The 72,089-nt window shown below is 37.2% G+C and overlaps 1 long non-coding RNA gene across 1 annotated transcript; it reads left to right on the top strand.

The window, feature by feature from the left end:
- Window positions 1-19,749: 19,749 nt before the first annotated feature.
- LOC138831541 (uncharacterized) lies at window positions 19,750-28,823 on the top strand. The gene is made up of 4 exons (XR_011373367.1): window positions 19,750-19,923; window positions 22,310-22,344; window positions 23,932-24,090; window positions 28,603-28,823. It is a non-coding gene; the product is annotated as an uncharacterized lncRNA (long non-coding RNA).
- The last annotated feature ends 43,266 nt before the right edge of the window (window positions 28,824-72,089 follow it).

The following is a 72,089-nucleotide window of genomic DNA, read 5'->3' as shown; positions in this document are numbered from 1 at the left end:
ACTACTAATGGTAGTGTCCATTTATATTCTTTAATCATTTATGAAGCTACTCTATGGTGAAATGGAAGTGCAAACTACGGCCAGGCGATGTGTCCAGGAAATGTTCTGTGCTCCTGTTACTCAACTGTCAAGACAATCACAGCCTGCTGTCAGAGTTCTCAAAGATGTTATCTGAACGTCAGCAGAATGCTTGCCATGGAAATGTGACCATATACATATTTACAATACTAATTAATACTGGCATCTGGTGCTCAATATTGATTATCGCACACATTTATGGTGGCTCCTGTCTCAGATGGGTTTTGTCTCCCATACAGTAGGGAGGACAAGTCAGCAGAAAGGAGACAGAGAATGAAATCTTACTATTTCATTGGAGACTGGGACTTAATAAGAAAGAGGCCTCTCTGGCCTCGGGGTGACAGACAGGAGTTCTGTGACACCTCTCTCATGTTCAGACCAACTACACTATTTTATTCATGGGAACAGGAGGCCTGGGTTGTGTGGAAGATATCAAACCTGGAATGAAGGCCCAAGAAAGGCTGGGGCTGTGGATAAAAACAGTGAAGGAACACTCAAACCAAAAGTTGATCCTTTTAAAAAAAATTTGAAACAGTCTCAGGCTGGTCTCAAACTCCTGACTCTCTGGATTCATCTGCTCCATTGGTGGGAGTACAGCCATGTGCTCAGCACACTGTTCCAACAGCTTTCCAGCTGCTCTGAAGAACACTGCAGAACCTAATCACAATGCAGCAAGAACACTTTGCAACGTGTATTTCATATCTATTTATCTATCTGTACATATGTGTGTTTACATATTTGTATGAAGAACAAAAGGGAAACAGTGACCATTAATTCAGAGTAGATCTATTCCTAGAGATTTCCATGTTGGTGTAGTGATGGACAGAAGGATGTGCTATAATTGTCAATCAGTGATCATTCTGATATAGGTACAGTTGCAGAGAGTAGAACAGTTAATAGACAGGTACAAAATTACTAGCCTGATCTCTATAGTTGCTTAGAGAGAATGAAGCTGGTGGTGGGCAGGTGGGCCCATGGGTTAGGGATTCTGTGCTCCTGGGTTCTTCTCAGAACTCAAGTAGTTGGTCCGTCCAAGCCTCTGAGGAGGGTCCTAAGCACAGGTTAGACCAGTGAGTCCTGCTAGCATCCTTGGTGCTCAGACAAGACAGAGCAATGCCAGGAGCAATAATGAGATGTGGAACCAGGAGAAATAGAAGAGCCACTAAATTTATTTTCTTGTGAAATCTAATGGTTAAAGAAATAATCAGACAAGATATTGCTTTTTAAACAACACAATACAAAATAGATCTTTGAAAAAAAACAAGATATATTTTTTAAAATAAGAGGAAAACAAAGACATTACTTCTAATCTACAAGTAGCATCTGTAAATTATAAAGGAAGAAAATCAATGTTGGACATGTTGGTTCTTGGGTGTATGTGTATCTACTTGGGAGGTAGGATCATGATGTGAGGCCAGGCTAGGTAGAAGATTAGTGAGCTCCTATCTCAAATCAGAAATACACCAAAGTGGCTGCAATGAGAGCTTCCTAGTTCAATTGCAGTTTGAATAGGAAAAGTACATCACACCACATCTCAAATTAATCTCCAGTAAGCAAACTGACCAAGAGTGTGAGACATTGTGCTTCAATCCACAGTACAGTCTTCAAATGACCTCACATTTGTGACTGAGTTCTTATCCTTCTTGATTTTCAGGCTAAAATTAAAGCCAGCATTTGAGAAATATGCCATAATGTTCTAGAACAGAACTGGTAGCATTTAGACTTAGTCAGTGGCCTCACTGGCGTTTTAGGAGTAGACCTGGATGTAGTGTCTGTGGTCCATCCTGTGGCAGTGTGAGGTACAGGTTTTATGATGCTACACCATAGAGAAGTGCCCCACCCACACTGTCACATCCCTGGCCTGAATGCTGCCTTTGAGAATAAAAAGACCTATCAGTGGCATGGACCAAATTTTCACAACAGGAGAAGGAAAATAATGACACTGGTTGTTATATTTAATCAAGAATATGTCACTGCATATTGTATAAAGTGTTTCTGGCACAGTTCATTTGTTTTTGTATATAAATTCAAAACATTGGATTGAATTTATATCCAAGGACTGACCTGAAGAGTTTCAAGTATTTTAGCTTCTGTTGTAGCAAGTATGAGGCTACAATGTTGACTTGCTGTAGATTTCATAATACCAGTTTCTTGAGTCTGTGAGATTCCTAGTTTTCCTTCCTGTCTCTACATCCTACTTACAGAGATAAAATTTTTATTGGGATAGTTAAGGCTTAATCTTAAGTGATAATACTAAGGGCAAGGACAAATATGTCTTCTATCTTTTCTGCTTTTCTATGGCAACTCCTGATTGGTTGTAGATGTTGTGGTCTAGGTTCACACGTGGTCAGTTTCTTTCCTCACACTCTCCAATGTCCTGCCCAAAGGCATGGGGGATATCAGTGCAGGGATCCTGAGCAGCTGTGAGTAGTTTGTTGTTGTGGAAACAGGAGGTGAGGAAGTGCAGAAAGATTCCCAGCCCTGGTGGATATGTGGTTGGGGCTTTACTTCATTGCTTTATTCAAGGACAGTGAAGATACAGTTCAATGTCATGTGCTCTTCACTAAGTTGTCTTTTTCAGCTTCTCTCATTTGAGCCCTTCCTCCCCTTGCATGATGCTAACCTGGCTAGACTCAATCTTGACTGCATAACACTTACAATTTTAATGCTATCTTGGAAGTCATTTGGATATATAGTTTTTAAGTGTTTTTGACAGTGAGATTAGATATCCAAAGTTATGGAACTAAAGAAGATTTTGACTTCTTATTTGGGATCAACATGTTATAAAAAGATCTTAGAAAAGTGATGAATATCATTTCATAAATACTAGCTATTCAGTATCTCCAAAATTGAATTATGAATTTTTTACATCAGAGATAAAGCCATATCAATTTATGGCCTAAAGCATGCATAAAAGATAGGTAAAAAGCATGCAGCATCTTAGTATAAACATCTGTATTACTGTCTCCACAAAGGTGAGAAACCCTTGTATGTGTGCTTTGATTGAAAGGATGAAGCAACTGGCTTTAGACGCATGATTAAATGCATTTACTCCAAGTGCATTTGCCTCAGTGTTACTCTCCTGGGGCTGTGTGTTTCCACTGCTTTGTTGGTTTGTGTCCCCTCCAGCTCAGAGGGACACTGCTCTCATTTTTTCATTTTTCAAAGAAGACAAAGAAAGCCTTTTTTTTTTTTTTTTACAGAACTTGCTTCAGGAGAAGGGAAGTGTGAATTCTTGCTGGCTCCTCACTGCTTGGGAAGGAGTTGGCCTGGGGTGGCCCTGGTTCCTTCAGCCTCCAGCATGGCTCCCGCCAAGTGTCAGGTATATGCGTGTGACCAGAAATGGTGGCCTTACTCTTTGCAAACTTGTCTATGTACTGAAACAAAACAATGGCCTCAAAAGAGCCAAAACCCAACAGAAATTTTCTGGGCAAGGTCAGGAGGAGGATTAATAATACCTGCAGTGATGAGGCCGAGAAGCAAAAAGACTCCATTGCGGAGGGCTACAGGAGGAGTGTGCAGCTGTTCTAGGTATCATTTTACAAAGGAGAACTTGACTTTAAAAATAGTTAATATTTTTCACTATAGGTTCTGTGTTTGGTTTTTCTCATTTTTCAGGTGGGAGGGTTTGTACTGGAGTTTGCACTCGGGTTGGGTGGCATGCTATACCATAGCAATTTTAGCTCAAGGTCGACACACTGCCATTTGAGCAACAGCTCAGTAACCACTGGCTTTTTGGTGGTTAATTGAAGAGAAAAGTCTCACAGATCTTCATGTCTGGACTGGCTTCAAACTTATTCTTAGTGCTCAGCTTCCTGAGTAGCAAGGATTACTGGGTGCTGTCCCTGAGCCTCTTAGTGCTCAAAGCTAGCGCTCACCGTTTGAACCACGGGCTATTTTTTTTTGAGTAATTATTGGAGATGAAGCATCTCACAGACTTTTCTGCCTCACCCAACTTCAAACCTCAATCCTCAGATCTTAGCCTTAACTAGGATTACAGGTGTGAGCCATCAGTGCCCTGTTTGTTTCATTTTTATTTTCATCAGGAAAAGAAATAACAACTCATGGAGAGACAGAGAGGAACAGAGGCAAGTGACTTTCATCTCTCCCCTTTGTTTTCCTCTCTCCCTCCCCTTCTCTCCCTCCCTTCTTGCCTTTCTTTTTTTCCTTATTTTTTTATTTTTATTTTTAGTGGGTTTTGTGGTTAGAACCCAAGACCTTATACTTTAGACACAACTAGCCTTTATTTGAATTATTTTTTTTTCTAATATAGTCTAGCAATTCTTGCTCAGGATGACCTTACTCAGCTCACTGGGATTTTGCTCATGGCAATTTTTTTTTTTTTTTTTACCATGATCAGCATCAAGCCATGAACTTCCTTCCTATCTCTGCCTCTTAAGTAGCTATGGATTTATACATTTAAGTAAAAAGGAGAACCCATATGGGGGCAAATACCTGTAATCCTAGTTAATCAGGAAATGGAGGTAGGAAGACAATGGTTCAAATTCCACTTAAGCAAAAAAGACAGACCTTATCCAAAAAATATAGCTAAAGCCAAAAGAACTCTAGCATGGCTTGAGTCGCTGTCAAACATGTATAAGTGTCTAAGTTCAAATGTCAGAAAGCTGCGCACAGAAAAATTAAACTAAACAAGGCAAGAATCTCGGAGACAGAATAAGCATTTCTTTTATTTGAGGTAGTATTATGCATTGCTTGAAGATCCCAACAGCAGAAAGGGTGGGAAGAAATATTTCCAATAATTTTTTTAGTTTACTCTTTCCTTAAATGAGGCTCTTTGCTTCTTATTGCCCAAATGTTTTTGATGGCTGGTTTATGTTTTACCCTGCAGAAGGCAGATCCCTGTGGAAGGAAGCTGACTCCTTTGAGTCCATGAGGATGAATGAAAAAAAAAACTATAATGAACTATTAATATTTCAGGAATAGAGTAAAATGTAATTTACTCATGGAACTTTCCAAGGTGCTTAGAAATGGTTAGCCATCTTTATTATGATGAATTTAAGCCAATGACAGCAGCGTCTCTATTTGTTTTCTAGCTATCACCCATATTAGAGGAAGTACGTGGATAAGTAATAGTTTTCTTTGAAAATATTGTTACATTTGATTTGCTACTAATTTTTTAGAATGTGTGTGTCAATGTTTACTATCGTAAACTGGAAAGCTTCAATTTATTCTGAGAGCTACAATTCATACAATGTCAACTAAGCAGAAAAATACTGAACTGCACTTGGATATGCACATGATAAAGTATGAATAACTCAAAAAAGGATTATTTGGTAAGCAGAGGATTGGAAGGACATATATGTATATACATATACATATATTCCCTTTATTTATTGCATATATTGCAATATATATCCAATAACTAAAACAATATTGTAGAAGTAGGATGATATCTCTATCAGGTTTCAGCTTATAGTTCTTTCACATTTTTGTGTTTCAAAGATTTTATAATGAAATATCCAAAACACTTAAATGATAACATCTAAAGAATAATAACATAGTGCCTCATTATAGATTTCTTATCTATGAGATCCTGGAGACCTTTTGTTGACTCTTCGTAAGGCCATGGCTTTCTGTGATATCCTTCAATAATGTTGGGCACTGAAGTGTCCTGGGTAGAATGTAGGTTCCTTAGCTGGGACTTCAGAGGTAAGGCGCTGGCTTACGTTACAGTTACAGGGTGTATTCTGAATGCCACTCAGCCCCACCCTGTCTGTGAATGGAAAACTGTAACCGTGTCGTGGAAAACTCCAATCATGAGCCATTCACCCTTTTGAGACAACATCCCAGGAAAGACCAGAAGTAGCGATTTTTGTCTGCAGACTTGCGAATTCTGATAGATATCTTCCCTGGATAACTGTAGGAAAACCTTGAATTCTTTTTCTTTACTTTTCTTTTTTTTCCCCTTAGCAATTCTAGGGATTGAACTATAATGAGCTCTGCTCTTTGTAGGCAGGAACTCTCCTGTTGAGCAATCTTCCAGCATTGAATGCCCTGAATATTTTACTATTATTATTGTTGTTGTTGTTGCTATTGTTATTATTATTATTATTTGGAGCTAGACAGCTCTATGATCCTTCTATTTATGCTTTCCTTTATGGCTGGGATGATAGGTTCATACCACCTTGCCAACAGTTTCTATTGAGATGGCATTTCATGAATGATTTTTGCCTTAACTAGTTTAGAACTTTGTTCCTCCTGATCTCATTCTCTTATGTGCAGAGATGACAGTGAGCCACAGTGCCAAGCTAATTGGTTCAGATGGGCTTCCATAAACCTTTTATCAGTGCTGGCCTTGAATCACAATACTTCCAAACTTTGCCTCCCAGGAGGTTAAGACTTTAAGTGCCAGGACTTGAATTCTTGAATGACTTTTTAATATGCTTTAATATATTGACCCATTAACATTTACATAATCATATTAAGAATTTCATCTCAATGTCCCATTACACACAGAGATTTGACAAGATTAAGTTTTAAAGTATTCTAACCTGAATTACCTGTGATATCCAATGGGACTATGAATAAAAATGTGAAAATTACATTTTTGGCTCTCAGCAAACAAGGTATGATTGTGATAATCTTACATTTCAAAAATATGCATTTAGATTTCTCAGCTTAATTCTTTTCTACACATTTTTATATTATGAATATTTTTGAAACGGTGGCTCAAAAAGTGAAGGAGCACAACAAACAGGTTTTCCACGAATGATCAACTAAGGGCTCAGAGAAGGTATTCAACTCCCGCTCCTTGGATTTGTTACCACTTCTTCTCAGAGGCAAGGAGGTGGGAAGATGGGGGCTTCCACTCCACCTCCCAGAGCATGGCAGAACCGTGGGCTGCTTCACGAGTGAGCAGGTTGTATTGTGTGAGATGCCAGCCGAAAACTCGAATTGCCATTGCTAGGGGCTTTCAAGAGAAATGTCAGTCCTCACAGCAAGTGATGAGATTTGACATATGGCATCAAAGCATCATTAAAACTCCACCTGCTGCAGAAGAGGCTGTGTCTTTCAAGAGATGCTCAAGCACGAAAGGTTACCTTGAAAATTCTGAAAGGCTGAGGTTTACTGTCTTTCTCTGCAGACAATTAACAACTCTAAAGAACAAAAAACTAAGTTGCCAAATATACTCAACACAGAAGACCTTTGTTTTTGCACCAGATTTTTACAATGTAAGAAAAAAAGAAAGCCAGAACATGCAATATAACCTACCATCATGAATGTCCAATTATTTGGTTTCTGTGAGAAGATGTTGCCTAATATACAGATAACTGAAAATGCCACAGCTTTGCTAGGTGAGAATAAAACATACTTAAACAATTTTAATGTATGTTCTATGTTAGATTTCCAGTGGCAGGAAGAAAGTCATTCACTACATGACAATAACCTACAGATTTTAAATTCTATTCCCTTCTCTCCTGGTATAGAAAGGGGAAGAAACTATGTCAGACACGTGAACTACATTCCACTAATGTCTTCAAGATCACATCGCCACAGTGTTGGGGGTTGGAATGTAAATTTATTCTTCTCAATTTTAAGCATTCATTCTTAGGGGTTGTTTTGTGCTACTAAGTCCAACATCTTCAAGATTGCAATGTGTGGAAAAGGAAAATATATGTTGGCCTCTATGATAAAGTGTTTTATTTTTCATAGCATCTTCTTTTATGACAAAGGAGTGGCTGCAAAAGGGAAAGGGAAAGAAAAATGTCGCATGGATTTGCACTAGTAAACTAGCGCGTAGTGTTGCTCAATCGACAAAGACCAGTCAGCAGTGGGGCAGCAGGGAACCAGGGTCGCACGGGGAACAGCAAGAGCCCGTGGGACTCCCATGAGGTTTGGAGAACAGAGTTAAGTGACAATAATAATATTTTCACAGCGATAATGGCACTACTACAGACATTATTGCTTAGATTTTTTACTTTCTGGCCCTACTGAGCTTTGAACGAAGGGCCTTGCACGTGCTAAACAGGTGACAGATGCCTCACCGCTGACCTATGACCCCAGCACATTTTGTATTTCATCATTTTGACTAGGGCCCGCCTGTGCCAGAACCGTGATCCTCATATTGATGATTCTTTTGCAGCTGAGATGACAAGCACATGCCACCACATCCAGATTTTTATTGGCTGAGAGAGGAGCCTGTAAATATATTTTCCCTAAACAGAATGAGTCTTGAAAATATTCTCCATCTTAGTTATATAAAAATAAAAGATATGGTAATAACTGTGCAGAAACTTTAAAAATCTCTGCTAAAATATATTGTTCATGAGGGGGAAATGCTGTTTTCAAAACCATCATTTTCCTTTAAAATAATAAGTTAATGCAATATGATCGAAATATGTTTGGTAGGAGATCCTAAAGTACTCAGTAAAACGACCCCTGAGTTTATTTGTACCGTAAATGTCATGCAAAGTGATGAAGTTACATTGAAAATATGAATTAAAAGTGGGTAGGTATGTTAAATACTGAGTATAAAGTACAGTAGCAAAAACATTTTATTTGGACACAGAGTATGTATGGAAATTAAGAGGACAGAAATGACATCACTCCACCATGGAGAAACAAGAACTGTGAAAAATGCATCAAATCATAAACCAAGTAGTGTCGGCAAATGACACCCCCAGCAATGACTGTAGGCAGACTAAATTCTAAAGGATAAAGAAAAGTTTAAGCTCCATTTAGGAGGTTATTTCTGTGGCATTGTATTAATGAAGAAACATTTCATGTGCATTACCTCTTTGACACTAAGACTTTCTTCAAACTGGATAAATACATTTTCAGATGAGGGGTTTAAAAATGTCTAAAATTAATAAGGCACCATCACCTATTGTTCAGAAGACAAAATTGGTCAAATGCCAAGTAAAAACTCACCAAGGGAAAACTGATTACTGTTTGTAATCAGAATTTGAAATACCAAAAGGGAAAAAAAAGCCTTCATGCTAATTAGCATGGTAAAATGTAAGACGCTGAACACACCAATGTTGTTAAGCATGGCGAGGGTGGGGGGGAAGGACCCCAGCACTGATGCTGAAAGAAGAAATGTCGATCGTTTTAGGGAGAATTTCAGAGGAATATAGAGTTATTACCCACAACTTCCCAGTTTACTAAACTGTGTCTCATGCATAGGCAAAGGACACTCATAACAATAGTTTTTTTGTAGTTGAAGAGCAGCTAGTGAAGTAATTGCCCATCCATAGAAACATGGAAAGGGTACAGTGAGGTAGGTACAACCTGAGAATGAACATAAAGAGAAGTATACCACCGAAAACACTTCAATTAAAATAAAAAGGAGGATGGAACTTACACTACAAAATATTTTCATTAAATTGCACAAGCATTAAGCAATGTCAAATTGCAAAGATATTCATTACATTTTTTAAAGGAAAACAGGACTGAGCTGAGAGGGGGAACTGAGGTTATTCAATATTTCTGGGATTTTGTATGGACCAATGATACTAGTGAGCCACAATTCAGATCAGTGTGATCATATAGAGGAAAACAAGACTAATCTTTACAGCTGTTACAAGTCAGAGTGAATTCAGAGAAGCAAGGAGAAGAGAAATTTTCAACAGAGAGTATCCTATCGTTGATCAGAAATGAGTGAGAATCGGGTGTGATGGAATTTGTAAACATGGCAGCAATTGGTGGAATCAACAGGATCAATTTCTGAGACCATGGAACTTTGACAACAACTAGAATAATCTGAGAAGCAGTAAGAAAGTTGTTGTGAGGTACTGACAGGAGGGGGAAAAGAAATGTTTAGTGGGAAATATTCCTTTCGTGCAGAATTTATCTTTGTGTTCTCAACAAGGGTCTCATGCAGTAAGGGTTACAGGGAACTCCACATCAACTGCACATACAGTGCAAGCAATCAGAGATAAGCCAACAATAACGTAGTGCTAAATAAGCAAATGTCTGTAGTCCCTTTAAAAGAATACAATCTATCCAAATCCTAGAGAACGCAGGTGAAGTTTACTTGAAAACACACATTCAACTCCTTCATATAATGCAAATAGATCATTTTTCTAAAAATAAATCACTGGAATTTTTCCCCCCAGAACCTATATTTTTACCACTCAGGGAGAAAATAAGAGAAAATTGAGAGCTGTCCAGTGGTAGAGGTAAATTCATATTTCTTGGAGTCAGCTATTCAGATATTGTAACTTGATGGTGGTAATGTTTGAATTGTGGGCTAATCATGCGTTCCATCCCCTTTAATATCATTAAAAGGAGCTCTGATCATTTGTCTGCATATCAAAATGCCAGGGAGAGAATGTACTGGACAAATAGTATGACTGGTTTATAGTTAAGTCCATTTATCTTTGTAACAAATTGAAAGACATTTTCAATTTAGACATCAATCTCCAGCCCGGGCTAATGTGACTCTCAGAAGCAGGGCCAAGGTACCCGGGCTGACTCAATCTAACTCCTTGTTTCTCTGGGATAAGGCCAGACTGGGGCTCCCAGCAAATAAATATAGGTAATTGCATCCTGGCAGCTCTCCTGAGAAATAGCATTACTTCTTCTTCACTTTCTGCAGTTGACATGGCTGGCCCTGGGACGTGTAGCACATTTACCTCCTCTTCACAAGCTCTTACAACGTGTAACAGCAGAATGATGCATGTGGAACAACTACTTCTTCTAAATGGGCTATTTAGCTAGCATTACCGAGAATATTGCAGCCAACCTGTGGGGAAGGAGTTAAATAAAAGGAAACAAGGCTAACCAACTTGATTAATTTCACAAATGAGCTGCTCTACAGGAAAGACAACAATGTTAATTTCACTAATATTTTTATCATTAAGAAATATGTTGGTGAATTATGTTCCTGGCCAAGAGAGAGTAACAGGAAGCAGACTGTTCCTGATGCACAAAATAAGCTAAAAGAATAAGATACGAATTAGAAAAACAATGAGAGAACCAAACAAGAGTTGGCAACACTGGGAACACAGTGGTCCAGGAGTCCAGAATCAGAAGAGAAACAAGGGAAGCCCATAGCCGCTGCAGCTCCTGCTCCAGCTCACCACCTGAAGAGAGTTTGTGAGGCTGAGGTAAAAAATGGTGACTTTGTTTTCTATAGCTGTCATCATAGAATGAATGGTTTTCCGTCTCCACATTCTGGACTGTGCACATGGCTTTTGAGTACTATCGAGGTGTCCGTCTGTCTTTTCCCTGGTGCCCCAGCTGATAGGGTTTTTTTTCATCTCTCCTGGCTTCTGTAGGTTTCCCGCATGCCTGAGCTTGCCTTGCTTTCCCTTCATCTTCAAAGACTGCTTCTTCACACCACACAGATCTGAACATTTCTTTTGTCTTTACATCCTTTCCTGAGGAATTGATGCAATGGCTTCACTTTCATTCGATCAGATGTTTACAAAACGGATTTTCTTCTGCACACCAATTCTACACTATTTCTGCACAATGCCACACAGCCACAGGTCCATAGACTAGAATGTGGCCATCTGAGGCCCCTCTGCCTAAGTGCCAACTGGAGTGAGCCAGAGAAAGGACTTGAAGGATCAGTGTTACTCTTTATCACAGAACACAAGACCTGGAAATTGCCTAGTACCACTATATAACAAACAGCATCTTAAAATACCCAGAGAGTTTCTCACACTATATCAAAGAGTCTGCTCAGCAATGCATACATGATTCTCCCTCCACTGACAACTACTCTGATTCCACCAAACAAATCTTCAAAATACAACCTGAGAAAATCATAAGAGTTTTTAGTTATCCCAATACCAACACTAAGTTTAAGAATATATAGATGTATAAAAGTATCTACAACCTAACAAGGTGATATTCAAAATGCATGGCATGAATAAATAGTTACCAAACCTGAAAGGAAGCAGATAGAGATGCTGCACAATGGACAGATTCATCCATTCTTCAATGGAACTGGTTCTGAACCAAATGGAGAGATGACATGCTCACATCATGCATTGAAGCAGTTGCTGAAGCTGTAGTTTCTCTCCTCCAAATGTAAATTAGGATAAGCAATATATTAAATGAATTTTAGTTACAGTGGGTCAGATTAAAATATACATTGGCTGAAATAGAAGGTATATTAGCTGTGTGAAAAGAAAAGATTGGTGAACTTCTGTGCATCAAACTACTTGTTGAAATCAAGGATTTTAATTATGAAACCACAGCTTTTCCAACTATAATGAAAGAATTCATCAGCAGAAATCTTTCAATAAAATGATAGAAAGGGAAATTTATATAGAAGGAAGATGATACAAGATATATATCTATATATACTATATATATATATACATATTTAAATAGTAATTAAGGACATCACAGATGGTAAATGTATGGCCAAATATTCACTTTCTATAATTTGAATCCATTTCAAATATAATTAACTAAAACAGAAAATTAATAGCAATGCAATGTGATTTTTTTAGGAAAAAGAAAAATTAAGTGTTTGGGCGGGGTAAATGAAGGTATTGTGTTAGATTCTTACATTATTACAGGCATTCAAATTTATTAAAGGGCTGGGAAGATGGCTCAGTGCTTGCCTTGCATGCATGAGACCCTGGATTTGATTCCTCAGCACCACATAAGTAGTAAAAGCTGGAAGTGGCGCTGTGGCTCAAGTGGTAGAGTGCTAGCCTTGAGCTGAAGAGCTCAGAGACAGTGCCCAGGCCCAAAGTTCAGGCCCCATGACCGACAAAAAAAATCTATTAGAGATCCATACTGTACATTGAGCCATATACATATTTTTACTCTTTGCCTGTATTCAGTGTACATCATATAAAATAAAAAATAAAGCCAGGCGCCGGTGGCTCTCGCCTATAATCCTAGCTAGTCAGGAGGCTGAGATCTGAGGATCACAGTTCAAAGCCAGCCCGAGCAGGAAAGTCTGTGAGACTCTTATCTCCAATAAACCACTAGAAAACCGGAAGTGGTGTTGTGGCTCAAGAGGTAGAGCACTCGCCTTGAGCTGAAGAGCTGAGGGACAGCGCCCAAGCCCAGAGTTCAAGCCCCAAGACTGACCGAAAAAAGCCCCAAAAACCTACATAACTGGAGGATAGGAACAGGAGGGGGAGAGTAAGGGAGAAAGAAGGAAGGAGCGATGTTGATCAAGAAGCATTGCACTCAGAACCTGTGGTATAGAATTGTAAACCCTGTGTACAACCACTTCAAAGTAAGAATAACACATACACAGAGGATGATAACACAAGATAATAAGCTATAAATTTATTTCAAATTATACATATATTTTGACTTTTAAACCAGCAAATTGGCTTACTTAGAAAATAAATGGTGCATGAATTTTTGGTGTGATAGAAGCATGGAAGTTCTACCCAGTCAGCATGGATTATGGGACAAAACCTAAACCTGTGACAGGGACAATGGTCAGAAGGCAGTCCCAGACCTCTTCCCAGCAGGTTTATAGTCCACACTTCTTTGTAAAGATATGGTACATTTCTTCAGCCTCCATTTTACTTTTCCCAGCCACACAACTTGTCACTTGATATTGATAGCAATTCATTGATACAAGTATGGACAATGCTGCTTGACTCAGTTAAGATGATGGGATATGAGGAAGTACTTTTCATGCCTTTAAGATGTGCACATTGTTCCAACAGATCATTTCATGCAGGCTTTCCCCACCCCCACCCCATCGCAGCAGTTCCTCAGAGGAGGACAGAGTTGTCAATCTAGGCTAGCCTCTCATTTACAGCTTCTCTCCCAGCTCTTTCCCGCGATGGCCTGGAGGTTATTTCCTTTGCCTCACGTTAGTATTCTAGCCTCACTCTCTTGGCTTCCCTTCTTGATGCTTTGCCTGCACTGTGGTTTCCTCTGTGACTTGAGAGCAGGAATGTTCAGGGCAAAGAAGTGGAAGGAAGGGAAGGAGGGCACTCCAAGGAGATGCGAGAGTCCCAACCACCATCCTCTGGTTTGGCGTTGGCTGTGCTCTTCTACCAATATCTTCAAATAACATATGCATTTCTAATTGTGCATTTATTTTTATGCAAATATGATATGCCTGTTGTGTCCCCGGTGGTGTTCTTTTGAAAATTGCTTGTCCTACCTGAATAAAATCATCAAATTTGTGCCCATTAACTTATAATGAAAGTGATGTGTGTTCAACCAATTCTTAACAGCTGTAGCTCTGTCTCTCTGTGAGAAAGATGGACATAGAAAGAGTGAGTTGAAATGTTCTTAGTTGTCTTCATTCTGTGATTCCAAATCTCTTTTAGAAGCCCCATGATCAGTCATTTTTTTTCTTAGTATTAAAGATTTCCCCATGTATTGCTTTTCAAACATAATCCCAAATTTTATACTTAAGAATACACTTTCCATTTATATAACTATTTTATCTCTTTTCAGATATAATCCCCAGTTCATAGTCCTATACACATGACTTTTCTCTCAATACATCGATTCTTCCTGAAAACTTGTGAATACTTTGAACAAGTTTATTATCAGTTTCTTTTCTGATTGCCTCCCCTTTCCAAACTCTTCAGCGGTGATTTCCTGTTCCCTGCTTCCTTGGAGTTCTTGAGAACCCACTGGTGCAGATGCTTGTTTGAAATAATATGACTTTTGTCTCAAGGACAACACACTCATTAACCTGTTTCTTTTGTCTGGTCTCTTAAATATGCAAGGATTTCTCAAAATGTAAGTTGCCCATGATATTCAATGGATGTATGTAAAAAGGGAACCCAATAACTTGGAAGGACAGTGGGAATTGTAACAGATGGGGATGAATAGTAGAAGGGGTGATATTCATCAAGATCCGTTCTACTTGCAAACTGACATGTTGAATTGAAACCTTTTTGCACAACTACTTACAGATAACTATAATAAAAAGATAGCCCAAGAAAGAGAACAAGACTGAATTAAGGAATTTATAACCTCCCATACACACAAAAAGAAAATATGTAATTTTAGATTATAAGCCTTTGAGCTCAGTAAACACATACATCTCTGGAGATCTCCTGATAAAACCTATTAGCATGCATTTAAAATCCTCTCGGCGTAAAGATAATGGATTCAAACAGCATGGTTATAATGCCTCCATCTCAATCGTGGTAGATATTTCATTTAAATGTAATTCATTTTCCTTCAAGATACTAGGATTGAAAATAAAACAAGTGGGTGACAGGTGTTTGCCCCTTTCTCCTCCCATGTTCCTTTGCCACTCCAGCTGAGAGAACTCATAAAAATGTCAGCTCTCCACTGGCAAAGCACACTGCACCTGCTTCTATGTGCTTATGGACTACTCACATTTATATATTGTCCTATTCCAAGACAAATAAATTGATCAGATGTGACTCAAAATGCATCACATTGCATCTCTAATGCTCCCCCCCGCTTCTTTTTATAAGTAGAAATGCTTTCTACCCCAGCCTTAATATAAAAGGGCCATTTCTTACTCTAGCCAGTAAGATGATGGCCACTTCGATACACAATTTAATTTGGAAAAAGGTGTTGAAAAGTTTTAAAATAAGATGTATGCATGTAACCTGACAACAGGAATCTCCTTAAGCAACTTTAGGATTATGTGCTACTGTTACTGAAAATGCTAACCCAGCCAAGGTCCCATTCTCAACTACAGCTTTGTAAAAGTTCAGATGTGTCCGTTCAGCTGATTTTCATGAGAGAGGGTAAAAGCCAGCAGTGGGGACAGGAAGTAGCCATGGCACAGGCTGCTGCAAATGCTGCTCTACCTCGGCCTTTCATTGCAGGAACATGTAAGTCATGTATTTTTTTTTCCTCGTTTGCCTCCATTGACTTTCATGTAACCAACTCATTATCCAATTTATCAAATTTGCGTAAGAAGCAGCTTCTGATTTTTTCTTTAGAAAAAAAGTATTTACCCCTCACCCTAAGGAAGATACCTCTCTCAAAAATAACAAAAATGAAGTCATTAAAATTGATTGATTTAATTCCATTTCTTAAAATTTAAACTCATACTTTATGCCAACCTTTGAAATGTAAGCCTTATGTTTGCTGGACTTCCTTCAAGGCTGCCATGACATTTCTGAGAAGAGTGTTGAGTGCCTCCTTTGTCTCTTCTTGTACAATTCTTGAGAAGGCACATGTGTGACTCTTAGGAGTGTTTCTTCCTTTACACTGTTTTTATTTTTTTACTCTTTAATGAATGTCAAGTCAGAATCTCCACGTAGACAACCCACTCAGTTCTAAACCAAAGAACACACATATAAAAGACTGGAGTGGCCAGAACAAGAAAATGAATGAAGAAGGCACCCAAAGGAATGGCTGTGATCTCCATGAGATGTGGCACTTAGTAGGACCACACAGAACCTGGCCCTCAGTGTCACCTACTAACTGCATCCTGAACTCCATGTCAAATACTATTTGCATTCAATGGAACTCTTTGTATAATATGCACTGCACTTCCTGCTTTTTTGCCCTATATATTCCTATCACTGTAAAAGACAAAAGACTGATTCTGAATTATTCTCATATGGCATGTCTAATGTCTTACACAAGGTTGACATTCTTGAATAATTGTTGAATTATGTAACTGTTAATGGGGTGTTCATTCTAAATGAATATTTGCTTTTGATAGAAATGTTGATGGCATCATGAAAAATGACCAGTTATTTGGGAATTCAGAAGAAAACTTGTACTATGTATGGGCCTCAGCTTGTGTGTGTGTGTGTGTGTGTGTGTGTGTGTGTGTGTGTGTGTGTGTGTGTGTGTGTGTGTGTGTGTTTGTACATGTGTGAGTATGCTGGATTTCCTCTTCTAGTACAAGCGACTGACTCCAATACCTCTCTGAATCAAATATCTGTGTTTGAGCACATCCTAAATATGTTATAGCACACCTTTCATTTTAAAAGTAATCATTTAAATGTAATATGGAAGCCCATACTTGAAGTAAATGCATCAAATTTTATATAAAAGCTTAGAAAAATTGGCAAGTAAGAACAATGACTCACAGATCGCTATAAGTGAAAACCTTGGGTGTGTCTTTCCTCCTATGGACATGTGCAAGGCAGAGAATTGGAGAATCACAGTTGTGTGCTGGTACCAAAGCTAATATATGAAAATTCTCAGATTTTAATTTAATATTTTAATGGCTATGCAAATTTCCCAAGGAGAAATGCATATATTTCCAGCTCAGTGTTCTTGTGGAAAAGAAGTAATCTCTAAAAACCTTATTTATTCTGAGAAAGGTGATTCATTGAATGAGAAGTTATAATGTCATAGATACTTTACAATGCAGTTTTTTCAGTAGGTATTAACTTGACAGAACTGACACTACAATTGCATAAGAGGTTCATAATATCAAAATTGGAGACACCATATGTCTAGGGGTAGGTCTGGGTTTAGATCTCTGATACTTCAACTTTTTAAGTCAATTAAAAAAACCTTACATTAGACAACGGACTGTACTACAAGGATTCAATTTCTCAACTCAGCTCTGCTACTAAGTGAAGCTAGTTATTTGGCCACACAATCTGATTTTGATGTTGTTTCCTTCCTTACTAATCACAGTAATAGTCCCTTTTGGTTACTATGACAAAATACCTCAGGTAGCTATTAAGAAAAAAGACTTCCTTTGGTGTTGAGTTTAAGTCAAACATCAAAGTCCTGCATTTGTTAATGACCATCTTTTTGGTAGAGATGCCATACCAGCTGAGCCATAACATGGTAAACAATGCTGTGTGTGTGTGTGTGTGTGTGTGTGTGTGTGTGTGTGTGCATGCACATGCGTACCACCTACTTATAAGGACAATAGGATGCTAACACTTTCCTCCATTCTAATTTTCATCCAAGGTCCAGTCTCTCAAAACCACAGTCAGCCTATGCTTCAATGGCTTAATATCTCACAGCAGAAACGGAGTTTTAACACTCCTAGTATATCCAGTCCACATCAAAAGATAACAAGAAACAAGCCCTCATACTGCTGTCTCGAAGATCATTTTTGCATCCCATTATACCTGGGTTGTGCATGCTGAGCGTACCCTCCACAGCACCAAACCCCAACCGGCCAGCCATTCACCCACGTGTCTTCCAGGCAGCCCGGCGTGGTGAGGGTGACTATGTTGCCTGTCTCTAGCCTACAAACTTAACCGGGCAATGATTACTCATGAAAGTTTCAACTCTTTTTATCTGAGTTGTACAGGTGCTTGAGAATTTCTTACAAGTTTGTGGTTTGATTTCTTATTACTTTCAGAATTATCACTCATATTTTAGTCTAGTATATTAATTTAGTCAGTATTGTTTCCTCACCTATCTGTGCTAAGAATCTTCAGTGTATCTCTGCTAGCTCTCTTTTTCATGGATTAAATATTTTTAATGACTAGCATATAGGAAAACCACAGCAGTATTGTCTAATACACACAAAAAAGGAACTTGGGTAATTAGTTAACAACAGAATTCACATGTAGATTTTTATGTAGTTTTCCTGTTTTGATATGCAACTATTACCTTTAATCTTTGTGTAATAACTTTGCCAAATTTTCTGATAACTCGTACAATAAAATAATATGTCTGTCTCTCTGTTGCTGAGTCTCTCTCTGTCTCTCTCTGCCTCTGTCTCTGTCTGTCTGTCTGTCTGTCTGTCTCTCCAGTTGCATTTTCCATAATTTACATCTTACCATTAAATACATTGAGGTCCACCCTTGGATATGATGTAAAGTGGGTGATACTTATTTTACTTCTTATATTAACAGCCAAAGTTAAAAAAAACTCAGTCACTGAATAATGCATCTTTTCTTTATTACTTTGTCAAATCATCTCTTTATCATTTGTTTCCATATAAATATCTCAGCCTTGTTCATCTCCTATAATAATACATTAAACATTTGTCTACTTAACCCCAATCCCCTATTACCATTACCTAATAGAAAAGGTGATATCTGTGAGTCAAACACTTTCCCTCTAACTCCTAATTTTTAATTGCTAATTTCACAACAAGTAGATTTATTTCTCCTTCAAAAATATGATATATATTATCAATCTTTTCTTCTCTGTTTTTTTAAAATACGTTTTCCCCCGATCCATCTGTTAGGATGTTAAAATGCATAGATATGCTTAAAATGTAAAATTATATATAAAATGGTAAAAACTCATAGATATGCTTATAATGAACCATCTTTTGTTTCTCTGAAATAAAAGTTACTACACATGTTATGTATTTAAAACATGTAACTAAAAGAAGGCTACTATTTGATGATTTGTATTTTGGGAGGGGAGGGGGTCCGGTTGTGGGGCCTGAACTCTGGGCCTGGGCGCTGTCCCTCAGCTCTTCAGCTCAAGGCTAGTGCTCTACCACTTGAGCCACAGTGCCACTTCGGCTTTTTTCTTTTTGCTTATGTGGTGCTAAGGAACCGAACCCAGGGCCTCATGCTTGCAAGGTAAGCGCTCTACCACTGAGCCACCTTCCCAGCCCCGATTTCTATTTTCATAGTTGAAGTATATCCAGAATTTTATTTTAATGTATTCTAGTTCTTGTTTGATTTTCAAAAATATGAATGCGACAGTCTCACTAAGTGAATAGGTTTATTCTCAGTACATTTTCATTCTCTAGCTAATCTTTAAAAAAAGAGTTAGCTATTTCTTGAACATTTGACAAAAGTTGCAGCAGCCACATTAAGAATGTTGTCACGTGAGCACAGATTTATCCGTTCACAGTGCACTGTGCTCCGGTGGGGGAATTTTCCTCACAGGACGCAGGTCAAGAAGGATACCAGCCAGCGTGCTCATGTTTGGTGCTCTGCTGCCTCTTCAGAAGATACAATCCATTTTCAGAGATTGGAAGGAAGGAAGGAATGAAAAAGAAGGATGAAGAGAGGAAAGAAAAAAAAAGATAACAAAACCTTATGAAAATAGGTATCTTGCTTTATATTTTTTCCACAAATTAGTTTGAAAACTGAAGCTATTTGTTCTCTGTGTATCAGGGTTTTCTCTGTGCTTAAGAAGTAGATAATGTAATGTTAAAACTTGTTCAAATCAGTATTCCTCTAAAATGGAGAAATAGTCTCAGAGTAATCAATGTGAGGACACATTGAGAAGCCTCATGTTGGGTAAGTATATTATTCTTATCTAATAAAAAGATAGCATCACAGTACAGCCTTTGAATGTTTCTAGATGATAACACTTCTAACATGAAGCTAAATAATTTGGTTTGTTATCTTCTTGCTAGGTTATTCAAAACGATAGGATTAGAGAAAGTAGAAAATGAGTTGCTCATTTGGGACAAATCATAAAGTCATCGAAATTTTATTTAGTCACCTTGCAGTCCTCTGGCTTATTTTTAGCATCTGGTCAAGGACATAGGATGTAACTTTATTTTAAAATTTTAATTATTTGACCTTATTTTTATTTCTATTTCTACTTCTATAATTTCTATTTTGATATTCCTGCCTTTGTGCCTGTACTGAAGCTTGAACTCTGGGCTTTTTCACGTAAGGCTGGCACTCTATCAACTTAGGTCACAGGTCCACTTCTGCCCTTTCCTGGTTAATCACAGATAAGACTCTCCGAAATTTGTCTGCCCAGGTTGCTGAGCCTTAGTTCTCAGATCTCCTTCTCCTGAGCACTGAGGATTACAGGCATGAGCTACCAGTGCCCCACTAAATTTTATTTTACTTTTAATGAGGGGATTGCTGTGCTAATTCCAGACACACACACTGAATGACACACACTTCCGAATGAGTTTTCCTCCTCTTTTATGTTTCCATCCCTCCCCATGCTCCTCTCAATACTTTAGATTCTGTAATTTCGCTGATCTTTTTAATAATTTGAGGGAATAAGACATTGTAAGAGGGGTAGTCTGGCATTCCCAGAAGCAAGAGAACACGTGAAGTGATTTTTATTCTTGGCAATTATGAAACAGAGCCACATATTATGTTAGTACTAATCAGTACGTATCATTGTCTAGACTAATGAGCTCCAAGTAAGAATATGTTCAAGGTCTGGTCTGGGTGGTTTATAAAAAGATACCAAGATACCAAGAAGTGATACTTTAGGCTCTTGCAGTCATGGCCTTGAAGGGGATTGTAGGACCAGTCTCTGGGTTGCACTGAGTCGCTCTGAGTCCTGGCTCATGATATAATGGATCTGTTCTTCCATGTGTCCTCCACGATGCATCACTATTACCAAAGCCCAGAGAAATGTGGCTGCTATCCATGGACTGACCATGCCAGAGCCTCGAGCTCATCCTCAAATTGGACAAAATTGTCTGATGTGACTGTGCTATTAACTGTGACTTAAAAAATAATCAAATCCAAACACATTCAGTTGTGACAACACGAAGTAAGTGAAAGGAATCACATTTGCTTATAATCTTTTCTAGTTGTTCTAACTTCCCTCTATAATTATCATCGCATAATAAGTTAAGTAAATGTGATTGCTTAATAAGTTAAGTGAACAGAAATCCACTCCACTCCTATCTCCAGTGCAACTGGAAGCAGGCATGTCCACTCACATCTCCATCTTCTGAGGGGCAGTGTTAAGAGCTCAATGCGCTGGGCTCAGCTACCTGCTCTAGCACTGGCTCTATGGCTTTATGTTTGATGCTACAAAGCAGACAGCCATTAAAATGAGATTCTCTGATAGCATATTGCTGTGTAAATGGATTATGGATATATTAATGTAGTGACTAGGGCGTTCTTATAGATGTTTTACATTTCGCTGCCGTAAGTTCTTAATTTAATAGATACCTGAAAACCAGGATGACTTAAATATGCAGTGAAAGTATGTACACTAAAGGAATGTGTCATCGTGACGGCTTTAAAAATATTGCCTCTTCAAATGTAAGGCAACTGAACTGTTGAAATTAAGCTTACTCTAGGTTTTAAAAATAACAACTAATATATTTGAGTGTAAGTACCTTTATTTCTTGCTGACCTATTTTCCTGAAATGCCAGTACCAGAAGTGTCACTTCAAAGAAGCATGTTACTAAACTATATTGACCAGCTTGTTAAAATTCTAACAATATTAAGTAGGACATAGAACAAGCATAATCTAGATTGCCTATCTGTTCAGCTATCAAGAGACTATTTTTATAATATGTTTTCTAACATTTTATGATAGGATTATAGTTCTGAAAATATACTCACACAGAAGTGAATATAAGATTAGAGAAAAAAATCCAGTGACAGAAACAAACCAATTTCCCATTTGTTTACATTTGAAATTATCTTATGTTTTCAAAATTAAATTCGAATCTTTATTTTTCTTTTATGAAAAAATAATTTTATTGTTACTATTAAGGTGCTGTACAGAGGAACTACCATTTTGTAAGTCAGGTAATAAGTTTCTTATTTCTAACTTTTAAAGTACTACCAGATAATCTTTTTTCCCTCAATCATGACCTAAACATTGTCAATATATACCTTGTACAAACCCAAATTAAAAGTTGATGGTGTATACATTGTGTTCTGAGCTACTTGATCCAGGAAGTTTTGCAGTTTACTGAAAATCTGATAGATTTTTTAAAAATTTATTATTATTATTATTTTATCAGTCATGGGGCTTGAACTCTGGGCCTGGGCACTGTCCCTCAGCTCTTCAGCTCAAGGCTAGAGCTCTACCACTTGAGTCACAGCGCCACTTCTGGTTTTCTGGTGGTATATTGGAGATAAGAGTCTCAGGGACTTTCCTGCCTGAGCTGGCTTTGAACCGTGATCCTCAGATCTCAGTCTCCTGAGTAGGTAGGACTATAGGTGTGAGCCACTGGTGCCCAGGTGAGTGATAAAAATTTATCATATAAAATTTGGATTACAATCACAAGCAACTCTAAATTGTATCATTACCTGGAAATGAAAAAAATTCAACATCATAATTAGAGCTCTTGAAATTATGGTGGACACTAAGGAAAATTGTATTCCTAGGCCATTTCAATGAAACCATTTAAATCATTCATTTATATCTACAGTATGAATTCTATTTTGTTTCACTTGATTTTGTTTTCCAAATTATGTCCCCATTTGAATCAAGTAGGTGATAATATGTGAGAAGTGAAATCAGTGGTTATTTCTTGCATTTATAACACAGGCTTCTTTTTAATGCATGTTTACTGCTATTGTAAAGGTGATGTGCAGAGGGATTACAGTTACATAAACTGGTAATAAGTACATTACTTTAGGAAGAACACCACCTCTTCCCTCATTTTCTCCCAGTTTTCCCCTCCCAAGCCCACTCTCCAACAAGTTGTAAAGTTCATTTTCAACATAGTGTCTAGTGAGTATCATTGCTTCATTTGTTCCATCATTTCTGTTACCCCTTACCCTCCCAAAGACAGGTAAACAAACAACACAAAAAGAAAGGAAAACAAAAACACCAATGAAGAAAAAACATCTTATTTCCATTTCCTGGAGTTCAGTTTGATAAATATTATCTATATGATCAGATGCTGTTGTACCTCTGTGTTCCTCTCCTAAGAATATCTTCCTTTGGTCTCAGTGTGTAAGAATGTCTATAGACCTGTATAATTTATCAGGATAAATTATAATTTGTATTTCTTATATTAATTTATTTATTAAAAGTTTCAGGTAGGCTACTTTTCTACTTCCTCTGCCCAGCTGGGCTCAAAAATTACATGTAATATATGTTATATATATTACATAGATAAATATACATACATTTGTATTATCTATATGTATTTTCATAGATACATACATGTATTGTTATTACATTTCTTATTGCTCTTGGAGATTAAGCTCTTGGAGATTAGGCACTGTCCCTCAGCTTTTTTGCTCAAGGATAGAGATCTACCACCTCTCCACTTCTAGCTATTTTGGTAGTCATTTGGAAATAAGAGATTCTAACGTTTCTTCTTAGGCTGGCTTTGAACCATGATCTTTAAATCTCAGTCTCCTATGCTATGATTACAGGTGTGAGCCACTGGTGCTGGCTTCCCAGTACTTTCTGAATGCGGAATGCAGCTGGAAAAGCTGTCCTGAAGCGTGGGCATGCTCAGAGATCCACTCCAGAAGGCCCAGATCACCGAGGCATGGCAGCATGCTTCCAACCAGTGAGGCAGGCAGGACAATGTGAGTGTGTTCCTGAGACACATGAGGGGGGGGGAGGGTCATGTACCAACCTGTCACAAGGAGAAACTGATATTTGATATCAGTACCCCAATCATCTCCTGCCTGCCTTCTTCTCCATGAAATACTTCCTTCCATCTCTTTAACTTTCTCCAAAGAATTCTATACCCTGGAAAGCTGAGAGTGGAGGAACAGCTTACTTCTTGAATAGAGACATTTTAAAGGCTGCCACGTGTATATAAATGCCTGGCTCTATGTGTAAGTCTACACAATTTTATCATAGGACATTTAATCCAAAATGTTTCTTAACAATAAACAAGATTAGTTACGTATCATTGATTTATCTGGTATTTACCCATAGATTGTGCCTGAATTTGAAAATCATTTATTACCAGAGGTGAATTAGATTTTTCAGTGTAAAAGTTCTAATTTTTGGATTCCCTTTTTTTCCCTACCCACAATCAATTGCAAAAGATCATTATATGTTTCCTGAGTTTATTTTTTATTTTAAATTTTATTGCAAATGTGATGTACAGAGGGATTACAGTTATGAGTCAGGTAATGAATACATTCATATCCTTTTGAACATTGCCCCTCCTTCCCTCATTCTCTCCCAGGTTTTCCCCCTCCTGACTTCCCTCCCCACAAAATTGTATAGTTCATTTCCAGTGTAGTGTGTAGTGGGTTTCACTGCTGATTTGGCTCACTCTTAGCTGAGTTTTTTCTTTCTTGTAGAAAAACAGAACATTTTTTCTCATGATCTCTGTATTTTAATATCTTTCTTCATGTTAAGAACTCAGTCTCCTTCATACCTTAAGGATCTTTTAAATGTAATCTACTTTTCTATTTTGATTTATTTTCTTTATAGCTATGTGTCATGTGCTTAAATATTCATCCTAGATTCATTGCCTTAGCCAGTGTTTTTGACTGTTGGCTGAAGTGAAGGTTGAGATCAGTACATATGAATTTACTTCCAGGGCTCTGATGCTTCCTGTCTGAACAGCCACAAATTGCTAGATTATTAGGTGTATACAAAATTGATAAATTTTCATCCTTGGCTCTTGTTAGCTCATTTTTCAAAACTGTTCAAATCCCATAAATAGTGATCATAATGTGCACAATGTGTTTCTGAATTATCTTTGTCTGTTTGGGATTCACCCTTAAATGGCTTTATTTAAAAGTATTTTTGGCCTTCAACCCTGGAATATTTCACATTTATGGAAATGGAAATCACCTGTGTGTTTAAACTGGCTTCTAAAGTAAATCGTCTTGGTTGGCACTCACTTGGTTCAAGATTTATTCATTTACAGCCATTTCCAAAAGGTCAGATCTGCAACCCCGACGCACCTGCAGAATGTGGACATCAGGCTGGAAGCCACTTTTCCGAGACTAGTCAATGATTCCCCTAATCACTTCACCCTTTATTTTGCTCCTTTGATGATGAATGTTTTCATAAATACAGATCTAAATGCTGTCTGTTGTGTGCTAAGTATCAGAGATCACTGTGTAAACTTCATATGTGAAGATTTAATATAGATCTTTTTCCTAAAAATTGAAATGCACAAATTAGCATTGTGCATATTTATGTGATAGTATGTGATGCTATGATGTATGTATACATTGCACCTAACGTCAACATCTGGGTCTACTTATCTGTCTTGAACAGTAATTGTTTCTTTTTGGTGGATTTTAAGAAAAATTTGTATAGACACAAAAACTCCATGTTTTTGGATTTTGTCTTACAAATGATGAAATATATTTCTCCATATTCTTCTTTCTGCTGCAAATTCGTTGGAAAGGTTTTTTGATTCTCACTGCACTTGCTTGACCCTTCCTTTGTTGTCTAAATATTATCAGTGGGTAGTTTCTGTCATTTCTTTCAATTAATTCAGGCTGTTGAAAAATAACATCAATAATTCACTTTATGTCATTTGCTTTTTATTCTGTATACACTATTTTTAACCCATAGTGTACATATTCCATATTCACTATTTTACACTATTTATGACTCTATTGTAGCTTTGCAATTTACTTATTAGATGCCTTTAGGAAAGTTTCCCTCACAAATATCATATTCGTGATCTGTAACATCTACTAAAGTGGTGTAAATCATTTTGTAATTATATGGATTAACTTTTCCATTCTGCAAAACTCTGTGGAAAACATTTATTGTCTGTTTTATAAAAACAAACCATATAAAAAGTTAATTACCTGACTTTCTAGCACGGATGTGATGTGATTTTGGAGATGTATAAAATCACTAGGAATGCTGAATTTGGGCAAAAGAAAGCCACAAATTTAACTGGTGATTTCTTCTAATAAAAAATAATGCTGAGATGACAGGTGGGTGCACAGTGGAAAACTTTATGTAAGTCATTCAAAAATATACAGTGTAATTTTTAATGGTATTAACCACTTAGTAGACATATAACTATCATTTGCAGTTAAAATAATATTTATTTTTAATATTCAAGCCTATTGTAGGTAGAGCTTGGGCTGAAAGGGAAATGTTATCATTAACAAGAAGACAAAAGCTATAGAAAATATAAGTTGGTAATAGTTAGTGCTGATTTTTAGAAAGTACAGAAAAGCTGGGAGGTAGGCTGGAGTAAAAGTAATTTTTATTCTTAGAGCCAAGCTTCAAGGAGCAGTCTGACTTCATAAAGAAAACACTGAGCAAAAATTCCTTCTTAAGAATTCTGTTGACTACAGGTTTATTTTTTTTCTGAGTGCACATTTATAAATATTTATCCACATCTTCTAATCCAGGCAGTTTCTGAAAAATCTTGACTATTTTCTGTCATGGAAATTCGTAGTTCATCCTTTACCTGTGAGCCAGTTTACCTTTTGTGCTTTAAATAAAACAAAAAAGGTTGACAGAGTATGGCTTCTGGGTTGAGATGGAGAATAAATGGGATGATTTTTCCTTTGTTATTGTTCATAAATCTGTTATAGAATAGTATGGGGCTGCGCACCTATCAGTCACCATATTTTCTCACAATATCTGACAAAATATCTAACAGTATTTAAAATATTTAACTATTTAACAATATTTAACTATCTAACAACATTTAAACTAATGTTTAAAAATGAAAACAGAAAAGACTAATCTTCTCTGGCTCCATAGTCCTTAAAGTGGTGAGTGAAGCAAAAAGAAACTAAAAGCACCAGCCAACTTTAAAAATACTTAGCTTTTAAAAATACTTTTTTTGTTCCTCTCTCTTTTCAACATGTTGAATGACATTGTCAAACATTGGCAGCTTTCCTTTTAGTCTGGTGAATACGCTGTGCTTTTTAGACCTTCCATGCACAAAAATGCTATCTTACCAAACAAATAGTATCTATAATCCATATTGATGTATTCAACAAACACATAGTGAGCTCCTCCCAAGGTTTAAAGCCATAATCGATAGCACAGCTAAGACTGTAACTTTCTCCTTCTGTCCTAGCTTTGACCTGTATTAGTCCTACAACTGATCTTGTTTAGCCACGTTTTTAGTCCACGACAGTTCTGCAGGGTGTCACTTCCTCTGTGGACACACAGTTACAAGGCCCATAAACCTTTTCTCCATGTGGCTTTCCAGGGCAGAACCCCCTCCCCCCCCCCCCCCAACACCACTGCTCATCTCTGGGTTACTGCTCAGCACCGATTTCCCTCACTCCAATCTCACAGCTCCCCACACTGCGAACCATCTACTGACTCACCAGTGCAGATGTTTTCTGCCAGGCGAACAACAACAGCAACAACAACATTTAAAAATGTTTAGCGAAGGCAAGAACAAAGATGGTTTCAGGAAAACTAATAATGAATTCTAGATTCCGTGGTTCTGTGACTACCAAGAACCTTCTCGGCTACCTAACCCAGCTTGTGAACCTCAGGCATGTGTAGACCATTGTATGGCTGCTGTCTAGGCAGCCTGGACCTTTGGAGCGGTCTCTTCACTGAACCGTATCCTGTCTGGGCAAGTAGACTGTGATCACCACGGGGAAGTGGGAACTGCCCGGTTAAACGAAGTATTTACCAACATTGGAGGGCTATTTATACTAATTATTCCTGTCTATGCTCCCCTCTCTCTCTGTCTCTGTCTGTCTGTCTGTCTGTCTGTCTGTCTGTCTGTCTGTCTGTCTGTCTGTCTGTCTGTCTGTCTCTCTCTCTCTCTCTCTCTCTCTCTCTCTCTCTCTCTCTCTCTCTCTCTCTCTCTCTCTCTCTCTCTCTCTCTCTCTCCAGTGACTGCCTGTTTGTCCCCTAGAATAACTTACTACTATTTTGAGATTTTTCTTGTCATGGCCATAAACAGATTATTTTCTAAGAAGTGTCTAACTTGGCCCATACGAACACAGACGCGGCTTGTTTTGATGTGTGCATGTCTATAGACCCTTATTAACTTTTGAGACAGGGCAAGGGTACAATGACATCATGATGTAAATACAAACTAAATATAAATGTGTTTCCTTAAGTTACTTTTCATTGTGTTTATCTTATTATTATCATTCTATTTTATTTATTTTGGACAGGGACTCCATGTGAAGTGCTGATTGTCTACAAACATACAACCCCTTCCTCCATGACTGCAGTACTGGAAATATCGGCCTGCACTCACACGCCTGACTCCTAAGAGTAGTGTTAAAGTTCACATTTTATATCAAAAATTTAGAATAATAAAAATAAATAAAACACATTAAAAAGATCTAGAATTGTGCATAACTGCTGCTTCTTGTTGAACTATGCCATCCTCGATTCCCTGTGTTCTAGTAAAATTCAAGGCTTTGTGATAGGAACTGATTGGTGTATTACTTGTGGCTTAGTCCTTGCTCAACCATACTCACTCCAGTAAAGGTGTGTGGGTCTCTGTACACACATAATTGCTCTGCCCATCGCGGTGACAGCTCAGAAACAGAGCAAATGCAGAAACAAAACAAACAGAAAGCTTACCACACTTGACACCGGACACTGGCTGAGGGCCGGATGTGGCTCCCAACACAGAAGTGGCTCCGGAGGAATCTGTGGTTCTGGAGGGAGAGCCATGCTCTCCTGAGGCTCCTTCAGAACAGATCCTTCTCCGTGTTCTGGTGCTATGTTTTGTCAATGCAAGAGATTCGCTTTGCTAACGCAGAAAATAAAAAGCTTGATTATAGCCATTCTAACTGGGGTGAGGTGGTATCTCAATTATGTTTTGATTTGCATTTCTTTTATGGCTAGAGAGGTTGAGCATTTCTTCATGTGTCTATTGGCCATCCTTCTTTCCTCTTCAGTGAAGTCTCTCTTTAATTCGTAAGCCCACTTATTTATTGGGCAGTTGTTTCTTTGAGGATTTGTTGTTGGGATTTAATTTTTTGAGTTCCAGGTATATTTTAGATATGAGACCCTTGTCTGTTGTATGGCTAGTGAAGATCTTCACCCAATCCGTGGGCTTTCTATTGATCTTGCTAGCTATGTCCTTTGCCATGCAGAAGCTCTGCAATTTCATGCAATCCCATCTGTCCAACCTTTCCTTGGTTTGTGGTGTTTCTGGGTCTCTATTAAGAAAATTTCGGCCTGTGCCAAGGACACCTAGAGTTTCTCCTATTCCATTCTGTAATGTTTTCAGAGTGTCTGCTTTGACTCCCAGGTCTTTGATCCTTTTGGAATTGATTCTGGTGCAGGGTGATCTATAAGGATCTAACTTTAGTTTTCTACAAGTGATTAACCAATTTTGCCAGCACCATTTACTGAAGAGGCTACCTTTCTTCCATTCTATTTTTTTAAGCTCCCTTATTGAAGATTAGATGGCTATAGGTCTGTGGGTTCATTTCTGGATTCTCTAATAACAACAGATGCTGGAGGGGATGTGAACAGAAGGGAACTCTACTGCATTGTTGGTAGGAGTGTAAACTTGTTCAACCACTTTGGAAAGCAGTATGGAGGTTCCTCAAAAGACTCCACATAGAGCTCTCCTATGACCCAGCAATCCCACTTTTGGGCATTTACCCAAATGATCACAAACAAGAGCATAGTAAAGCTACCAGCACGACTATGTTTATTGCAGCATTATTTATCATAGCTAAGATATGTAACCAACCCAGATGCCCCTCAGTAGATGAATGGATCAAGAAAATGTGGTATGTATACAGAATGGAATTCTATGCCTCCATCAGAAAGAATGACATTGACCCATTAGTTAGGAAATGGAAAAACTTGTAAAAAATTAATATAATAGGGATACAGGTCAACCCATTGCAACAATGAGATGTACAAGTCATTATGTGGAAAACGAACTTTACAACTTTTGTGCAGGGGGGGAGGGTGGGAGGAAATGGGTAGGATTGGGTGGGGGGGGGTCGGAGGGAGGCTGGGAAGGGATGGGAAGGGGAAACAAAGGAGGAGGCTACAATGCTTGATAAGAAATGTACTCATTATCTTGCCCATGTAATTGTAACCCCTCTGTACAGTATTTTCACAATAAAAAAATAATATTAAGTGAAGTAAGCCAGGCCCAAAGAAACATAGGTCCCATGGTTTCCCTTATTTGCAATAACTAGTATATGACTGAGTCAAGCAGAAAAGGTCAGAGAAGTTGATGTTAGGCAAAATGAACCCCAAGATAAGGACTCAAATGGTTTTTCCTTTTTGCTATTGTTTCTAACATATTTATAAGATGATTTCTTTGTTGCTTTGTATGTCCCTCCCCCACGGTATAATTCCTGTTTTTACTGTATTTGATGTTGCTATAATTTGTGGAGGGGAAGGGAAGAACTAAATTGTTTAAATAGGGAGACAGGTGGACCCATTTCAACAATAAGATGTACAAGACGTTACGTGGGGGGAGGAGAGGCGGGCGGGTGGTGGGGTGGGGGGGGAGATGGGAAGGGATGGTAGTGGGGAAACAAAGGAGGAGGCAACAATGCTTGATAAGAAATGTACTCATTGCCTTGCTCATGGAATTGTCACCCCTCTGTATGGTATTTTCACAATCAAATAAGAAAAGAAAAGAAAAAGCTTGCTAGGAGAGCAACATTGCTAGCTAGAACCTGGGAACAACTTAATACAGAAGAAGGCTGCACTGTTTCAACAAGACCAGGTGATGTTTCCTTCTCGTGGGACAGCTTACAACCCATTTAAGAGAACGTTCACTAGAAAAATTAGAAAGCCGAAGAATTGAAGTTGAAATTCCTTGTAATGAATTAAGTTAGTATGATTGCTTATTAGAAGAATATTTTGGTGTTATTTACAATCTTGCTGGGGATAGAATGAAGAGCCCAAATAATGCTAACCTGATTTTCATTCTTTTGGAAAGGAGCTTATACATACATGACCTAGCTCCTCTAACAAATCACACGAGCTGAGTTCTCAATGAAGTCATCTTAAACAATAACACGGAACTGTTCCAAGCGCCCTCAGCACTGAGAATTCTAGCTGAGCTGTCTGATGCACTGTACATATGTCTTGGGAGTCTGAGGATTTATGTCAGGTTTAATTACAAGATAGAAAGGGAGTTTGTTCTCTCTGAAATTCCAAACTATTGAAATTAATTCACAGGCACAGGAAAAATGAATTCGTTACAGAAGAGAGTCTGCAGGTGAACGTTTGACAGATTGCTGATGGAGATCAGGAGTTTACAAAGCTCACTCTGTTGAATTGCACTTGGGGACAGAGCTTTCCATATATATATACATATATATATATATGTATATATATATATGGGTGGTTGAAGACTACAGACATTTAAGAGGATAGTGGAGTTGGGTTTGGAGTCCTTGGGTTTTGGGGCAGGTTAAGCAGTCTGCTGAGTGCTTCAAAGAAATGATGGTCATCGAAGATGGCTTCCAGGGAGCTTATAGTTCGTGAAGACAATTGGAAAGATAGGCACAGATGTTATAAAATTCTCCTAAGCAATGATCCAAGAGACTGAAGTCAGGTGGGGTGGCACAGGTCATGGAATTCAGAGGTCAAAGGATGAAGAGGATAAACCTGGGATCAACTGGGGATATGAGGAAAGTTCTGTCCTTCATGGAGCTCCCTGGGAGAAGCATGCCCCCAAAACACAGAGGGCCTTGGGGTGGGGCTCGGTGGTTGAACGCTTGAAGACTTGGCTTTCATCCACGGCATCAAAATAATAACAGTGGTAGCAGTAATCCAGGAGAACAAATCCAAAAAATTTAAGGAGAAAGCATAGGAAAGGAAGAAAGATGGGAAAAATTATATTAAGTGAAGTAAGCCAGGCCCAAAGAAACATAGGTCCCATGGTTTCCCTTATTTGCAATAACTAGTATATATCTGAGACAAGCAGAAATGGTCAGATAAGTCTATGTTAGGTGAAATGAACCCCAATATAAGGACTCAAATGTTTGTTCTTTCTTGGTATTGTTTCTAACATATTATTAGATATTTCTTCGTTGCTTTGTATGTCCCTCCCCCACGGTATAACCCCTGTTTTCACTGTATTTGATGTTGGTATAATTCATGGAGGGGAAGAGAAAAAACAAATCGTTTAAATAGGGATACAGGTGGACCCATTGCAACAATGAGATGTACAAGATGTTATGTTGAAAATGAACTTTACAACTTTGGCATGGACGGGGGGGGGGGGGGGGAAGAAGGGGTGGGAGGGGGGATGGGAAGGGATGGGAAGGGGGAACAAAGGAGGAAGCAACAATGCTTGATAAGTAATTCACTCATTACCTTGCCCATATAATTGTAACCCCTCTGTACAGTATGTTCACAATAAAAAAAAAAAGAAGAAAAACAATGGAAGACATATTAGTGAACTCCACACTGAAAGTATTGTACTAATAGCATTTGTAGTTCCTTGGTGTGGTTTTTAGATTTATTTGTTGGTTCTTTGGAATGAGAAGAAATGAGGGTTTTCCCCAGGAAAGTTTCTGGAGAACTACAGACCACAGACTCAGAAAACCCAGAGAAAAATTTCCCTCAGTTTCAGACACTCCAAAGTAGCACAGATGCGAGGACACTCAGGAAGCGGAAAAGAAAAGAGCTTGAGTCTTGGGCTCTTGTCTCTTAATGAAGGAATCTTATTTCTCATTAGGTGTGTGTTAATTACATCTGCTTATAATGCTACCATCATAAATCAACACACAGGGTGATGTAAAAATATAAACATATCATTCTAAACTCAGAGGTTGTAAATCAAGCACTGGCCAAATTGGGGTGTACTCAAGGTGTCCCTAGAAAGGTCTACTTTAACAGAGTCTTCCTAACCCCATCTATTTCCTTGTCTTTCCCCACCATGGAATGGCTCATGGCTGCCTCCCACTCACCAGACCTCAGGTGAGACAGGTTAGTTGAGTGGCTCCTCTGCCTGAAATCAGTGAGTCTAGCTAATTCAGAATAATCTCCTCTTGACCCAAATCATTAATAATTTAATACAATGTAATGTAGTCCCGATTTCTCCATTCTGACACAGATCTTTACCAGCAGGAAAGACAGGATACATCATTCTGCAAACCACAGAAGATATTTTTTCTTTACCTTTGGTAAAATGAAGGAGGAGAAAATAAAACTATTACCACTATGTCTTAGGAGTCTGTTGCGGCATGTGGGATTCTCTGTGTTAAAACATTTAAATTTGATCAGTAAGAAAGCAAGCTCAGAATTACAATATCTCACGACACAACCGAGAGTAAATGGCCACTTATGGTCACAGACACAGGTTCATGCACAGTTTAGGTAAATTAATTTCTTCACGGTGTTTCTTAGGCAGTTCAGAGAAGGAAATCAGTGGTGCATGTTATTTCCATAAATTTTGTATAAATGCTAATCTTTCTGAGACTGAGTAAATTTCTAAATGAGTGGCTGCCATTTTCACTTTGCTCAGTCTTTGCCTTCTCTCCAGACAATTACACCTCAGATCTGGAATGAAAACTAGAGGCATGGCCTTCATGAAGGCACTATTCAAAAAGAAGCATGAGCGCGCGCGCACACACACACACACACACACACACACAGAGAGAGAGAGAGAGAGAGAGAGAGAGAGAGAGAGAGAGAGAGAGAGAGAGAGAGAGAGAGAGAGAGAGAGAGAGAGAGAGAGAGAGAGAGAGAGAGAGAAAGAGAGAGGGCAATGTTTTTTTGCCACTATTTTAAGACAGAATGTTGACCTGAGGATCACTTTTAAGGAGTTCAAAGGGGCATGGAGAAGTTTAGAAATTCAGTGGTTATTGCGAAGATACCAAGCAGTACAATTAAGATGATTTAAGTTCAGGTAAATGTGATAAAATATGTCTACTGGGTGAAAAAAATCTGAAACTCTTGACTACATCAACAAAATTCATAATTATGGATACAATATTGATAAACCCTAAAACAGCAATCTATGTATAATTGAGGTAAGCAGTCTCTAAGATTGTGTGCACTGTGTTTTCATCCAAAGAAGTGAAGTAGATTAACCAATGCAATTTTTTTCCTTGTTAAGAATTAGAAGACGCATATGTTGGTGAGCACTCATCACTAAGTCTGTAGATCTGATAATAATTTTGGTTTCTTCTCTGGCATAACCATCTTATAAAATGTGAAGTTGATCTGCACGTAATTTGAAATGAGTACTGATAGAAAAAATAAGTTGGAATCTATTGGGAAAATATTTTTAATTAAAAAACAGTGTTCTTTCATTTGTGTGGGATTACAGCAGTAATGTTGAGCTGCAGAGTGATGGCATATATGGAGCTCTTCTGGAATGGCGATCGTTGGTCATTGGGCGTTGACTTCTGCAGCTGGGTGTTTGTGTGTGTTCAATTGTTCTCAGGAGACAATTGCTTAGCATTGGGCTTGTTTTCATCCTCTGTGGAGTTGTGCTTGTCAAAGACTTGATACGGACTTGTCAAGGACATGATTAGTTTTCTATAATTTTTATTTCTGACTTTGCAGTCTCTGTGATCTGAAATCTAAACCTCTTCATTTTATGTGTGAAAGGAAACTATTTAAAATATAGATTTTAATATATACATTTTAAGCCCTCTAATAGAAATGGAGTTGTGATATAAGAATCAAAATCAAGTAAGCAATGTCTTTCACTTAGTATTTGAATTGCTGCGGACTATGAGTGTAACCTTTCTGCGAAGCAAAGAAGACAACAAGGAGAAAGGCGAGACACTGGAGCGTGTATGTCATCTACTCTGTATTTTACCAAAAAGACCAGGTGTGGAAAAGCAAGAGTTAGGGTAGCCTTTCCAATGTCAGTAAAGTCGTGTGGAGTTCATGGTGCAGAAGACATAGCATAGAGTTGAAATCATCTCAAGTATCTCAGCGAGAGTGTGAAGCTGAAGGAGAAGATACCCTCCTCAGGTCACTGCAGAAAAGGGAACTGAAGACTAAGTACATGGAAATGCCATTCTAGATTGAACAAGGCCCTGGCTTCCCATGAGGCATTGGACCATGGGGATTTGATGTTCTCCCGATGCTCAGGAGAATGATTCCTGAGGAAATACGTAGGATGGCCTCTGTATCTCACACATCACGTAAAATAGATCTGTGCAACATGGCCAGAGAAACAGTCAGAAAATCACTTCAATGGGACTCACAATAGGGTATCTAAGTACAGTATATTGATATTTTTAATAAAAGATCTCACATAAAATAAATATATATGTCATTACCCTGGAAGTTCTTTGATTTTTATGGTGAGCTGCATAATTTGTGAATGTTGATTTGTTTTGTTAAATCATGTTTCAAATTATCTCTGTTTTTTTGGGAATACTTCACAAATATACTAAGATGTAATTTTTTTTTCAGTCATGGGGCTTGAACTCTGGGCCTGGGTGCTGTCCCTGCACTCTTCAGCTCAAGGCAAGTGCTCTACTGCTTGACCCACAGCACCACTTCCAGTTTTCTAGTGGTTTATTGGAGATAAGAGTCTCACAGACTTTCCTGCCCAGGCTGGCTTTGAACCATGATCCTCAGATCTCAGCCTCCTGAGTAGCTAGGATTAGAGGTGTGAGCCATGGCACCCTGCCTAAGATGTAATCTTAATGTGATATTGTAGACATTTCAGAGTCTATGCTGAGGTGAAATAGGTAAACATTTTATCATTATAAATGCAAAGCAGGTGTGCATTTCTCCTTCTTACATTACATATTATGACTGGTTATATTTTGTCAATGAGTTTTCTGCAGTTTAATTTGGTACCACATGTTATTTTATTCTTTCTCTTCAATTCTTTCCTTTTCCCAGTAAAACACCAAATTCCAAATGACCATCTGTCTAAAATACTTCAGCTGGAGAAAGATCTGATTTATTTACAAGACACATCTTGGCAAACATCCTCAGATCTCACCCAAAGTCTCTGTGAAGCAGACGCTCTTTCATCATTCATAGGATCAAATGAAAGCACTTCACATCACTTTGTGTCATCTACCCAGAGCCTATAAAAGATTTAACCTGTGTGATAGATCCTAAAACCCTGGGGTTTGTCCAATTCCTTTGGCACTCACACGTTTGTATGGCTAAAGCAGTGTTAGAACAGGCCTTCCCATCTATCTTCATGTAAAAACAAAAAACAGTGTCACCGCCATCTTCATGACAACCCTTGCTTTCTGTAGCACCTGTAAGTAAAGTTACATAGGCTTACAGAGGTGATAGGCAAACCTTAACTGCCTCAGGAATGAGAGCAAAGGAAGAATTTGCTGAACTAAATTGTGTGGGATAAACTTGCTTTAAAAATAATCAGTTGTGAGGGAGAGGGAAGAATAATGAAAGGGAGACCTGGATCAAGATTCGTTGCAATCACCCACTGGTTGAGTGGAACTCTTTTGTACAGCTACTTTGAAACTCTTATGCTATCATCAAATAGCGGCATGCGGTGTTTGGGTAGTACTGGGGATTGAATTTAGGGCCTTGGACTTGGGCCATGGAGTTGGGGCATTGCACACCTTTGTCTCCATTATGGTGTTTCTAGTTTGTTTCTGAAGTGAAGAAATGCAGGACCTAAGTGGCATCATGTCCTTTATTGCCAAAGTGCCTTGATTATTTATTAAATTTTGGTTTAGGTTGTAAATATTCTGTCTGTGCCTCAGTGGCTTGATTGTTGGAGCTCCGCCATTTTTTTCCTTAAGTCATTTGTGAACGCTCACCATCTCAGTGTCATTCTTCCCTTAGTTTTATTGGTTTATGTTTGTCTGTGTGTATTCAGCTGTGCATAGATGAGTTCTCACCATGAGTTCTACCATTGCAGAATGTATCGATTTGTTGTGGTACTCATTTAAACATTCTCAAATAAACTCTGCCATCTAAATTAAATCGACAACTCATGTAATTCTTGCTAAAATCATCAAGAAATGCATATAAATAATTTACTAATAGTTGTGTTTTCTTGATCCTACAAAAGATCTGTCATTATTCTCCCTCTTTCTCTCTTTGCATAAGCATAAACAATCTGCTAAAAATGAGAAGATTTCAAAAGGTATGAATTTATATACTCAGGAGAAATTCAGTATATGACAGAAAAAGGAATACATTTATGAAAAGGAAAGTATTTTAGCTGAAATCCAATAAAAAAAACTCAGTAGTCATTTTGGAATTAACTTCAGAATGTTGTCAGGTAGAGAAAGAAATGTTAGTATTTAGCAGCTATATTAAAAATTCATTCAGTAATAAAAAGAACATATCTTAAATCAAATAGAGAAAACTAATAACTTTGAGTCAATTAGAGTAATTAGATGGAATTGAGAAAGAAGGAGAAATGAAGTATGTTACCTGCCCCCATTACTAATCAAACTGAATTTACACTTTGTTCCTAAGATGCTCTGCTATATTTTATTATTTGCAAATCAAATAAAAATTGTAATTGTAAATGGTAATTTTGTGTTTCCTTTCAATGATTTTCCTGGATGTATTTATTAGAGTCATTTATCACATATATCTCATTACAAGTACGATTAGGGGAAAACAATACCATGACACAATTGTTTTATGTCTTCTAGGTGAAGATACTGTTGCTACTATATAGTATTACATGCTGTTATCCATAGTTAAAGAACCAAGGTAAGCTGGAGACAGAGAATGCAGATGTGTTTGAATACATTGACAAAGATGTTGAATTGAGATGTTTCTATAAAAGGGAAATAAGCCACAAGGTCCAGGTCAGCTGACAGCTACAAAGGAACAAATCCAAACCCAAACACACAAATCCCATGGGATAGATACTCAAATCTGTTGTCATGGTCAGCTACTAGATACAATTCAATGCTTGAAATAGCAAAACTAAAAGAACACAAACAATTCTGTACTAAATTAACAGGTGGAACAAAAATGGACCAAGCAAGACATGAAAATCAAATAGAAATCAACCATGAAAAGAAAAATGAATGAATACCTGATTAGATAAAAAAAGAAGGAAAAAAACCTCAAACTTTGATATAGTCTAATAGGTGGGTCTTTACAAATAACTGGAAGGTAAAACTGACTTAACATATGACAAGCAAATAGATGAATAAAATTGGAGGTCATTTTATGACCCCAAACTGATGTTCTTGGCCTTCTTATAGTAAGAAATGACCCAAGCTCCAACAATATCCAGTGTTTCACACAAAACTAATCATATAAGTCTATGAACAAAGATTACAACCTGAAAGGAAAATCAGGCTTTCGTAATCATGTCTTGAGGCACCGTGATTAAAAGGAACAAAGCAGTGTATCTACTTTCTACTTAACTGCTGAGAACAGTTGGTCAGAATCAGCTACTTCAAAATGACTAAGATATTAAAGTAAACAGAGCAGATGTATGGAAAATTGATAATAATAATAAATATGCTTAATGCTACATAAAGTTACACATTCTGTATAAATATATCATTGAATAGACATAGCATTGTAACTCAAAACACTTCCTTTATGGGAGAGAGTGGTAGAAGGGAAGACAATGCAGGAAAGGAAATGCACTCATTGCCTGACTCATGTAACTGTACTCCTTCTGTACATCATCTTTAAAATAAAAATAAATAAAAACAACAAATTCTAAGCACAGAGTTGTCGTAGATGCCATATGAGATTTATCAAACAAGTATCAAAACTATGCATAACAGTTATACATCTACACATAAATCTGAAAGTACTTAATTTATATAAAATAATGTAAGAGATAAATGGCATGTTTTTCTTTCCCATTCTTTGTTGTCAAACTCAGTCCAGAAAAAAACAATAATTAAAATAAATATTGAACACTTTACAGTGATTGTACTTAAGAATTCTGAAAATACTCCCATAGATAGTATTTTAACTTTTTTTTTAATCAACACTTTTTTTTTGTTGGTCGTGGGGCTTGAACTCTGGGCCTGGGCGCTGTCCCTCAGCTCTTCAGCTCAAGGCAAGCACTCTACCACTTGAGCCACAGCTCTACTTCGGTTTTCTGATTGGTTTATTGGAGATAAGAGTCTCATGGCCTTTCCTGCCTGGGCTGACTTTGAACCATGATCCTCAGATCTCAGCCTCCTGAGTAGCTAGGATTACAGGCGTGAGCCACCAGTGCCCGGCTTAAATCAACACTTTTGAGGCCAGGCAATAGGTCAGTGATACCATTATACCAAACAGAAAATGCTTAACACATGACTAAAGCTGCAAATTTTCAAAGTTCTTTGGTGCTATGAAATAATGTAAAATTCCAGGGAGACATAGAGCTGTAGCATTGGTCTGATTCCCTAGTAGAGGCTAGAGCTAGGGCTCAGACAGAAAGTCAGATCTCTCAAACCCAGGGGTTTATTGAGATGACAGGCAATCAGCGTTTGCTTCATGTTACAGTTGTATAGCTTTGTGGGGAGCCGAAGAATTAGGTGATTTTTTTCCCCAAAAATCAGATGTATGTTCCCATATTTGGTTGTATGCAGTATTTCAACATAAGCAAAATAATCATAAATATGTGCATAAAGCAAACTAAAAGGAATTCTATTATGTGTATACAGAAGAAGTAAATTTATAAAAGTGAATGCCCAAAAATATACATTTTGCAAAACGTCACAATATGTTTACATTTTATAAGCATTATTTCCCTCAAGACACCAAAATAATATATGTATGCAATGTTTCTATGCTCTTCTTCACTCAGTATCTTTATGAAAAAAATATTTTTGGTGAGGGCACCTGGTATAAATGTTCTTCATGCCACATGTGTACCAGTACTAGAGAAACTTGAATTTCTCTAATATTTTGCTGTTTGCCTCATTGATAGATGTACTTTGTTTTCAGAAATGGAATAAAAGGGTGTACTTTGTACATTGTCCATGGTTTCTTTGATTTTTGTCCTTGTGGTGTACTGTCTTAAAACTGTCTAGACATACATAGAAATGGAATATAAAACTGTCAGAGGCAAGCAGTGATCTTCCCATAGCCAGGCATGCAGATCAACCTAGCCCAATGGATCAATGTAGCAACGTGATCAAAGCAATCACGTGATCTATACTGCTCCGAGTTTCACTTTAGGGGAGACCAAAATGAAACCACACCTTCTCCCAATACAGCTTCTTCCTTTCTCAACTTCCTTCTCAACAAATTGTCCTGGTATTAATTTAATCCCTCTGACTGTAATCATTTCCACAAGCTGACATTAAAAAAATCAGAGATAAAAGACATGTGAAGGAAAATGTTGTATCATAATAATCTAGATTTATTGCTTGAAAATTCTGCTACTATTTTTCTACTTCTCTGGATTTTGATATTTTCATTTTACTTTTCTCCTCTGAAACTGAAAAGCGAAGTAGAAGGCGAATACATTTAAAGCAATTGAAGTAGAAATAGGAACTATATCTCAGCTAGCAAGCTGATGTATGTTCTCTTTTTCTTAAGAACTTATTTATTCTATGTTTCACTGGGCCATAAGAAATACAACTGCAAATCTTGACTTAAATTGAAATAAAGGTAGGTAAATATTCTAAAATTCAAAACAGGAAAGTGTATTTAATAGTAATTGTCAATAAAAAAAAGTCTTAAGATATAACCAAGTGAATTGGGCACATTCTGGAGAATTAGGCCATGCTCACAGTTGAAATGCAGTCTGGATGTTACAATACACAAGTAAGTTGACTCGAAAGAAATTACAAAATGGAACAGATGTTTAGTGTCATGATAGATGCCAGGTTTTACCTCATAAATCAAACACAGCTCTAAGTGTCTTTGGGGGGGGGACAAAGAACCATTTGATTTACTGTGGAAATGAATGTCATTATGGACATTTTGGAGTGACTCCAGAGAACAATATTTTGATTGTAAGACTACTGTTTTCAACAGTTAAAACTTACTTACACTGCTCTGGTATTGCCTTATATTGACAGTTGAGTATCTTTAATTTTCAATAGAGTGGTTGCCAAAATGTTTTAAGGCTCAATTATGACTCACATCTACTACATTAAATTGTACTTGCAAATGCAGTTTGCAATAGCAATCCAGTATGTCAATAAGCAGACATTTGTGCCCAAGCTGGTTTTGCTTTTAGTGGATTAACCTTTCACACCTGCTTTTGTACATTGTTTTTCGACCTACCATGGTGCACGCGTGTGTGCTGGTGATTTGTTTCTGCAAAATTAACTCCACAGTGGGGAAAACAAGGCACATGCATTACTTGACAGAACAATGTCAGGGTAGTTTAAAAAGTAGGCTCACTGTAATTACTTATAATTCTGTCATTAATTTGCTAAGGACAACGGCGTTTTTAAACCTGTCTTCTGTTTTATCATCTGTTTATTCTTATTTACTCCTTCCTGAGCCATCCTCATATTAAAATGGCTGAAGATGATAATTTACTTCAAGTTAAAACTGCAGGTTGCAATTTCTTGCTATAGTAGGCGTATTTGTTTGGTTGCTCGACCATTTGATTTTTCTAATTTGATGATTGCTAGTTAATATTTACCTAATCCAGTGTTATTGAATCTTTCCGCTCTTCTTTCTGCCATTCTGTCTTTCTTCTTTTCCTCCTTTACTTCTCTCATTTCCATTTCCCTTCCTCCCTTTTAGCCTTACTTTTTTGAATCAAGGTACTGATATATTTATATTTTATTTAGTGAATAATTTGACTCTTCCTTGCTCTTTAAATATTACTGCCTGACCTAAATTTGTCATTTTATTTTGATAAATGTACATTTAATGAACTAAAATATTTAATGTTTATGGCCACAATTCTGTCAGCATTTTTCCTCATGAAATATTGATTTCCTATGGGCCTTAAACATCTTCATAAAAGTATTTAACTTTTATAATATTCCACATAGTAGTCTAATCATGTGTTACATTTGGTCCTCATTGTTAAATTTATCTTGTATATTTACTATATTATTATAAAATCATTCATACGACATCTTATAGGAAATCACATAATAATAATGATGATGATACTAACAATAGAGAAATAATAACAATTGAAAAAGTTTCTGTAGGCTATCTTACTTTAAATTAGCATTAGTGATTTTTGAATCTGGTTCAATATGCAATATAATTAAATACTTCTCACATACATTTTCATAAACACTTGAGTAAGGTATTAGTTTTCAGTTTTGTTGTTGTTGGTACTGGGCTTGTACTCAAGACTTCACATTTTCTAAGTGAATGCTGAGTACCAATTTAGCTCTTTTCATCACGAGGTACTTTGAGATGGAGTCTCTCTCTCTCTCTTTTTCTTTCTCTCTTTTTTTTTGCCAGTTGTGGGGCCTGAAATCTGGGCCTGGGCGCTGTCCCTCAGCTCTTCAGCTCAAGGCTAGCACTACCACATGATCCACAACACCACTTCCAGCTTTTTCTGCTTATGGGGTGCTGAGGAATTGAACCCAGGGCCTCATGCATGCCAGGCAAACACTACCACTGAGCCACCTTCCCAGCCCCTCTCTCTCTTTTTCTCTTTCCTGTGCCTGGGCAGTGACTCTTCTACTGCATGCTTTCTACTGGAGCTGGGATGAAGGCCAGGTATCACCACACCTAGCATTCTACCCATGAGGTGGGGTCTTCAGAACATTTCTCATGGCCTGGCTTTGAACACCAGGCCAAGTCTCTGCTTAGGTCTACACCAGTATGCCCAGATATTGGCTGAGATGGGATCTTGTGAACTACTTGCTTAGATTGGTCATGGACTACAGTCTTGTGTTCTCTGCTTCTCAGTGTCTACGATGAAGGGTGATCACCATTGCTAGCCTGAGTAAAAATTTAATGCTTATCATAAGTTGCTAACTCTTCTATGTCCCAGTGGACATATATTTAATATGAATAATAATACTTCCTATCATGAAAGCATATTCTGAGGATTAAGTAAAATTATGTGTGTGTGTTTGTACCTAGAACCTCATCCAGTATTTTTTAAATACTAACGAAAACATAATGATTAATGTTTTGACATATTTCCTTTTATAGGTGATTATTGGTGAGATCTGCATCATTTCTCATGTATATATTCTTATATCATTAAGAATGTATTTACATTTTATTTCTATATGAATTTGCAATTTCTCCTTTTATTTTACTATGCACTGACTAGATTCGCTAATGTAGATATTGAAAACACAATATTTCATTTTAGTACAGATTTAGCCATCTACTTTTGTACATAGTTGTAGAAATATTTTCTTTCATATACAAAATATAGCTAACATGATGTTTTTGTAATTACTTAACCAGTATTAAATTGTATATAATCTGCACATAAGGCAAAGTTGATTTTGCTGTGGATGCAAAATGCAATAAACATCTCTTTCTCTTTAGCACCTATTAGAGAGAATGAACACACACACACACACAGAAACAGAGTGGCTCAGTTTATTAAAAGCTACTTACAAACAGTAAGTGCTGAGTGCCACAGATTAGATGAGAAAGAACAATGTTTGGCAGCTTCTTCCTCTAATTCATTTTTTTACTTTCTCTACTATTTGGCTATTCTCTTTTTAGGGTATTTCTTACCTTATTTTATTGTAGAGACGCTGTACAGAGGGTTATTGTCACGTGACTAAGGCAATGAGTACATTACTGAGCATTGTTACCCTCTCCTTGTTGTCCACTCTCCCTTCCCGTTCCTCCCCCCCCCCCTCCCCCCCCCCCTGGCCTGAACTTGTCAAGTTCATTTCTGACTTAGTGTCCTGGGGGCATCCTTGTCCCAATGGGTCATCCTATGTCCTTGTTTCAGCATTTTGTTATTCATCTTCCATTTCCCAGATGAGCAAATGTATACACAAGATGCAGGGCACCAAAATCAAGCACAGTGATAACAGGGACTATACCATAAGGGGAAGAACATACAAAGCAAACAAAAAAATCGCATAGTACATTTAAAAACAACAACAACAAAGACAGGCTTCTTGTGTCCATATCTTGGGGTTCATTTCAATAACATCTTATGTATATAATATCATAAGTACATAGCTTTTGAGCTTTTCAGCTCATCTGATAAGATTATCCTATATGTATACTAATTGTTGCAAATACAGGAAACAATGGGACCTAAGTTTCTTTGGGACTGGCTTACTTCAACTAATATGATTTTTTCCAAGTCTTTCCATTACCTAAAAAATGGGGTGGTGTCATTCTTTCTAATGGAAGCATAGAATTCACATTTTCTTGATCCATTCATCTTCTGAGGGGCATCTGGTTTGGTTTCATATCTTAGCTATGGTGAATATTGCTGCAATAAACATAGTTGTTCTGGTAGCTTTAGTATGGAATAGAAACAAAGACCCAGAAATGAGTCCACAGGCCTATAGCCATCTAATCTTTGATAAGGGAGCCAAAAAAATAGAATGGAAGAAAGACAGCCTCTTCAGTAAATAGTGCTGGCAAAATTGGTTAAACACTTGTAGAAAACTAAAATTAGATCCTTATATATCACCCAGAACGAGAATCAACTCCAAATGGATCAAAGACCTTGGAGTCAAAGCAGACACCCTGAAAACATTATGGAATAGGAGAAACTCTAGGGCTCCTTGGCACAGACTGAAATTTTCTTAATAAAGACACAGAAACACAACAAATCAAGCAAAGGTTGGACAAATGGGATTGCATGAAGTTGCAGAACTTCTGCATGGCAAAAGACATAGCTAGCAAGATCAATAGAAAACCAAGAAATTGGGAGAAGATCTTCACTATACTTGGAACTCAAAAATTAAGTCCCCCAACAATAATTCCTCAAAGAAACCACTGCCCGATAAATAAGTGAGCTAAAGACTTAAAGAGAGACTCTCTGAAGAGGAAATAAGAATGGACAATAGACATATGAAGAAATGCTCAACCTCTCTAGCCATAAAAGAAATGCAAATCAAAACAACACTGAGATACGACCTCACCCCAGTTAGAATGGCTATAATCAGGAATTATAATAACAACAGATGCTGGAGGGGATGTGGACAGAATGGAACCGTACTGCATTGTTGGTGGGAGTGTAAAGTTGTTCAGCCACTCTGGAAAGTAGTATGGAGGTTCCTCAAAAGACTCCACATAGAGCTCCCCTATGACCCAGCAATCCCACTTCTGGGCATTTACCCAAATGAAAACATCCTCTAATTCTTTAGGGTTTTTTTCAATAAAGGTTCACTTTACTGAACATAAAACACAAAATGAAATGTTTTGCTATTCGTAATAGAACCCTACTCTGTGAGGAAGAGTAATCAGACTGGTAAAACACGTAGCAGCTGAAGTTGATGCAGGCACGCATATTGTGAAACACGGCTCTGACGACATTGATGTGGCTTTTCCTTCATCAGTTTTGTTCACAGAAGCCAATGGAGTTTACGAGAGGGTGAACAGGGGAGCCAGTGTCCGGGCTGACGTACCATGAGGATTTTACAGAACACCCGTCACACGGTCCTGGTGTTAACCGTAGGGCTGTGAATAGGTGACACTATTAGAATTCACAGTACATAAGCTAACTGGAGAAGCTCCCTGGTAATAGACACAGTTCCATCACGGAATTGTATATGGGAAACAACTTAGAAGGCATTGAATTAACTATGAATTTCCACAAGAGAAGGCATATCCGGCAACATGTCCAAAGAACATATCTTTTCATTATCCCGTGGAAAGCCAAACAGTTCTGATTCATGTCTGTGGACTTCCCTGGGCTAAGTAGTCTCAGCCATTTCCCTCTGAAATGTGAGGCAGTCAACAGAACCATATGCAGGGCACTAATTCCGTTATTCCTGATACAATAAAACTACATATAAAAAATTAAATGATCACTGGACACCCCTCCCTCTTAAAAAAATCTCGCTGGGAAGAATTTTCTGGAAAATAGCATTAGAACCATAAATACTTCAGGACTAAACTTGCAGACATTGGGGGAGGAGGTAATTCTGACCCTGAAGAATCAGCAGCCTCCCCTTCCTCCATGGAGCAGGCTGTGAGGAGCCGCTGGACCGGCCTGGACTCCCAGAGCACTTCTATTCCTCTGGTCCTGGTTCTTATTAACTGCTTTCCTTGTGAGCGCCAAGGTGAGCGTAAATCACAGAAGCAGCTCAATAACTTGGAGAGAAAACAAGCTTTCCTGCAGTATTGATTGCCACTGGAGTGCTATGGAAATTGCGCATGTCCAGCGCTGTCCTGAGCAGCTCTGTGGGGCTGGGGGTGGGGGAGGAGGCTGGGCAAGCAGGTGCTGGTCACTCATTTCATAGGCACTTCTTTTGACAGATTTAGGACACGTTTTGTGATGTTTGCTTAATTTCCTCCATGCCATTTTCCCTCACTGATGTTGAGACTTTCTTTTTTAAATGAAAGTAAGCTGTCACGGAATTCGCAACATTTTAGAATTTCAGATATCAGAGCATTCCCCAATTGCGGAATAATGTTCTCTGTAAAGGTAGGAGGCCCAGGCCTCAACCCAAAGCAGTTCTGGATCTTCTTTTACTTAGACGCATGTATGTCGTTGGCTTCTATCAGTTCTTCAGGCTTGGTTCCTACTTGAAATCACAGTCAATCAACAGGAAGCATCCTAGACAGAGCCATCTTGTCATTAAGAAGCACCCTCACAAGGAAGGAGTCCCAGGAAGTCAGACCAGGGCTTCACAGAGGAGCAAAGAGAAACCCGAGAACAAGCCATGCCCAGATGTGAATTTTTATGACTGCTCGGGTACCCCAGGGAGTGACAAATGAATAAACCCCTGCCTCTCCTGACTGTAAGAGAGACAATGAGTTCCACTGACCTACCAGGATGTCAATCATTCAGAAACTATTGAGCACCAAGCACTAAGATGTATGCATGAATTGGATTAAAGTGTGGAAGCTTCATTTGAGCTTAAAGAGGTAACTGAATTGCGGCTATAGAATAGTAAATGATCTATTACAGATTTTTATAGAACCATGTGTTATTGCTTAACAAAGATCAATTCCCTCATTCTATAAACATGAGCTCCATATTAACTTCCCCTATCTCCTGCTTCAGATAAGTACAAAGTATTTTAGAACACCAGAAATTCATTGTCTTGGAGCCATGGAGGTCACTGGTTTAAAAATTTGTGTCATGAAATCTTGGCAGCAGTGGTTCACCCCATAATCCTAGCTAACTTAGATTTTGGGATAGGACAGGAAAGTCTGTGAGAGTCTTATCTGTTAGTAATGACCAAAATGTTGGACATGGAGATGTGGCTCAAGTGGTAGAGTGCCAGTCTTGAACAAAAATACTAATAACAGTCACCATGCCCTGAATTCATACTAAGGTAATTACACACACACACATACAAACACATACACGCACATACACACAATTATCTTATAGATTAAAACCAAACTTTAAGAGATAAACGTGTTGGTATGGCTCACTTTAGAGTCTGGAATAGAATACCTGCCTTGGCCTCTTCCAACTGCTAATGGCAGCTTCCTGCCCTGGTCTCTTCTCGTATGTCCCAGGCCTTGCTCTGTAATATGATTACAAACCTCTCAATCTCTCCAGAATAAGGAGAAAGCAATGTCTCCACATTTAGCATTGAAGAAGACTCTTTGAAATGTTAAATGGCAGCATATTTCAAGTGGAAAAATAGCAGTTCACTACTCATAAATTCCAAGACGAAACTTTCCACCTCAGAACTTCACTAAAAATTGTACAATTTGAGTATTTAAAATTATTTTAATAGCTAGTGATATTTTATATAATAAGATGGAGATGTATGTTTCTAATTGAGCAATTTGTCCTTTAAATAATCTGAAGCCATAAAATAATCCATTTAGTGTAGAACACTTGGTTTCTCAGGAACAAAGGGGACTGTAAAACATTGAACTCTGACAAATGTCTAAGAAAAAATAGTGAATAAAGATGTCAAAGTTTTCTTGAAATTGATTTCTTGTTTATAGACAAGGGAAGCATGAATTTTGTACTTTCCATTTTCTGTTTTTCCAGGGATGAAATATTTAGTGTTAGCAGTATAAATGTATTCTTAGAGATGTAGAGCTAAAATGGTTGAAATGGTCTAGATCTCAAAAGAATTTAGGGTATGCTTAAAGGGAATACCTTGAAATACCATTCTTCCCTGTCATAAAATAATATTAATATGCAGGTAAAAAAACAATACCATGTGAGCAATAATTGTGACAGGAGAAAATGCACATGGTGTTAAAAAATAAATGAATGTGGCTGATCATTTCCCCTGCCCTATAATTAATACTGAAAATTATATTAATGAACATACTCACTATTTCAAGGTAAATTAAAGTAATGGGGCTGTCCAGGTTTGCTGTGAATGACAAATCAGTGAGAAATTTCCAGCATAAGGACATACATCTCTCACTCACCTGAGCCTCCTCCTGAGATGCAGGTAAGGACACAGAGCCATGTGAAGAGAGTTCTGCTCCACTAGCCCCCAAGAAGGAACAAGACATTCCAGTAGACAGAACAAGGTGCCATCCCTGTGCTCCATCAGTCTGCTGGGTTAAAGGCTTGTAAAAGGAGCCACACATTTTCAGGAAGCCAGGAAGCTTAAAACCCGAAATGTGTGGTTTGGCTTCAGAATAATGGAAATAACTAAAACAGTTTGCCACTAGCAGATTAGGTGGTTCTCTGTTTCAGACAGATACAACAGTGTCTTGCGCGACACAAACGGGAAAACAGGCAGGACTAGAACACGAGGAATTCTCTGTACTGAGAGCAGGGTCAGAATGAAAGCATGATTCTGTGTAGAGGTGGAGTGGTGGAAGTGGATGAAGAGGAGGCACATTTAAACGGTTAGAGGTTTCGCTAATTAATATGAATGGATTAGTACAGTGTCCTGTCTGAACCCTTCAGCATGGCCCTCTGAAATTCTCTCTGTGTTCAGTATCTACCTATGCCACATGTCTAGCTCAACGCTGAATTCCAATTAAATCCTCAAGGAAATTTTTTTCATGAGTATAGAAGAGAGAGGGGAAGAGGATAAACATCCAACTTCTTTAAGAACCTCTCCCCAATGGTGTCTACTTTCACCACACAAGTGTACTATATATATATATATATATATATATTATTCTATACATTATATAATATATATGATATGACTGTGTGTACAACATGGTGAGTCAAACATCCTATGCCTTCAGAAAGAGGTAAGAACTGAAATACACATGACCAGGAAGAAGCCATAGAAAGTTAAGTGGTAAAATCAAGTGACTACAGACAATCATTTGTTTTAAAAAGCAAGTACAATATGCAACAGAAAGCCACAACTTTGGACATGGAAAGGAAGTTGCACTAACAATTTAAAGACTATCCTGGATGGGATGACAATCACAGCACCAAAGAATTCATTGATTTACTTTGCAAAACACATCTGGAGAATGAGCATAGCCTAGATGTCATTCCAGGATATTACAGGAAAGGAGAGCAGGTGCCACTGCCTGCGGTCAGAGTATTTGAGTTCTGGCAGGGGCGGCGGTGTGTGCGGAAGCCAGTGTTAGCGTTACCTGTGCTCTGCATGCACAGGCCTCAGGACAGCAAGAGGAATGAGAATATGAAGCTTGTGAACAATAGGGATTTTAGAGTGTAGGTCCCTTTCCTCAAGTGACATTGGAATAGGAACACAAATAAAGTAGAAAGACGGGCAAGAGACCACGTGCGCCAACCATTTGTGGCAATGCTCCATTTTTGTTTTTAGGAACATTTTAGTCCATTTCACCAACCATCACTAGCACGTGAATAAGTATAAAAATTGTCCCAGACCATTTCTCAATAACTTTAGAAGTACAATGATGGTTATAAAAAGGCAAAATAGTTCTCATTTCATAGTAATATTGTAAATCACCAGAAATACCAAATAGAGTATTTCCTACCTTTTGCAGTAAAAATGACTCATTCTTTTCTGTGCATGTTCGTTATTGGCTTTTATTTCAGAAATTAAATTCCTTCCTGGGATATATAAACTCAAGAAACTTAGAACATTTCAAGGTACGTGTACAAAGACTTTGAAGAATTTCAAATCTGGCAAAGGAAAATTTCAGACCAATAGTTTTTCAACAATTTCATGTTATTTCTCACTAATAAATGGTATTCAATAAGAAAACATGTTTGCATAGACAGAAATAGATGATTCACAAGGTTGGCTTACACATTTCAAACACCCTAACAACTTTCTCTCAAAAGTAAAACAAATTTCAACACATTTATGTGGTGAAGGAAAGAACAAGAACTGTAATCTATAATCTATTTGATAAATTTGTCATTTGTACCAATAAGTTTGTGTTGTATTAATAATGATATACTTTTTTGTTTGAACAAAGTCTGAACATTAGAACAATAGAACCAAGTAAATATACCTTGGAAAAATAGTCACAAAAATTAACAATTGATATAAAATAAATGAATCTCTATATATTTAAAATGATTTACCTTGCTCATATAACTGCAACACCTCTGTACAGTGTCTTACAATAAAAAAATTAAGAAAACCATTTATATTTATTCAATAGTTTCCCTACTTCCTAAAGAACAAAATTACTTAATACTCAGTAAGTTATTAAATATGCCAAGCTGTATGTATATGAGAGAATTTGTTTTAACACTTAGTAAAAACAAATTAATAGGCAGTTTTAAGTAATGGAACTCCACACACATCTGACATGTTCCTAGAAGAAGGAGCAAACAGATGTTTAATGATAACTAATTAAGTTCTTTCATGGTAAGATTGTAATTTTCCTATTTAATCTGAGTAATAAGAAGCTTTTTCAGGAGAGGTGACAGTCCTGGGGCTTGAACTCAGGGCCTGGGTGCTGTCTGGGTGCTAGATTGCAGACCATTGGTGTCTCTGTCTGTATTAATTAATCAAATAATAATATTTTAAAGCAAATGTAACTATGTGCTCTGTATAGGTGCACAAAGCGACAATTTAATAAAAGGAATGTGTATTTTGAACTTACTGCTTATTTTAGAGAAGAAATGCTTTATATAGCAAAGACGGAGGCTTCTTAAAATTGTTGCATGGGAGTTGCTGAAAGACCAAGGTAACTTCTTTGTGTGAATTGTAGTGTGCACTTTTTACTGTAAAACAAATAAGAATTTAAATGTGCAGTCTCGTGTATGCACTGGAAGTAGTGTAGAATTTCCATGCATTGTGAGGGGACTTACTGAGTGACTCAGAGAACAGTTCTGAGATACAACTGTGTATCTTTCTCTGATTTTGAGAAGAAGGTACACTTTTGCCTTTGAATTCTAATGTGCTCCCAGTATAATGACTTGTCATGCAATGTTAGCTCAGAGTTCAAGCCCCGTGACCGACCAAAATAAAAAATCATTCTTATGTATCTTCAGCATTTTGGTTTGTTTTCTTTTAACCATACGTATATTATGATTTTTTGTGTGAAAAGAATTAAATTTAAATTACTCTTATTAATGCACTGAACAGGTGAATGTCACATCTATTTATATAAATTTCATGGTACTGTTCAAAGCACATCCACTCTCAGTTATGATATTTTAGATATATTTTATCTATCAGAAAATTGCATGCAGTTAGGGCTTATAAAACATTTAAATTTAATAGGAACAAGGAAACATACATGGCTTTCTTTTTATATCTTGAAGCAAGTGGCTAGTGGACATGTAGTCTGTTCTTGAGCATTACAGAAATACAGTGACGAACACAGCAGCATGTAGAGAAGTTCCTATTTAATTGTTCAAGAACTTTATTTGAATAAGTCATTTGAATAAGGTTTAAAGACATTACTTTATGAATTATAAAGTGTCAAATTCTGCAAGTAAATTAGATATCTTACACACAGCTGCACACACACATGAATATATAGATACTCAGGGCTCTAGTGGTACTAAATAAGTCTAAGAATATGCAATAAATATGGAAAATTCCAGAGTATTTCTATTTACATAAATTCATGACATGAAATGGTTATATTGTAGCAGTTCATACATACAGCAAATTTATCTCCCATGTTCCTGTTTTTTTCACTTCTACTGTCTCTGCTTTCCTTTTAGTAGATTTTAGTGTGTTTCGTTTCACAATTTTTATGCACATATGTAATTTACGTTAAGCACATTCAACCTTAGCCCTATCTCCTATTCTCATCCCCTCAGCCCCCACTTTGAATATCATATTATTATTATTATTATTTAGGTTTAGGTGATGCATGGATCATGAATGTGATCTTTTTTCTTCTGAGCTTGTTTAACTCATTCATCATCGTGATCTCTACTGCCTTACATTTTCTCGTAGGAAACTCAAAATAAGCTTGCTAAAAGAGATGATAAGAGATTAAGATCCTAGATCAAAGAATGTTATTCATGTTAAGAATGTTTAGCAAATTAAGTTCACTATTCCCTTGCCTAGAGATGAATTTGTGCGGCTACTTTGGTTAAATACACATATACTGTTCAAAAATAAAAGTTAACACAGACACGATGGTTTTCTGCGTGCCAGAGGCTCATACTGGTAATCCTAGCTACTCAGGAAGCTGTGATATCAGGGTCAAGGTTCCAATCTGTGAGGCAGGGAAGTCTGGGAGACTCCTGCCTCAGATTGTCCAGCAAAATGCAGGCAGTGGAACTGTGGCTGGAATAGAAGAGTGACGGCCTTGAGTAAGATGACAAGAAACAGAGCCTATGCTCTGAATTCAAGGCCCGGTATCGGAACAAAGCAACAAGATTCCTCAGATGGATAAAATAAACATATATGCAAAACAAGCAAAAGCAAACACATATTTAATTGTCTGGGTCTTCTTAGGGAATTAGGAATAAAGTTATCTACCTAGGGTTCAGGGTGAAGAAGAGACCTGTTCCTTGAGATTTAGCAAGCATAGCCGATTTAAAAATAACCCAACAGGACAAATTTAGACCCAGTACCAATACACAAGACATGTAAATGGGAGGTGATAGGAATAAACAAAAGTAGTGTATAATCCTGTATTACAGTACTGTATTAAGTACAGTATTAAGTACATTTTTATTGCCTTAATTCATCATGTTATTTACAAATTTAAGTATTTTAGGATCGGAAAGACTGGCAGTAAAAACTATGTTTCCTGAGGTCATATCACACACAAGAAGACGAATAAGAAACAAATGACGCCTGAGGGGTCTTGCTTCATAGCCAGTCTGAGAAGGAAGTTTGCTAACCAGCTAAAATCTGGGATGAAGTGTGGTTCAAACTAAGACAGTGTGAGAGGTTTGGAAGTGAAACCCTGGTATCACATAAAAAAAGAAAGGAAGAAGGAAGGAAGGAAGGCAGGCAGGAAGGAAGGAAGGCAGGAAGGCAGGAAGGCAGGAAGGGAAGGAAGGAAGGAAGGAAGGGAAGGAAGGAAGGAAGGAAGGAAGGAAGGAAGGAAGGAAGGAAGGAAGGGAAGGAAGGAAGGAAGGAAGGGAAGGAAGGAAGGAAGGGAAGGAAGGAAGGAAGGAAGGAAGGAAGGAAGGAAGGAAGGAAGGAAGGAAGGAAGGAAGGAAGGAAGGAAGGGAAGGAAGGAAGGAAGGAAGGAGAAAGGGAGGAAGGGAGGGAGGGAGGGAGGAAGGGAGGGAGGGAGGGAAGGAGGGAGGGAGGGAGGAGAGAGAAAGAAAAAAGAAAAGAAAGAGTGGGAGAGGGAATGGAAGAGGAGAAACAAAGGAAGGACTGAAGGAAAGAAAGAAGTCAAGGAACGGAAAGAAAGAACAGAGCAGGAAAGGAAAGGAAGAAAAAAGAAAGTGAGAAAATAAGGAAGGAAACTCAAACTCATTGTGTAGTCTAGATGACACATTTTAGTAAATATTTAGTTTTAAAAACTGAGTAGCAGTGAGGAGAAATTAATGAAAATTTCTGTCAACAATTAATAGTCTGAAGTGAGTTGTGAGACATGAATTGATATTTATCTGACCTTTTAAAAAATGTAGAAAATGTCACAGTTGGAGAGATTATTTTCAGAGGTAAAAATAGAATCATTGTTTACAGTGTAATATTTTTAAAATAAAAAAATGCTGTTGTTCCTTTTCATATGTGTTGGCTTCTGACTGCAAAAATGAGTACTTTGATTTGTAATCGTCACCTGTGATGTTTTGATTTCTCGTTAGCAAACTCCAATTTTCTTTGCAGGATATATTCATTAAAAAATCAAGTTGGAAATATTTTTGTTCCTTTTGTTGACTTAGATGAGTATGAACAGTTTGCTTTGCACTTATCAGATTTGCTTTTGCCTCATTTCTTACAGAATATGATATAAAGACAACTAAGTTATCGATGGAAATGTTCAATTTTTCTGTTGACTGTTGAAACACCTGGAATGCAGCTTCCAGGAGACTGGAGTAGGTTGGGTCACAAGTTTGAGCTAGCCTGGTCAGTGCTGTAAGTTTCGGGATAAACTGGTACATTGGCTCAGGCAAATGCACACATACACACAAATATTTTCTTATTAAACTTCTCATCTTGGCCATATATGCATATATGCACAGCTGTAAATGTAACTGTATACATAGTATATATGGATATATATTTTATATAAGTGATATTTCAAAGAAACAAAATAAAACAAAGCTTGGTAAGTATGTGTAATTAATTTAAATAAAGCCATATAATAGACTATAGGTATTTTCTGCATGTCTATTGAGCAGAATTAAGGAGCAGAAATAGCCTTTGGTCAGCATTTCACTCAATCTGGATATGTACACACACACACACACACACACACACATCTATATGTGTGTGTGTGTATGTGTATAGTCATATATGGGGTGTGTTTATGTATATATAGTTACATGTAGATCAGGATATATTCAAACAATGTTGTCTAAACATTAGCGTAAGTAAGAAAATGCAACAGTTGTATGTGATTTGCGTCTCTTTCTTTTCTATTCCATATTTTACACTTTAAAGGTAATATGCACGTTTATGCTATGTTCGTTATTTAAAGTCACCATCAGTAAATTCATGTGAACATCTTTTAGTAACAATCAGCAGCAGCAGCTCACATTTGATAAGGGATTGCTATTCTAAAGGCATGATTATTACCTAGTGATTAATTAGGTAATGATTAATTAATTATCGCAAGCTATCCACGAAGGGGTGTAGTTATTAGTTTACCGACGAGAGAACTAATTCTTGGAATTTGAAACACCAGTGCAGATCTACCTGTGTGGCAAGTGTGAGAGCTAAAGTGCAAACACAGGTTCTTTGCACTTCGGAATTTCTCCCCACAGCATTCTCCCCTCCAGCAGTGCTGGGGTCACATGCTCCCGAGAGATGCCCTGTAAAGCAGTGAAGGAAGATTCTAGTGCCACAACTGGTGCCACCTGGCTGGCAGGCCAGGGTGAAGGTCTGGGAGTCTGTTCTGGGGAAAGGAATGAGTGATTCCTCCCCTGAGGCTCACTAATACAAGCAAACCCACCAACCCCTACACAGACAGACAGCTCTGAAGCCATCCAGAACTGGACACGTGGGGAATGACACTCAGCTGTCTCCGTCCAAAGAAAAGTCAGTGGGAGAAACAAAACAGCATGGCTCCATAAGGATGGTGCTTCTATGAACATGCCTGAGAGGGCTTCCCCAAGACTGGGCTTCTCTTTTCCTTTTTGAGACAGGTTCTCAGTAAGTTTTCCCTGACTGGACTCAGACATGTGATCTGCTTGTCCCTGCCTGCCATAGCTGGGATTACAGGCATGTATGACCACACCTGGCTGGAGAGGTATTCTTAAATACACTGAATTTGTGAACCAAAATGTATCTGTAATACATGTTGTATTCATAAACTGCCTTATTAAATGGCACCTCCTTTGTACAACTACTTAAAGATTTAAAAAAAGAAAATATAATTTGAAATTAATTAAATATAAAAATATTACAAATTAAAATTGAAGTATGTACTGAGTATGAAAAAGTTGTTACCTTTTTTTTTTTTTTTTTGGTGGGTCGTGGGGCTTGAACTCTGGGCCTGGGAGCTGTCCCTCAGCTCTTCAGCTCAAGGCTAGCGCTCTACCACTTGAGCTACAGTGCCACTTCTGGTTTTTTTTTTTTTTTAATGGTAGCTTATTAGACATAAGAATCTTACAGTCTTTCCTGCCTGGGCTGGCTTTGAAACCTGATCCTCAGATCTCAGCCTCCTGAGGAGCTAGGATTACAGGCGTGAGCCACCAGCACCCAGCCCTAATACTACTGTTTAAAGGAAGAAATAAAAAAAAATAGCAAAATCATTACAGTAAAAGAAAAGTAAATAAACTAATGATAATTGGTGTAAAAACTGGTAAAATTACTTAATCACTACACTTAATACATTATCCCAACACTGTACATGGTTTTTATAATTGTAAATAATTTGATATTTTTTCATTTACAATGAGTATATGGTATTATTATGCAATTTGCTTATAAGATACCACAAAGTTTATTTTCCCTTTCTATGCCAATATATTCCATTATTTCATTATGCATGCACATATAGGTATATGTTTCATAGACCATAGATTCTTTCTAATTCAAAATAACAGCCTCTATTTTTCATATCCAGCCTGTATTTTTCTATATACATTACTATATATATGTATTCCATATATGGATAGTTGTATTTATGTATGCTTCAATATCATAAACATTTTCTGAAATTCATTAACTCTAGATTGTTCTGTGGGTGAAACAGATACTACAAAATTGTCATTTAAATGCCAACAATAAGCTTGTAGTGCTTTTAGTTTTCCTGGACTCATGCAGCTAATCAAGCCAGTAATTATGCCAGCGTTCAGATGACTCAGGACTGCGGCCTCTGCTGCTGCTCTTCTCAGGGTATTCCCTGACAGTACTGAGACAGCAAAGTAATTATTCCAAAGTGACCTCAGCAGATGAAGCCTGTGGTGTTGACTACACAAGATAAGAACTTGAACAACTGTTACAGAGCTGGAAAATAGAAGATACAAAAATGACATGACAAAAAAGCAAGCAAAGAAATAATGACATGACAAAGCTAGAGACCAGGGGTGGCCAAGACTGATTTGATCAGTCTCTTATTTTCCAAAAAGACTTCAAGAAGGTGTGATGTTGTATATTTTGAATATATTTGTATATATTTTGTATACACCTATTTATGTATAAAAACAATCAATTTCCTCTTATATTTTTTCATCTTGTATTTCTTGATGTAAGATGTCATTTTATAATTTGCTGTTTAAAATTTAATCTCTAGAATTTGTAAAGAGAATGAGATTATTTCAAAGATAGATTATTTATCCACTTATTTTATCACCATACATTAATTGTACATGGCTGTTCAATTGTGACCTATCATGTATGCATAAAATATTCATTGGTCACCTTACTTATCCTTCTCCTTTTTAAATTATCTGCTATCATTTTAATTGGCCACATTATGCTATTTCATACAGGCCTATAATGTGCTTCAATACATTCAGCCTATCAACAATTCCTTCTATTGCTGTTCTTCCACATAGGAGCTCTTCATCTACATTCCAGACACTTGTTTCATGTGTACCTTCTGCATATGAGGGACATGCATGTGATGTTTGTGTTTTCAAGAGTGGTTTATATCAATGAACAATACCAGCTCCAAAAGCTCTTCTCAAAAGTTGAGATGATTGGGTAAATGCCCAGAAGTGGGATTGCTGGGTCATAGGGGAGCTCTATGTGGAGTCTTTTGAGGAACCTCCATACTACTTTCCAGAGTGGCTGAACAACTTTACACTCCCATCAACAATGCAGTAGGGTTCCCTTTTGGCCACATCCCCTCCAGCATCTGTTGTTATTAGATTTCTGGATTATAGCCATTCTAACTGGGGTGAGGTGAAATTTCACTGTTGTTTTTTATATTACATACATATATTAGAAATAATGTACAGAGGGATTATAGTTACATGAGTAGGGTAATGAGTTCATTTCCTAGTGAGCATTGTTACCTCCTCCTTTTCCACTGTTTTGATTTGCATTTATTTTATGGCCAGAGAAGTTGAGTATCTCTTCATGTATCTATTGGCCATTCTTATTTCCTCTTCAGATAAGTCTCTCTTTAAGTCTTTAGCCCACTTATTAATGGTGCAGTTGTTTCTTTGAGAATTTGTTTTGGGGGGATTTAAGTTTTTGAGTTCTAAGTATATTTTAGATATGAAACCCTTGTCTATTGTATGGCTAGTGAAGATCTTCTCCCAGTTTGTGGGCTTTCTATTGATCTTGCTAGCTATGTCCTTTGCCATGTAGAAGCTCTGCAGTTTAATGCAAGGCCATACTAAAGCTACCAGCACAACTATGTTTATCACAACATTTTTTAAACCGTAGCTAAGACATGGAACCAACCCAGATGCCCCTCAGTAGATGAAACTATATGAAACTACATGAAACTCTAGTATATATATGTATGTATTATGTATACATATATATATATATATATATATATATATAATGAAATTCTATGCTTCCATCAGAAAGAATGACACCGTCTCATTTGTAAGGAAATAGAAGGACTTGAAAAAAATCATGTTAAGTGAAATAAGCCAGACCCAAAGAAACATAGGTACCATGTTTTCCCTTATTTGTAATATTTAGTATGTGTTTAGAATAATCATAGTAGATGAGCAGAATGGCTCAATAGCTATGTACATATGACCATATAAGATGATGCTAAATGAAATGAACTCCAAGACATGGACACAAGAGGTTTTTCTTTGTTGTTGTTGTTCTCAATGTACTATGTAATTTATTTTTTTATTTTGTGTTTTCCCCTTCTGGTTTATCCCCTGTTGTCACTGCATTGGATTTGGCACCCTGGTATTGTATATGCATTTATCTGAACTAGGGAAGGGAAGGGCAACAACAATGGTGAGACAAAGGACAAGGGGGAACCAAGGCCACAGCGACACTCACCGGACAGTATGTGGGAAATGATCTGTAGAACTTGGTGGGTAGATAGGAGAGGGAAAGAGGGAGGAAAATGAGGGAGGATGTAACAAGTTACACAAGAAATGTAATCACTACCTTACTTATATAACCGTAACTCCTCTGTACATCACCTTGAAAATAAAATTCTAAAAAAATATTGACATCATATGGCATCATTCATTTTATGCACAAAATGTATTTTCGGTGTTCACATCTGTGCAATATACAAAATTACATGGTTACAAAAATATGTGATATACATACGTGATATGTATAGCTCCATATAATATATGTTTTAAAAAGTCATGTATGTGATTTCTCTCTACAGAGAATGTAGAAAAATAGAAACAATGGAAATAAGTGTAGTGCATAACTTAATGCTGCAAGTAGAGATAGAGATTGCATTCCTTCATTTTCTAAAAATTTACCTTACCAGAATTTAAAACTTAGATTCAACTAAGAAAAAAAACTATAATGAAAACAACCATGCATTGAAGTTGAGATTTATTTAGGCTTAGTTAAATCAATAAAATTACACCAAATGGGTAGCAACTCTGGATAATGAGATAAGTATTAATCCATACAGGTAACAAGTAGACAAATCATAGATTGCATTACACAAAGAAGACATCCCTAAATTTATTAAATTCTGGTATTTAAACAGTAATGTTTACTCTATATTTTTCTTGAACTAGATTTATATGTGCTTTCAAAATTGCAAAAAAAACCAACAACTAGATCAATATGGGTAATAAATCTTTTAATGCTTTTTAACCTTACAAGCTCTTTATGAGCTGAAGGATAATCAATAAACAGAGCAGAAAAACTGCTTGCAATTCATCTTTTAAGGCCATGTTATTCCATGACTTAATGCCAATAATGCTGAATATAAATGCCAAAACCAATTTTGTTTCTGAAAACCATTTTAAAGAAGTAGAGAAAAATGAAATAATCACCTGTATTTATAAATATTCTATATTAGTTTTATTCACATATCTCCTATTTTAATCTATGTTATTGTACACAAAGCAATAACTAAATTCTAGCTTTTTATTCTTTTATTAATAATCAGGATGATCTATAAAGCCTATAACCTATCAAATGTAGTTTCAATTTATTAGATTTTGCAAATCATATCATCAGTGTATCTGATTAAATTATAAAAAGATTATTTTTCAGATTTAATAACAAATCACAGATAACAATAACAGAAAACCAATTTTACATTTCCTATCAGTTTCATAATATTCTAAAATTAAATTTTCCTATTATCTTTCTTTATAGTACTTAATATGAAATATGTAATTTTAAATCCTACAATATATCTGAGTCAAATAATATTTTAAATGCTTCCTCAACTAATAATTCGGATAACACAGTTAAAATAATATATTGGATCATATAAATTGGTGATGTTCATAAATGCTTCCAAAAATCATAAACTTTATACCATAAAGAAGTAGGTTGTATAAGCAAAAACAAACAAACAATCAAGATATGCTAGTAAGTATGTATCGTGTTCTGGAGGAAGAACTGTAGAAGGAATGCACTTGACAAGTGAAATGATGGATTTCTTAGCACTGAGGAAAAGCATGATAGTACATAGGCCCAGGATCCTAGGAGAATACCTGTTAAATCCAATTTGATAACATGTGTGCTAGCATTGGAAAGTGAACACGTGAATGCCAAAAAGTGAGCTCCAGAGACGTGTAGCTGAGCCTCTGCTAGTTATTCAGCTACCACTGTGCCCAACAGTGATAGAACTAGTCTACCAATGGCTGCTACTGGCTGTGAACCATACAGGCACCCTCCATAACCCTCAGAGAGACAACATGCAATATATTCTCCTCCATGATGTTGAAAGATGAAACTTGCAAAGCCTAAAATCCCCCACATTACAAGTTTGAAAGTTTAAACTGTCAAATTTTGTAATTTGAAAATCCAAAACTACAGAAGAAGACAATTTCCAATATAAGAAAGTGTTACTATCACTGGGCTAGAATACACATTCTGTGGAAGGAATCCGTGTGTGGTTGGTGACACAAGAAAAGAGGGGTAAACTACATTGTTATAGATTTCCATTCCTTTAAATGCAACAGCATGTCCCTCTAACAAGTCCTTCCCAAGACAACAAATGTAATTCAACATCACACTAAAGTGACTGCCACAACCATGTTCATTGCAGCACTGCTTACCATAGCCGAGATATGGAATCAACCCAGATCCTCTACCACTGGTGAGTGAATCAAGAAAATGTGTATATGTACACAATGAAATTCTGCACTTCTATTAGAAAGAATGGTATTGTGCCATGCATAAGGAAATGAAAAAAGTTGGAAAAAGTTATATTAACTGAACTAAGTCAGAGACAAAAAAAAACATAGGTTTTATTTGTGATAACTAAAATGTGCCTATAAATCCACAAGTAAACCCACTGGATGGTTAAAAATCATACACTGGGACATGGTAAATTATAAAGGTCTCTAAACAGACATACAGTGAGATCAAAGGAGATATTCATAGGAGCAGATCACAAAAGTTCAATACCTATGTGAATATGATCATGTAAACTAATATATGGAATGGAAATGGTAAAATAAGAAATGGAAATAAGAGATTTCCATTGCTGTTGTTACTGTTTTTGTGATCTTTTCATTTTTCCTTGTTTGTTCGTTTATCTGTCTTTGGGAGGGTGGCAGACACAGAAATGGTTGGACAAAGGGTGAATAAATATAGTAGTGGTACTCACTAGACACCATGTGGAAAATGAACTATACAACTTGAGGGTGGTTATGGGAGGGAAAGAATGGAAGAAAAGGAAGAAAGGGGGTGAAATAACTCAAAAAGAAATGTATTAATTATCTGACATATAACTGTAGCCCCTCTGTCCATCACCGCTACAATAACAATTAAATGTATTTAAAACAATTAAATCAGTTTTTTTAAAAAAAAATTCAACAAACCCAGCATCCCCCTGGAGGAAACATGCAAATACAGAGATCTTTTCAGTTATACAAAACACAACCTAGTAAAAGATTTGACATTGGCTATTTACTATCAAGCAAGATAAACTTCTTGAGAATTATTTAGCAGATATATATACCTTCATATTCATAGTACAAGTCCCACATCTGTCTGATCATCATGGCTTCATATCATTCATAAGATAGAAGAATGGTTGAGTAACTCTGCATGGAAGGTTTCATGTCGACACTGAATATCATGTCTTCCAAATTAAAAAGCAATTTAGTCAAGTTTGAAAAATAAATAGAATATCATTGCTAGAATGTGCAAAGCAGTTACTGATTTTAGCCACTGGACTTATTGACTGGTCCTCCTTGCTTTCCATGTATGTGTGTGTGTGTGTGTGTGTGTGTGTGTGTGTGTGTGTGTGTGTGTACACACACACACACATATATATATATATCCTATTACATTATATATATGCTAGAGGCCTCTGAAGTTCTTTCATCTTTCACTGTCATTAGTGTTTTAGTGGTATTAAAGAATGTTCTTTTAAACTATTTAAACTTTGTCAAAATAAAATCAATCTGATAAAGATTACAGTGTGTTTTGTTGTTTACCTGTAAATTTTTTACATGTTAATACATGTGTTCTATAAAAATTGAGCTCTAATTTCCATCTTTCCTTAGGAAGTGGTGAGTTTACTTTTGCATGCAGCGGGAGCTCTCTGGGTGGGTGAGAACCCAGACCGACACCAGCTGTAGCATCCTGTCCTCCTGCACCACAGCACCCTGGTCCGGGAATTTCTATCCACTTAGGATTTGTCTCCAGATTGACTTAGGGTTTCTCCCCATGAAATCTAAGAAATCTCTGTTTTATTTACTTTGAGTCAATTACCAGCAAGCAAATCCAAAATAAAACTGCATATTCAGTTTGGATGTTTGTTATTATAATTCTTGAAATGTAGCATCCTTGCCAGATTCTGTGTTTCTTCATGCTCTGGACATTCAGTTTAATTATTTCGGACTAATATGATAGTCTGAAGGAGGGAAGTCTTGGCCCACATTCACATCTATTCTTGGCTAGTTTCAGATATCTAGCAAAGAAGATGAAAGAAAAAAAATGCTCATCCTTCCTTTCCTTTGCCATGTTGTATTTGGAGAAATCAGATGTTCATTTTAAACCTTATTAAAAGCTTCAAAGCATAGCCAAAAAATACCCACGTGATCTCAGGATTCTGCTATTTATCTCCATTTATGAATTGTATCCTTAAACTCAGTATTGGTAATCAAGCTGTAAATGGGAAAAAGGTCCAAATATTTTATGATCTCATAACAAGTTTAACCAACTGTGCATGTGGGAAAGATGTCTTTGCTGCCTTCGCTTCTGGTCCCCTTGTCAGCCAACGCTGCCATGTGCCATGGAGTTGACGGTTTCAGAATTCAACAATATTTTTATTGGCAATGCAGAGGATAAAGCACAGGGCCTCGCTTATGCTAAGTGAGCACACACTGTGCTTTTAAAATCGATTTTATGCTGCCAGATACTTGGAAGGAAACTTAATAATTTGCCTTATTTCTAAAATATTAGTGATTTCTGCTCAACAGAAATATTAATTACAAAGCTAGGTGCAGGTGGCTCCTACCTGTAATCTTAGCTACTTGGAAGCTGTGTTTGATATCACAGTTCAAAGCCAGCGGGGGCAGAAAATCTGTCAGACTCTTATCTCCAAAATCACCTGAAAACCGGAATGGTACTATGGCTCAAAATATTAGCAAAAGGAGCAAAAGGAGCTTAGGGACAGAGCCCAAGCTCAGAACTCAAGCCTTATAACAGAAAGAGGGGGAGAGGAAGGGAGGGAAGGAAGGAAGGAAGGAAGGAAGGAAGGAAGGAAGGAAAGAAGGAAGGAAGGAAGGAAGGAAGGAAGGAAGGAAGGAAGGAAGGAAGGAAGGAAGGAAGGAAGGAAAGAAAGAAAGAAAGAGAGAGAGAAAGAAAGAAAGAAAGGGAGAAAGGGAGAAAGGGAGAGAGAAATACTACTTATAGGACCACTGTCTCATTGAATGGGTAGATGAAATGAAGTTAATATTTCTAATAATGATGTTTGAACTACAAATAAATTAATTTAAATATACAAACACAAAGAAATGCAAATCTATTGTATTTTGTAAGAAGCAATGATATAAAAATGAAGACTGATTAAGTAGGATTATTCTTGTCTTATTATTCACATGGAGGATAGATTATTTTAATCTAAAATAGTTTTCTCTCCCAGTTTTATTTTTAGACCTCCTCAAGGACAGCTTCAAAGCTAATATATTTTGAACATTCATACAACTATACGTATGAATACATATTTTTTCATATAACCTGAAATTTTATAATCTTACCCCAGCGATTCTTGTCAGTGATCAATTGGCATTTTTTATTGTTGTTCTGGTCCTGGGACTTCAACTCAGGGCTTGGGCACTGTCCTTGAACTTTATTTATTTATTTATTTTGGTCTGTATTGGGGCTTGAACTCTGGACCTGGGCACTATCCTTGAACTCTTCATTCAAAGCTAGCGCTCTACCACTTGAACCACAGCACCATTCCCAGCTTTATCTGAGTAGTTTATTGGAGATAGAGTCTCACCAACTTTCCTACCCAGGATGGCTCTGAACCCCACCTCAGATCCCGGTCTCCTGAGTAGCTTGGATTACAGGTGTGAGCCACTGGTGCCTGGCATGTCCTTGAACTTTTTATCTCAAGGCTAGTGCTCTACCACTTGAGCCATTGCTCTATTCTAGCCTTCAGCCTTGTCTTCAATTAACAATTAGAAATAATATCACAGACTTTTCTGCCTGGGCTGGCTTCAGACTGCTACCCTCAGATCTTAGCCTCCTGACTAACCAGGATTAAAAGTGTGAGTCACCAGTGCTAGTGGCGTATGTCCATACACATAAAAACAATTTGTAGTGTTCTTAATCCTCATTGACTACTCAATAGTGTGCTACATCAGATAGACAAAGTAATACAATGTTCTCTAGATATGATTACATTTCAGTAATCATATCTTTATTTTTGTGACGTTTAATAATTTTCTCCTCTCAGAGCAAGGATAATTAAAAAAAAATCTAATTATGCTCTCCATAGATGGATGGACGTAAACTTCAGAAGAAGGCAAATCCATCTGCTTTTACTTTTCAGGTGTGGGAGCCAGCACAGCACACCTTTACTTCCAGCCTCTGTGGGCATTGGAAGAGGAGCTCTCTTGGTCTTTACCTGGGAGAGTGCTCCATGCCTCGGATTCCGACGTTTATTCATGTGATTAGGGATAATGGCAATTCACTGAAGTCGATTAGCAATGTTTCTGTACACATAAGAGCATTCATTAGCTATTTATTATAACCAATTCACTTTGCTAACTGAGTGAGGAGGATTAGGAGAGGGTGTTTATTCTAGGCTCTGAGACTTCAGAATCCAAAGTCATATGACTTCATAGCTAATCATCTGGGCCCTTGGTTTTTAAGCCTGAATTGCAAAAGAAAAGAAATAAACACTGCAGTTTGTGTATTGATATATTATTTCCTGTACTATGAGGATCTAGGAAACAATACCCAGAGTGTCACGCAGAATGTAAACTAAAGAGATAGCCATATTGTCATATTGTCATTTGAGCTGAAATTTCACCTTCCCTATGAACCCAAAGAGGTCAATTTGATCATTTCTGGCACTTCAGGTTAGGTGAGGGTGTGATGTTACTGCCATATTTGCAGTGTGATTAGTGATTGGTAATTAGTGATTCATGATTAGTCATATTCATATTACTAATAGTTAAATGCTGCCATCATGGTAACAGCCGTAGTGATGTCTAGGTCTCATAAAACCTCCAGTGAACCCTGTGGCTTCCAAGAGCATCTTTCCTGGGGTGGAGATTTTTCTTTACCTGATGCAAGAGAAGCAGCTCGTGGCTCACCCAGGAATCTTTTGGGGCCTGATGACCAGCACAGATCTCCCAATCTTCCGTAATGTCTGTGAGTCTGGAGTGAGGCACCGGGTGTCAGTGAACATGCCCGTAAGTGTGAACTGTGGCACTGTGCTGGAAATGGTGCAGAAGGCATGCGAGTGCATTCACATGTGCAGACACATCTGAGAACAGTGTCACATTTCATAGCAAGACCAAGCTGGACGGGCGTAGATGTGCTGGGCAGATAAACAGATAAACACTATATGTGTGTGTTGCAGTTCATTTGAACTCAGCAGAACTTACTGTTTCTGATTTTAGACTCTGAATCTTCCCACTATGGATGTCCTATTGTTAGAATTATAATCAAATAGGAAGAGTGAGAAATCATTCCAAGGCTTGACAATGGTCATTTATGACGTGTTCCCAGGAAGTCATTTTAGATGGCACCGGCCACGCCCCTGCAACCCTGAAGGCCATCAGATATTGATTCCACAGAGTGGGGAAAATGAACCCAAGGACATCATCTACACTTGACACACACAGCGTCGGAATGAAACCTACATGCCCTGGTGTGAATACAGGGAGAAAAAATCTTTCTATGTAAGAAGTGTGGACATGGACACCGAACTAACTCATCCATCACACTGGATTATTCTTATTTTATAGCACCCTAAATATACTCTTAATGCAATATAGGAAGCCTAATGTCCATTCATCAAGTTGTATTAGAATTGTCCTGCCTATGATTGCATTATGCCAATACAATACAGTGCTTAATATAACTCTGTCAGAGTCCATACTGAACAGCAGCATTCATATCAGGAAAGTTTCAAATGCATTTCCTCACTGCTTGTGAATCTTTTATGTGCCAAGATGTAATAAGAGCTTTGGAACTATCCTTTGAGACTGAGGATTTTCCATGAGGAACGTTTTAAATTTGATATCCTGGACATTCTGGGAATATCCCATAGAGTCATGTTCCCATTTGAGCCTGAAAATCTACTTTAAGGGTGAACAACTGTAAACCTCATATAAGAAGAAACGATTCTACCTCTGGAAGAAAGTAGGCCATGCATTTATCTTCTCGGGTCTGTTTTCGTTCCCTACTTCCCACTGAATCTGGAATCAGAAGAGGAGATGGGAGTTCCGCATGTATGAATCCAGTCTCCAATCGTGCTTGCTATGTGAAGGATCAAACATCACAGCCACTACTGCAGCTATATATATATATATATATATATATATATATATATATATATATATAAAATGATACTTAGCTGGGTGCTAGTGGCTCACGCCTGTAATCCTAGCTACTCAGGAGGCTGAGATATGAGGATAGTGGTTCAAAGCTAGCCCAGACAGGAAAGTCTGTGAAACTCTTATCTCCAATAAACCACTTGAAAACCGGAAGTGGTGCTGTGGCTCAAGTAGTAGAGTGCTTGCCTTGAGCTGAAGAGCTGAGGGACAGCGCCCAGGCCCAGAGTTCAAGCCCCACAACCGACTATATATATATATATATATATATATATATATATATATATATATGATACTTAATATCAAGAAGCCCATAGCTTTGTATGAAAAGTTATCAGCAAATACTCAGTCAGGAGACAAACATGATAGGGATTTAGGCATGCTTTCTTGCAAATGTGAAATGAGGCGATACAGAGACAACAGTCTGAATAGGAGGAAGCCATTCAGACGAGAGTTAAAAGCTAAAGTTGTTTCCTGTTCTCACCCGCCATCTTGGGAAGTATAGATAGACAGGACGACAGCTAAAGTCTCCTCAGTTACTGATTTCACTAGGAACACCGTAGCTGACACCTAAGCAAGGCTTATAAACAATTTTAAGTATCTAGTCAGATTATGCTAGATGGGTTAGAGTGGTAAAGGTGATATGAGAGAAACAACCAAGGATGTATGTATTAAAGTATTAGGATGAGCACTAAAACCTTCAACTTGCTCTTTGTGGTGCACACACACATACTGAGGTGTATGTTGTCAGAGTTTCCAACTATTAATATATTGGCAACCAGTATATTGGCAATAAAGAAAGCAGAAAACAATAATGGGTAAAATTACACAGAATGTAGTAATAATGTAGTAATAATATGGCAATAATGTAGTAATAATGTGGTAATAATGAAAAATCGGAAGTAAGAGGATGTCATAATACCTTTTGAGGTACTGAAGACATTGTAATGTGCTGACAAGAGAAGAGGAAATTTAGCAAGTACATTCGAGTTGGGAACATTGATTTTTAGATCTAGTGAACACTGTAGATATTCAGAATCAACTTAATAGGTAAAGAATGTGGGAAATCACAGCACACATTTATGATTGAACTAGAACTTATTTTCTGATGTGAAATAGAAATCACATCTGTTTGAGAAGCAATGCTCTGCAAATGCTGCATTTCCCATGCAGGGTTAACATAAAGATTTCTCTAAAATAAGTACATAAAGTGCAAGAACCAGTGCCAATGTCACGGGCCTGCGAAGCTGCCAGAGCAGAGGAAAATCATCATATTTTACTTTTATCCTTTTCAATATTGGCCTGAGCTGAAAAGAGAGAAAAAAATTCTATTTATAGTCCCCATTGCTGTTGGTAAGAAAGACTTCTATTGAATTTTTGACACTTATTTAGATCAACACTTCATGTGAAATAGTCTCTCTCTCTTTTTTTCTTTACATGGTCTACTGGGCAGAATGCCTTTTCTAATGTCAGGAAGCGTGATCTATCTAATCAGCTCTGCTTATGAAGAACATATTCAGTCACAGAGTAGAGAAATTTCTTCTGGTCAGATGCATGCTGGGAGTAGATGGTTTTCTGCATAGTTGATTCAGACAGAGCCCTCACAAGATGACTGAAGTAGTTACAAGAAGCATTCATCTTTATCTCTCTGCCTTTAAAAGTAGAAATAGTTCCCTAAGAGAAAAAGACAAAGACTCAATCAGTATTTCCAGCAACCGTCTTATGTGCCTGAGGTGCTTCTGATCATGTCATACATGTGTGCATGGACTGGGATGTGTCTGTCAGAGGGAGGGGTTTGTTCAACTCCCAAATGGAGTTTGGAATTTGCATAACCTGACTTTTGAACAATTGAAGGAATATTTCATTTTGTCTTTAGCATGCATAAGTCGTCCTGTTTGTGTTACACCACAGCTGTCCGTTGAATGTGGTCTTGCAATCTTAAATGAGTTGAATTTTGATAATTTCCAGCTCTGTTAATAAGAGGTGTCTGAGAGTTGAGGGGCTGTGCAATGTATTTCATAACATTTTCCCTGATCATAAGCTTTAAGCCAATTCTGTGTGGGTGCATGTGGGCATGTGTGGGTGCTCTGAGGAAATGGCATATTTACTGGCATTACCATAGATACTTTTCCTTTCTTACATTGCTCTGCTTTTACTAGGTTCTATTCTTTCCTGAGGCTATTTATATTGGCTGTATTTTCTGTTTTATTTATGTTTTTCTGCCAGTGTTTCAAAACATTAATTGTTTTTTTAAGTATATAAATTCATGATTCCAAACACACATATACACATACACTCAAGTACATACAACCAAATTTAATTATTCACCCTGGAAAATTTTCATAAAGCATTTATTGCAGCAAAAAACTTGCATGCCTATCTATCCTTTCCTGAGTGTGTGTAAATTTGTAAGTATCCTCATATAGTCAAGGAAATTCATTGACTTTTCATGTTCTACATTTTTCTCTCATGAAATGGTAAAGTCACTGATTTCTTTCAAATTATATCAATTTATTAAAAATAAGTAGTACAGTGTTATAAATATAATAATCTCCTATGGTACTAGTTGTAAAAAGACCAACAAAGTGAATCAGGAGTGTACACAAACTAGAGTGTAAAGGAGAGAATGTTTGCAAACTAAATTATATATGGAACCAGAAAACAATATACTAAAACATAGCAACAGAAAAAAGTCATGAATATTTTTCTTGAAGGTGCTATAAAATGGCTGCCAGGTAGATGAAAGTATGTTCAACATGACTAATGAAGGACAATGCAAATCACATGATAGATAAAAACTCATATCTGCTAACATAACTATTTTCAGAAAGAGAAGAAACAACAAATATTCATAAGCAATTAGGAAAAACTTTAAATTCACACATCTAGAGGTTTGGTGGACATGAAAATTAACATAGTCATTATAGAAACTAAAAATAAAATTGCCAGTTGGCCCCTCTTCTGGGTTATACCTGAATTCTATAAAAACAGCACCATGTGTGCACGTGGGCAGTCTATGTTTATCTCATCATTCACAACAGCAAAGACACACAGGAACAAGCTGAGCATCTTTCAACGATGAATGGAGGAGGATGGCATGCTGTAGACACCAGGGGAAGGTTACCCAGGTTTAAGAAGAACAGAGATCCTGTCACTTACAACCAGATGGAGAAACCTAGAGGAAATGACACGTGAAGGAATCCAGGACCAAAAGCAAAAGCCACTTGTGGTCTTGCTTACAGATGGAATCTATCACAAAAAGACAAACAAAAAGGCTAATACATAGAAACAGATTGTAAAACACTCGTGTCATGGGTATTTATTGAAAATGGGAAGTGAAATGTCAAAGAGAACAAAGTTACAGGTTCACAGGAGAATTAAGTCAGAGATCTAATTCACATCATTGAAAATATTGTTAATACAATATGCTGTGCTTTGAAAATTTCCTGAAAACAAAATTTTAAATATTTTATATACAAAAGTAGTGTAAACTGTATGAGATTGTGTGATTGTCCATTTGTTTGACTGTAGTAATCATTTCAAAACGTCTATGCATAACAAATATATGCTATATGGATTAAAATAATTTAAGAAGGTGAAAATTAAAAGCATTTTCACCTTAAATTTCATAAAGGTTTAAAAATTATTAGAAATAATATATGCATGCAGAAAAGTTCAGTGATTCCTCCACAAATTAAACAGAATTATCAGATTCACAATGCCAATTTGGAGTATGTACTTAAAGAATCCGAAGCAGAGATTCAGGTATAATGGTATTCACACACACATTTTCCCTAACAGCCAAGTGGTAGAATTATCTTATATGATGATTCCAGAGAAATAAATAAATAAGTAAATAAATAAAGTACACATGTAGACTCCCACGCATACACACATTCACAGACAAGCACATACACACATACACACACATATACATGTACACAATGCATATATATATATATATATATATACATATATCCCCACACACACATCTTCACATACCCACACATACCTATTCACACATAAACACAAATGCACACATATACACATATGCACATGCACAAACATACATACACACAGAATGATGGTGGTCCTCTAGAGTCAGTGATTAAAGATTACATTATCCCATTTACTAGCAAGTCTCCTGTAAGGAACATTGATCAGAAAGGTACAAGGTGTTAAAAATGGAATGAGAGATTTTACAAATTTGCAGCTTCTTTTGAAGGTGATGAATAAATCTAAAAACAAACCTATGTCACAATGATACACTTAAAAGAATAAAATGGCAAATCTATCTATCTATCTATCTATCTATCTATCTATCTATCTATCTATCTATCTATCTATCTATCTATCTATCTATCTATCTATCTATCTATCTATCTATCTATCTGTCTGTCTATCTATCTATCTATCTATCTATCTATCTATCTATCTATCTATCTATCTATCTATCTCTCTATCTATCCACCCAAGCCACAACTCCAGCTTGGCATTTTGTTGGTTATTAGAGATGGAGGTCATAGACTTTTCTTCGTAGGCCAGTTTTAAGCTAACTTCTGGATCCCAGACTCTAGGATAATACATAATTACAGGAATGAGACACAAGTGTCTGACTGCAGAATAACTTTTTTTTTTTATTTTATTGTATTTTTT

This window comes from Dipodomys merriami, unplaced genomic scaffold, assembly GCF_024711535.1.
Source record: "Dipodomys merriami isolate MVZ:Mamm:240054 unplaced genomic scaffold, mDipMer1.0.p SCAF_2, whole genome shotgun sequence".
Taxonomy (NCBI): domain Eukaryota; kingdom Metazoa; phylum Chordata; class Mammalia; order Rodentia; family Heteromyidae; genus Dipodomys; species Dipodomys merriami.
Note: the sequence above shows the minus strand (reverse complement) of the source record. Positions and strands in the feature narration are given on the sequence as shown.